Source organism: Mustela erminea, chromosome 15 (assembly GCF_009829155.1).
Source record: "Mustela erminea isolate mMusErm1 chromosome 15, mMusErm1.Pri, whole genome shotgun sequence".
Taxonomy (NCBI): Eukaryota; Metazoa; Chordata; class Mammalia; order Carnivora; family Mustelidae; genus Mustela; species Mustela erminea.
Window position 1 is genome coordinate 21,442,289 of NC_045628.1, and position 72,089 is coordinate 21,514,377.

General features: G+C 33.8%; 2 long non-coding RNA genes across 2 annotated transcripts; both read left to right on the forward strand.

Annotated features, from left to right (window-relative positions):
• The first annotated feature begins 16,126 nt into the window (after positions 1-16,126).
• LOC116574483 lies at positions 16,127-39,751 on the forward strand. Its single transcript, XR_004279339.1, has 3 exons — positions 16,127-16,320; positions 33,497-33,649; positions 39,716-39,751. It is a non-coding gene; the product is annotated as an uncharacterized LOC116574483 (long non-coding RNA).
• An 8,540-nt stretch (positions 39,752-48,291) lies between these two features.
• On the forward strand, positions 48,292-50,199 carry LOC116574484. The gene is made up of 3 exons (XR_004279340.1): positions 48,292-48,340; positions 48,670-48,908; positions 50,108-50,199. It is a non-coding gene; the product is annotated as an uncharacterized LOC116574484 (long non-coding RNA).
• The last annotated feature ends 21,890 nt before the right edge of the window (positions 50,200-72,089 follow it).

Consider the following 72,089-nt stretch of genomic DNA (forward strand, 5'->3'; position numbering starts at 1 on the left):
AGATTTTTGTGAAGGTTAAAGAAAGAATTTGCAAGGAAAACCAGTTTGGCTGAGTAAAATAATTTATTATTGCAATTAAACATGTGATTTCATGTAGATCCCATGAAGATCTAAACAATGTGTGTTTATGACTTTTAATTAATAGGCATTTGATTATAAATTTTTATATAATGAGATTTGCTAGAAAATGTGGATTTTTTTGTTAAATATATCAATTGTCCTGGACTTTCTAAGTTCAGTGACTAAGCAATGACTTTTTCCAATGATATCAAAACATACTTCTAACCTTTGTTATTTTTTGAAGTTCAGAACAAATGTCAAACCAAGAGAAATTATAGCACTTTACAATAGAGTTTTCAAAACCAGAGTACATACATCAAATCAAATTTTATCTTTAATATTCTATATTATAGACCATTTTTATCAATTTGTTGTATCAAATTTTTCAAATTATAGCTTCTCAAATAAAACACAATTCTTTTTTATTTAATTATTAAAGAAAACAATTGTTTTGAAATAAAATGTACACTTGAATTTAAGAAAACTGTTGGTTTCATCATCACATGAATCTGTTTGCCTATTACATCATTTCAAACCAATGTTAATTCACATTACATATTTTATGCATAAAATATACATAATATTACATATTTATAAATTATTACATAATTTATACTTCTTGGGTAATTTTTGGTAAAAGTGAGTGTCACAAGTGACACAGACCGGTGACTCTACTGGACTCTATTCTGATCTTGTGCTTAAAAAACCCCACTGAATTATTATACTTAGAATCATAATATTCATCATCATATATATAAGCAAGGTCATCTTGGGAAATCCTTTGATATGATCCAAAAACTAGTGGAGATACACACATATATACACACATACACAGTTTGGGGAAGAAACTGAAATAACTATCATGGGAATTTGGCTAAAAAAGCATTCAAAATGTGAATTGTAATATTTAAATAGATCTTACCCTTTTATTTCTGATAGCAACAGAAAGAAATATTTGGAGCATTCAATAATGAAAATCATTTTCTTTTTAGAATTATTGATGAAGTAATCTAAAGATTTTCTATTTTTTAATTTTTTCTTTAAATTTTTTATTTAAATTATGTTAAATTAACATATACTATATTACTAGTTTCAGAGGTAGGATTTAATATTTGATCAGTTGCATGCAATACCCAGAGCTCATTACATTAAGTGCCCTCCTTAATGCCCATCACCCTGTTATCTCATCTTTTTACCCATCCCCTCCAGCAACCCTCAGTTTGTTTCCTATAGTTAAGAGTCTGTTATGGCTTGCTCCCTCTTTGTTTTCATCTTATTTTATTTTTCCTTCCTTTCCCCTATGTTTATCTGTTTTGCTTTTTAAATCCACATGAGTGAAATCATATGATAATTGTCTTTCTCTGACTTATTTCACTTAGCAAATGCCCTCTAGTTCCAGCCATATCATTGCAATTGGCGAGATTTCATTCCTTTTGATGGCTGAGTAGTATTCCATTTTATATATATATATATATTTATTTATATATATATATATATTATATATATATCTGTTGATGGACATCTAGACTCCTTCCATGTTTTAGCTATTGTGGACATTGCTGCCATATACATAAAAAGATTCAAATTGTAGACAAAATGTATATATAAAAATTGTTTAATTTTATTTCTTTCATAATGTAACCATGTTTTCAATTCTGGTCTCTTCCTTTACATTTTATAGGTATGTGTGGATTGCATTTCTTATAGAAATACTTCAAAGGTTTATGTTTAGTTGAACTGAGTTTGTAGTAGAATTCTCTCCTTAAAACACAAGACATGAAGAAGTCAAAATTTTGTGAATATGTTTTCTGAAAGAAGTCCTGGCTAGTGAATATGCTCTCTGGAGGCACGTCCGGATCAAAACTTTGAAATAAATAGCACTCCTTTATCTTTCACTCATTCATTGTCACCTACTTTCATCCCAAGATTTTTTAAAAAGATTTTATTTATTTATTTTTTATTTGAGAGAGAGAGCTTGAACAGGAGGAGGGGCAGAGGGACAGGGGGAAATAGACTCCTTGCTGAGCAGGAACTCGATGCAGAGCTAGATCCCAGTGTCCTGGGATCATTACCTAGCTGAAGGCAGATGCTTAACTGACTGAGACCCCCAGGTGCCCAACATCCCAAGATTTAAGCATGTAAAGCTAAAGAAGGAAAACAATGACCTTGACAACATTTTTTATTTTGGGGGAAACAAACTACAAGCAAGTAAAATATAACTAAAGAATATAAACTCAAAAAATATATATATATAAACTCAAAGAGTGTTAAGTAGAATGATAAAAAGTAAACTTGAGTAACTTAAAAATATTAATTGTATAATAAAAGACATGCAATCAAATCTAATCATATTTCCTTCTTTTACCAATATGCTTATTACTATGAAATGTTTCAGCAAGAGGGGAAGAGACACCATTCTGAGGTAATTAGGCTTATTTCCCTAGCAAATAGAGCACAATACACTTTTGCTTGTTTCAATTAAAGTGCAAGAAAAATAACAATCACAGAGTAAATACAAAAATGCAACAGTCATATGTTCCAATTCTATGTGGACAGATAGATAAAAGTCCAGAAAGTGGTGCTCCAAACTCTCCCTCCTCGTTGTACCACTCCCTTAAAAAAAATATCTAATGAGAACTAAGGATCAACAGCAAGTAGCCAGATGCAGAATGGCTTCCAGTCTGCTTTATCCAAGTCTTTTTTTTTTTTTTTTTTTTTTTGGTCATCCTACACAATGCAAAAATAATACATCAGAATTAGAAAAATACTATTGTTTTTGTGACTAAAATGGACCTGGAATCAACCACCCGTCCCTACACATTGCTTTTGCAGCAGTTTATATGATCTATATACCCAAATTTCTATTCCTATTCCTGGAGCATATATTCTCAATGTTTGGGCTTCCATTCTTGTAGATGGATGTGATTGGTGACAGATAGGATCTTGGTGAGCTATCCTGGTCCATGACATGACTTCACTGCTCTTAGGTTTTCCTTAGGCTTATTCTAAGAAAATTAAAAGTGTCTGTTCAGGGCTCAGAATATCAATGAGACAGATAGCTTGCCTTCCCTGCCCAAGGCTCCCACTGTTACAGAGATTCCTTTCTTTTAATTTCTACCCCCAAGAAATCTGTCTATTCCTGACTCACCCTTCTTTTCAAAGACAATTATATCAGAAATAGTTGCCAGATTGTTTCCTCAAAAGGCACAGTGAGCAAGCCCTGATGTTTAATTATTATTCAAAAAATATCATATGTAAAATAGTCACAAAATAGTGAAAAACATTTCTGATTTAACAAATATTCCTAAACAAAACACTCAAATTGTAACCCCAAATAATACCAACCTTTGGAAAATACCCCTAATCAATCTGACACTATTCTTTTATTTTGCTTATATGAAATAATTACAAAAAGAAACATAAGAATACATACAAACATGCATTTAAATAAAAAAAAAAGAAGTATATCACTATTCTTGGCCTCCACACTAACATGATAAAGAGTCAAGATCATTTCAGGTTCACGAGATGAATTTTTCTTTTTCTCCATCCTCAGACTCATAGCCACACCTCAACAAAATGTCTGATGGCATTTGCACTAAGCCTTCCCAGATCTCAATCTTTATCTTATATTATTCATCATAAGGTGCCTCAAGCCCAGTTGCATTTCAGTCTCTAAATCCCATATTTTACCTCATAGTCCATTCCTCATGAACTCCACAAAACTTCCAACTATAGCCTCTGGAATTCACACTCCACATGTAGCATAATCTCTAAACTTTGTTTCTCCTATTATGTTCACATCACTTTGTTGTAGTACTGGATATAAACTTTTTTTTTTTTAATTTCACAAAGATACTGACAAGTGACTCATTCTAATACAACTTTAATTCATGGTAATTCCAATTTTCACATGGCTGAAATTCTCAGTACTTTGATTTCTCCTAGCTTGGACATCTTATTACGTTAGAATTGCAATATAATTATATCATAATTATATAATGATGTATAGTATCATATTCCATAATAATAATATATATTATAATAATATATATTAATATATATTATATAATATATATCATTAATATATAATAATATATATTATATAAGTATAATGTATTATATAAGTGTATTTTAATATAATTATATGATAATATAATTATTTTAATAATAATTTCTCTAATTATTTTGTTCTCTGCTCTGCCTCAACCACATAGTTCCATGGTCATACATGGTTAGATCTTACCATAAATTGGAACCAGGATAGGCATCAACCTCTCTTACACCACCTCCTTTATTTCCTAATCACTTTGGATAGTAATCTGATTCCAGCAATTCTGCAGTTACCCCAGGATCTAAAATCCATTGTCCCTACTGTCTTGAACTCTCTCTCTCATTTCCCCACTTTCTTTCACTGGAAATCATATTGCATTATTATTACTATGGCTTTCTTGTGCATTTCTTCAATTTCCTTGTCCTTTTTCCCTCCACCATACTCTCTGAAATCATTACCAACTTGTTAAATCCAACTTACTCTTCACGCTGTATGTGCTAGGTAATACTCTCCTTTTTCTACCACTGATTTATTATTCTCTTTTTCCCCCCTTCATCTATCCCAGGTTAGCTTCTATGGGCTGCTTCAACTGAACTTCCGCTTTCTGTTTCCTGCTAATATCAACTAATGGAATGAAATAGAGGGAGGTTGGAGGGTGGGGGGAGATATATTTATGGTACATGTTCTTCTGGCTTGCTTCCTGTCAGGTCATGCGTGTGCAGAGGCTACCAGTTCTCTTGCTAAGCTTCAGTTCCTAACGAATGTCTTTCACACCTTCAGCTTTAGTCCTCTCCGTGCTTTTAGTTTATCTCTGAACCATGATTCAGTCATTGGATATCTTCTCCCTCTTTCTTTCTTTCCTCCTCTGCTGATCTCATCCATTTTCAATACTTTAAATTCCAGTTCTATCTATGATAATGAATGTCATCTTTGATCTGCAGTACAGACTTCTTTCCTAAATTACAGAATCCTTTGCAATCCCTGGACTGGGATGTTTGATAATTTCTCATTGCCTCTCACTGTTTCCTTACAGTCTCCATCTTCCCTTTGTTCATGCCACTTCTTGCAGTCCTTAAGCATACCGAACTTGTGTATACCAGAGGGGCTTTGAACTTGTTACACCATCTATCTAGATAAGTGTTTCCTAGATACGTGCTGGCTTAACCCCACTCTTCAAGTTCACTGCAGAAATACCACTTATTCAGGAGGCCTGCTTCACCACCTTCTAGAAAGCAAAAACATACGCTCACCCCAGGCTTCCCTATGTCTCTGATTTTACTCAATTATTTTCCACAATTTATATCACTACTTAACACACATATTTATTTATGTTTTACTTACGGTCTCCCCACTGTTATATTTCCTAGAATAGAGTCTAGCATATAATGTGTGCTCAATAAATATTTGCTAAAAGAATTAATGAGAGATGAACAACAGAAGACAGCCAGATAGATAGAGGATAGAGAGATAGATGTTGTATATTCTCTATATAATCAAAAAATGCTTTAAATGTATATTAATGTTCTCTTTTTAATATTATCACAAGGCAGAGTAAATGATGTATTAATACCTAATAGATAACTTCCAGAACTGTGATATTGAGTAAGATATTACAAATAGAAGAAATTTGGTGTTCCAGCAACTTTGTACTTTACATGAATTAGAAATGATTTCTTTTCCACATTAAATCTCTCATGTCTTAGTATATAATTGAATAAACATAGCCTTTTTTATTAGAGACTAGAAAATTACATTCAATATGAATGGCTAAAACGATGATTAAAAAACAAAACAAAACTATGATTGTCAATGTATCAGACTCCAGTGCACTTCTAGGCTGTTTTGCATCACGATTTTCACTTAAATATTTGTTTAATTTATACTAATATAGTACATAGATTTTCTAAGGTATATAGATATTTGTTTGGATCATAATGTCTTCTCCTTCATCATATTAATAAATACACACATAAGTGAGGTATATCTTCAGTATGGTGTTTCTTAAAGTCTACACATTTTTTTTTAAGATTTATTTATTTATTTATTTATTTGGCAGAGAGATAGAGCACAAGTAGGCAGAGTGGCAAGCAGAGGGAGAGGGAGAAGCAGACTGTCCATTGAGCAGGGAGCACATCCCAGGACTATGCAGGGCTCCATCCCAGGACCCTGGGATCATGACCTGAGCCAAAGGCAGTCACTTAACTTACTGAGCCACCAAGTCACCCCTAAAAGTCTATACATTTAAAAGACAACCATATATCTTTAAGACACATTATAGCAGAAGCAAAATACTAGGCAGTCTTTCTAGAAAAAAAAGAATAGTATATTATCAATGCCATTAATATACTTACTAAAATTAGAGTTTTAATATACTATTTTATGCAAATTGTATTACAGAATCCAAAACACTTTTCTGCAATTGCTTAATAATGTGTGTAGTCAGCTGGGGATGTCTGGGTGGCTCAGTCAGTTAAGCATCCAACTCTTGATTTTGGTTCAGGTCTGGATCTCAGGGTCATGAGATAAAGCCCCATGTTGGGGGCTTAAGATTCTCTCTCTTCCTCTACCTCTGCTCTTCCCCCGTTAAAAAAATAGTCATTTGGTCTAAATTGTATGTCTGGAAATATTTTTACTTTATAGGTCATTGTAAACAAAAGAGACAAGAGAGGATTTTAGCCATTCTGATTGGTATGAGGTTGTATCTCATTATGGTTTTGATTTGTATTTCCCTGATGCCGAGTGATGTTGAGCACTTTTTCATGTATCTGTTGGCCATTTGGATGGATAGAGTTAAATTGAATAAAAAATTGGTACATATTAATTTTCTAACTCCTCAAGTTACCTCACACTTAAACAAATTTATGCTTTTTCAATAAACCTTTAAACAATATCCTGGCCTGATTTTAGAATCCATATATGTAATAAATGAAATACTTGTTAATCCCTATACTTCCCTATTTTCCTTCACCTTAATAGATAAGTATTTCCAGGAGATATCATAAATTTTAAAATTACCTTAGGCCTTAGCATACTACCCATTTTGCAGCACTCCATAATGTTCTGGTTGTGTTTATTTCATCATCATGATATAAAAGGAAATAAGAATATAAATCATATCATCATTTTTATAGAAAAAACACAAATATGACATTTTAAATTTACTTCTCAATAAATTAAATACATATTTATACTTTATACTATATTACACTAAAACTTAAAATATGACTGCTTTGAAATATTTGTAATCGGTTCTCTGCATGAATTTGTCTTCTTTTTTTTTTTTAATTTGTCTTCTTAAAAGTACCTTTGAGTTAGTCTAAACAGAAAAGTCTTATGAAGAATGCATTTCTATGAAGCATAGCTATTACCCTAACCCTTTAAAAATGTCAGATGTAAATGAAATAAATTAACTTGTGACTATAGGTGACTTATAATATTGAGATTTTTTTAGTATCATCAGCCTTCAGTTTGCATTTATATTTATGTATTGGGAAATCAGTTTTTTCATTAGTCATTATAACATCCTAAGATACAAGAGAAAGTTTGTTTGATAAAAGAACAGACTTCATTTTATACAGCTTTTCTATTCATACTCAAATCAGATTATATATGTCTGTTTTGCCACCACATTGGCTAGAAATTGTCTTCACTAACATACAACTGCATGGATTTAAGTTTTGATTTAGAAACATCACCAGCTATTTTTGAAAAATAATATATTTGATTTTTTAAGTATTTTTCTATCTAGGCACTGTTCTATTTCCCTTCTAAATCTTGTTAAATTTCCTCTCAGATAAAAAATTTATAGAAATTTAACATTAGAAGTAGTAGAAGAGGAGGGTGATTATTTTGTATGATAACATCTTTTGTATGATAACAACTAAAATATAAGAAATTTCAAAAAATTGAGGATGCCTTGGTGTCTCAGTCAGTAAAGTGTCTGCTTTGGGCTCAGGGCATGATCTCAGGGTCCTGGAATCTAGTTTCACATCAGGCTCCCTGCTCAGTCAGGAATCTGCTCAGTCAGGATCTGCTTCTCCCTCTCCTCTGCCATTTTCCCTGCTTGTGCACACTCTATCTCTCTTTCTTTCTCAAATAAATAAATAAAATCTTTAAAAAAGGAGAAATTTTAAAAAACCTGATGACAGTACATCACTACTTTTGGGAGATTAAGCACAAAAAGGACCTATAAAAAATTAGTACTTTTATGCACACCTATGTCTTTTTCTATTTTCATTATACCTGACAAACACAAAAGTAGGAATTATTCCCTCAAGCTAAAAACTTAAAGGTATTTATAATATGAACTTTATAGTAATAGAAATAATGGTGTTTTTTCAAGTATGCTTCTAGCTTTGTACTTTATTTATTCCTTAAATTATTTTACATATACCTTCTCTTAGGAAATATGGACAATAAACATGATTCAATTTGACAGGTAAGGATTGTTTTTCACTGAGACGCAAAAAAATTGTCATTGTTAATAGTAATTAAAAAAGAGTTTGCCAATTTATATAAACTAAATAATGCATTTAACTGCTTAGCAACTTGCTTGGCACTCATGGTGCACTAACTATTTTAAAAAATATTATTTCAATCTATAATTCATTAAGAGGTATCCTATGTAATTGTTATAAGAATTTCTTGTTTAAATGTGGATGAACCTCAAAAATATTCATTTAAATATGGCTTTTAGGGGTAGATATATGGTAACTTTACATGTGTTATAATTTGTAGAATATCTGCTCCCTACAACCTGCCACTATTTCTGTTTTAGTCATCTCGGTATCTTCTTAATTCCTTTGAATTTTACAACATTTGACTCTACCAACATAATTCAGACTATGATTAACTGCAGTTGGCTCACAAGGCAAATCTACAGTTGGAAGCCAAAGTCACTTGGCATGAAAATGTAATACCAGAAAAGTTCATTTGCCTTTCTGTGCCTGGTTACTTCTTACTGGACACATGACTAGGGCTCTGCTCTGGAAAATAGTACTAAATAAATAGTAAATCAATCCATTGATAAATCAAAACCAACAAGAAATGTCGGCTTCATCTTCTTAGAAATTGGATTACAGAATTTATTTCAGAGCCCAAGCAGAGTATGTCACAACAGCCCTAACAACCAATATTCTGAGAAAAGACTGTTACACTGGCAAAGCGCAAATGTATTATCACCCAATCAGTTCAGGGAAAATCACATTATTAATTTTTCTAGTGGTACAAATACCTGGCATAGTAACATTGACAAATGCTTTCAATGTCAGATGAAAGACATTTGAGTATCAGAGATTTCGTTTTCTACCTATTATTCTGCTTTCTGACAGCATGTAGTTTCTTTACAACTGCAAAATGTATCAAAAATATTATATTAGAGATAAATAATACCATCAGAGTTAAAGGAGTGTTACTTCTTTGATCACTGCTTCGGATTATGACCTCAGTGTTACATTTGTGGATCTCTGAAAGAACACCTATAAAGTTTGGCTCAAACAATACATAGATTTATAATTCATCATATTTTAACTACAAGAGAGCTGACTTTTCCCCACAGAACTTGACTTCAATTTCATCCAACACAAGAAAAATGTTCTGGAAAATTCAGTGTCATGCTAATTAACTAATGAACTAGATTTATTAATTGGTTTTTACCTTCGAGTACATGAGGGATCCATTGATACAGCTAATAACTTAAAACTTGCCATGGCATAAAATATGTTTTCAGAAGTATCTACCAAAAAGTAGAGCAACAGGGGATGCTAAAGAGGCATTAAACTCATGATACCTTAATAGATCAAGTTCACGTGGAAGATATTTCTTTTTTTAAACTCACATTTTTTTAAGATTTTTGTTTTTATTTATTTGACAGAGAGAGAGAGATCACAAGTAGGCAGAAAGGCAGGCAGAGAGAGCAGGGTAAGCAGGCTTTCCGCTGAGCAGAGAGCCCAATGTAGGACTCAATCCCAGGACTCTGAGAACATGACCTGAGCAGAAGACAGAGTTTTAACCCACTGAGCCACCCAGGCACCTCCAGAAGATACTTCGTTAGATACAATCAGGCCTATTAAGAGGAGGGGGAGAAAAGCGTGCGTGTACATGTGTATACAAACTAAGGGAAACAAACACTTGTTTGGGAGCACTTATATATCTCTGTGGAATACTTGAAAGTAGTGGGAGGAAATACCTTTCAATCATTCCAGATAAAATAAAATGATCATGTACATCAGCGATATCTGATCAACACTTTAGTAATTGATACTGTGGCACCTCCAACTCAATTATATATAGATGAGCACTTCCTCCTCACTTCCTGAAAAATAGTTACACTATAACTAATCCTTCTAATCAAAGTTGACAGGAAAAGCATTAATGTTGATCTTACCCAACATAGTCATTCTGCAGATGAAAACACTAAGACTAAAACAGTTACAGATTTTTTGGAAGTACCTTCCAAAAAAAAAAAAAAGGTGATCGATTGAAGGAGAAAATTTGAATTTGAGCCTATGTTTTTCAGTTCCAATGTCTAATTATTAACGGATAGAATGCATGCTTATTAATTTTGGTTAAGTTGGCTAAGTGTTCGTCACTGTAGTGAGTTTTGGAGAACTAGTTGTGAAGTGGAGGTCCATGTTCTCTTACATCACTATGCTTCATCTAGTTTACATCATCATATAGGGAGGTAAGCAGGAACTCAAGATATGCTACAATAAGCTACAGCATTAACGGGAGAAGAACAGCATGCTTTCAAATCAACTAAGAGCAGTATCTGGTCCAGCCTCAAATAGAACTGTGGGGTGTTTTAGGGAAGACTGGTTGGATGAGGTGGTATAAATTGAAACCTCCAGTTTGGTATTAGCCAGGAAGAGCAGGAAGAACATATGCTCCTGGCATGTGTACCACCCTGGGTGTAAGAGATAACACAGTTTGAAGAATTTAAGAGTTCAGTTTATGAACTTTGCTTCTTTCCCTTTTTCTTAGACAGGCTTTGCAAAGATGAAAGATGAGATGAGATGAAATATAGAGGAGAGGGGGGCAATAAGAGGGAAGATAACTGGCAAAAAGACCTTCACGTGCAGACCTCTAGCACAGATGACACATTCCTGGACAGTTGTTTGTAATTAATTCTCAATAGCTGGCAACTTCTGGATATTTTTTTTTTATTTGCCCATGTTTAGCGTTTTTCAAAAGGGGGAGAGGTAGTTAATCCTGAGTACAACAGGTTTAATAAAATAGACCAAGTTTTCCAGAAATTTCTCCAGAAAACTTACACTTGGAGAAGCTTGAGTGGGGACACTCGATTGCCTACTTCTTAACAGAAGGGGAAAATGAACCAAATTCTCATGACTGACTGTTCAGCCCAGTGCAAGATTCTATTTATAAACTCTTATATATTCAAATTAGATGATAAGAAATGGTTCTCTTATTGCTCAATGTGTTAAATATGAAGCCCAGAAATTCTATCCCTAGTTATAGACCCAGTAGGTAGAAAGCATATACCCATCCATCTATTCAAAAGCATATGAATGAATGTTCATAGAAAAATTGGTCTAATAGTCAAAAGGCAGAAACAATCCAAAGGCCAATCAATGATGATTATGTATAAGCAAACTGTGGCATTTCTATGCAGTGCCATATTATTTGGCAATAAAAAGGAATGACATTCAGGTACATGCCACAATGGGAATGAACCTTGAAAACATTTTGTTAAGTGAAAAAACCAGACACAGAATACCATATATTATATGGTCCTTGAATTTATGTGAAATGTCAAAAAATATGTAAATATATAAAGACAGAAAATAGATTAGTGTTTGCATAGGACTGGAAGTGGGTGGAGGAGAACTGACTGCCAGTGGGCATGGTGTTTCTTTTGGGGTGATGAAAGTGTTCTAAAATTAGACCATACTGATGGTTGCTCAGCTCTGTAAATACACTAGAAAACAATTAATTGTACACCTTATTGACAAACTTTGCGACATGTGAGTTTTGTTTTCATGTTTTTAAAATCAGTGTTTACTTACACTCCTTGTAAGTTCTTCATAGATATCTTGCACTTTGTTTAAGATTAGACTATGTGAGGGAAAAATAAAATTAGCCTATGGGGTACTTTATACCAGTTTTTTACAGCTTTGAGAACAAATCCCAAGATAAAATATTTATGGTAAAATATATATACAATTTTACTCTGTCTTTAGTCACAAATAACTAAAGATGGTTTATAAGAATACATATAATAAACAGAAAGGTATATTTTTTATGGAATCCAGGGCCAAATATAAAATTAGAAAAGTAATAGGTCAGTAAAATGGATAATTTTCAGGAATGCAAGCCATAACTTTTTATAAAATTTCAAAACCCTAACTATATACTAGTTATAAAAAGTGTCATAAGCACCCTAGCCACCAAAACAAATAGGAAAATATCAGTTGAAAGCCCAAGTTTGTAAAGATTAAAACAAACCTAATTTTCAAGATATGCAGGGTTTTTTTTTTTTCCCAATGCAGATAACTGAGAAATTTTTCTCCCCAGGGACATAAGAAGATTCTACAAACTTTGGGCTCTCTGCTCAGCGGGGACACTGCTTCGCCCTCTCTCTGCCTGCCTCTCTGCCTACTTGTGATCTCTTGTCTGTCAAATTCATAAGTGAAATCTTTAATAAAAAATAAAATGATGATAATTTAATGAAATTAGAAAAATACATAAGCAAGAGATTTGTATAAAAGCAGTGCACTAAAATTCCTTAGTTGTTTCACCTAAATATTCTAATTCATTTTCTAAATATTTTACAGAGGATATGAATTTTTCAAAGCATTTTATATTTGTATGTTGCCTAGAAAGATCAAAGTCATTATTTTAATTTTTTTCATGATACAACACAGTAAATCTTATCTGGTGGTGGGCATTGTTTTTAAAAAGTATCTAATGGGTACATAATTTACAACGCGGATGTTATTTAAATACCTCATGAGTATGGTGCTATAAGTCTGGCATGAACTGGGTTTTGAAGTATAAGTCTGCACCTGGAAATGATACAGTAGATGCCAAGGTAATCTTGAGGAAGTAAATCATGACAAGTTGTAGACTTTCCTACTATCTCTTGTTTCTGTGGTGCCTTTATCTAATGTGATATAAAGATCCATTCAACGTCTGTTCTACTTCTAACTGTTCTATGTTCTGATTAATGGCATATTTGGAAAAACTACTGACTTGGGAAAGTAGGAGGAAGTGCCACTTTGTATAAAGTATGTAATCATTTTTATACAAGTGGGAACATTTTACTGTCCTCACCCTGGGTTTTGAGGGTATGAATACCAAAGACTTTTCTATAATATATGTGTTTCTTAGCAGCATCTCTCTTTAACCATAGTGAGCAATTTTCCTTCACCTTACTGAGGGAAATTAGTTTATGAAGGATATAAATGACTACTTACACAAACCGAGAAGGACAGAGAGGAGGTAACTAGCAGTTAGTAAAAGAAAATCAAGCGGCTCAGAGAATATTTCTCCTATCAAACAAAATGAGTGATATATACCATATATATCTGTATCTATATATCTATCTATAGATAGCTATCATATATATGATAAATGAGTGATATATACCATAATATATAGTATATATCATAATATATGGTATATATCACTCATTTATCATATATATGATAGCTATCTATAGATAGATATATAGATACAGATATATATGAATGACCACTTTCCTCATCCTTTGAGAAATATTTAAAAAGCTTATTGTGTTTTGTATTAATGGCTATGTAGTGGAATTTAAAATATCTAATGATTCATAACTATTTTGCCTTAGTTTATATTTCTGCATAAAGTATCACAAATAGTCCTCATAATTATTATAGGTACCTCTTATATTTTATAAGCAAAGATGTTTAAGTTGCAAGGTAAATATCCATAAGGTATGTCCAATATTTCATATGCTGGTTGAAGATTTCTTTTCCTGCTCTCCTCTCGTTTTAAAACACTCAATGGAATAAACTATAAGTGGATATGAATCACAGTACCAATCCCTGAATATTATAAGCTTTCAAAAATATCTTTTCTATTTGTGACAAGTCATAATTAATGAGCATGAAAATAAAATGCCTGAGGCTGAGGGCTCATAGGAGGCTACATGGACCTTCGCTGCCTGATTTTGTAAAGATTCTTTCCACTCTTTGGTCCAACACTAGCAGAGCTGTTCTTTAATGGGTCAGTAGTATTTGCATATGTGTGAAGCGGGTAGGTGAGGTCACATATTACACACTCTATTTGTTCAATATCTCAGGCAGTCCTTGCTTTAACACTTGATATGGCATACTCTAGAAGAGACACTAGCTTCTTTCCAATGGACAAAGGCATAGTTGCTGAACTATATTGTTGATGAAAACAATGCTTTCTTTGAGTGCATATACATGGTGAATAAAAACAATTTTGGGCTATTGGACTTCTAAGAAATTTGTGAAACTGATTGCTCCAGATTTCTAACTGCTGTCCTTATACAGAAGTTTATTTATTTTAATTTGTATTTTTTAAATTTTTTTAAAGATTTTATTTATTTATTTATTTGACAGGCAGAGATCACAAGTAGGCAGAGAGGTAGGCAGAAAGAGAAGGGAAGCAGGCTCCCTGCTGAGCAGAGAACCCAATGCAGGGCTCGATCCCAGGACCCTGAGATCATGACCTGAACCAAAGGCAGAGGCTTTAACCTACTGAGCCACTCAAGTGCCCCTTAATTTGTATTTTAAATTGCATTTTATTATTTACTTATTATTTTATAATTTATCTAATGATTTTACAATATTTCCAGTTTTTCTTCTGATGTTCAGAAGAATTTTCTATATTAAAATGTTGCCTGAATATCCTCATGCTCCCCATTTCTTCATCTGTAATTAAGTTGAGCAGGCCATGTACATACAGCACTACTTTCTAAACTGATATGCATATTTACCTCTACACTTCTTTCCAGTATGTTTAATTCCTTTACCTGTCACCAATGAATTGTATCAACCTCCTGGTAGATATGACATTTTCAAACAAGCAAGTAATGAAACACATACACCTACCCACATGCTCAGACACACAGAGATACGCAGATTGATAGATAGATAAATTGATCCAGACTTTGAGATAACAACCTGATACAATACATATTCTCCTTTATATTACCCATTCTTTCATGCTGACTTTTTGATTGTTAGTATATTCATGTTCATGGGTGCACAGTAATAATGTGTTTTATAATACTGAAATTTTTACCTAAAGTAAGGTTTAATTTTGTTTACATCTTTTAGGCCCAAACCAGTAATATTTCCAAGTCAAGTGACTAAAAAGTCTGATATATTTGATTCATCAGTTTCCTAAATCACATTGATATGTTTTCTGGCAAATATATCATTGCTCTAGAGGCACATTGCCCATATAACTTAACCCCTTGATAATACTGAATAGCAACATCTAATGTCTTTCTGATTTGATAATCAATGAATATACTTACATTTTAATATTTTATTTAATAATTTGCTGAAGAAGTTGACAATTAATATATTTTGAAGTAGTCCTGTGTTGTCTTACATAAAATAAAATGTTTTATAAGTATACTATTTATCATATAGCATTTTTAAGGTAAATCATAAGTTCAATTATCTAAAGAGAGAAATTCGGTGAGATGAATATTCACAATTAATATTTATATCTATTTTGTAGGAATCCATATCAAGCATAGACTATATTCCTTCAGCTCCCAACATTTTCTTATGATGTTTGTAGAAGATCAAGCAAGAGAATAACTGAACTATGCAGTTACCCCCCCTTAAAATAATTTACAGGCTCTTCTAACACTTTGGTAATGGAAAGTATCAGAGGTAGAGACTCTTGATTTATTTGAGATGATAATTTTTAAGTGAAAATGACAAGTCATACATTTTTGCATCTTATACTTTATTAATATTTTCAGTGCCAATATTTGCTCTCTCCTCTTCATTTTCTGAATTATCACAGGTTTTAAAAACACGTCTAGAGGCTTTTGTGATCCACTTGCTATGTGAATGGAAGCTTGAAAGAATTGCTGCTGCAACCACTTAAGCTTCCTTCAAATTTCTTAGGACCAGCTGTTCTTCGTATTTCCAGTGTTTGATAGGAGAAATAATCAGATTGCTCTATTCCTACAAGACAGCACTGATCACTCCCCGATAAAACTGGTATGTGTAACTGAGAAAAAAGATATGTATTGTTTTAATATTTATGTGTATGATTACAAAAAAGGTTTCTCTGAAAATATATGGTAACTGTAGTCTTTAATATTTCTGCATGTTAAACATGTATTTTAATTTTTTTCTTTGTATAACATCTTTACTTCATATTCTATAAGTTCCTGGAAGAAGAAAGGCAAAAATAACTAATATTCTTAATTTAGAAATTATAGTGGAATTTGATGGCCTATCAGATATAATCATTTTAATCCCCCTATAAGACAGTATTAAATACTGACCTATGAAAGTGACATTAACGGACATAACGTGAAATCCATATTTTTGTAGTATTAATTTTTCAGAGAATATACCTATTATATTATCTTTTTAAAAATAAATCGTGAGCTTATATTATGCATGGGTACATGTTTAGAGACTCATGTTTAGGGAAAGTGGAACTCCAATCACACAGTGCGAGATCTTTGCAAACAGCTGCTTTGGAAGGTAATCAAGAAACTTATATGATATCATGGTGTTAATCAGTAATCAACTTTTGACATAGAGCGCTAATTATTTGTTTTATAAAAGAAATTTGCAGGAACATACACATCAATAATTTTAATAGTTAAAATAATAATTAGTTGTTATGTCTCTTGCTGATAGAATGATAATCACAATGTATGAGTTCTCAAATTCTGATTTTCTTAACAAAATAGAATTCATATCATTTTTTTCTGTCATAGAAATGGATATATTCAGTCTTGGATCAATAAGGAGGTATCTTATTTACCCAGTGCAGCAGCCTCTGTTCATAAAACATCATAATCTTTTCTTTCTTCTCACTACTCTTCTGAAAAGTGAAATTGTCTCTCTCCTATCCAGAAGTAGAGGAGTGTATGTCACTCACTCAATCTGAAACAATGGAATATTGTAGAAGTAATGATGTTGGACCAGCAGTGAGCACAGTCTTTAAATGGCTAGCCATTTACATTTTCCAGAAACCCTGTAGGAAGTGCAATTACCCTGAGACAAACATTTCATTAGGGGGGAAAAAAACCTGAAAGAAAGCCAGAGCCTTAGAAACGAGATGAAATACAGACAGGGAGAGAACGAAAACACTTAAGATGTGTAAGAAAAGGATCCGCCAATTCCAGGCACTCCGTTTTCTGCCAACTAGACATGAACCACAAACAGGGCCCTTCTACAAAGTCATGAAAAAATGAAATTTTAAAATATTTTTTAAAAGATTTTATTTAAGTATTTGAGAGAAAGGGGGAGAGAAAGAGCCTAAGGAGGGGGAGTGGCAGAGAGAGAGGGAGAAACAGGCTCCCCTCTGAGCAGGGAGCCCAATGCAGGGCTTCATCTCCAAGTATCATGACCTGAGTCCAAGGCAGAGGCTTAGCCCACTGAGGCTCCCAGGTGCCTGAAATTTTTTATTTTAAACCACTACTTTGGCTGGTTAGTTATGAAGAGATCTAAAACATCCATACTTGCATGGAGGAAAAGTAAAAACCTAGTGAAAACATAGGTTATTGAATTCTATTAATAATAGAGAATAGTAGATCAACAATTAAATTTAGACTGCATAATGAACTTCAGTTACTTTTTGGCTGCTTAATTTGTTTTTCCTTTCAGGAAGTGTCCTTTCCCCACTGATGGTGTCAGCATTGTCACTGTTCTGCGGTACTTTTCCTAGATAATGACCCTGGATAGTCAATAATATCCCATTCCACTCCTGATATAGTGATGGTATTAGAGGTTATACAAAGGTAGATAATAAGAATCCTTTTATGAGATCATTACTGATTCTAGGAATGAGAGAATTTCTCTTTTTAAAATGGATATGACTGAGAAACAGGTGATCCTTGGACTGCCAGGGGATATTAAGTCCAATATGTAGAAGGCCCGCCTAAGAATTAACTTTAAAAATACATAAATCAAAGTAAATCAAAGTGAACAGAAAAGGATAGACAAGCTAGACCACTGATGACATCTTTTGAACCTCAGGGCCCAGTCGTATCTTAAGCAAGAGCTTGCCCTTTCATTTCACAGAACAAGCACACAGCAAGATATGTTTCCTCTTCAACTAGTTAAAACTGGTGTTCTATCACTAACCAAACAAACCCTATGGAATATTTTATGATCTGTAGAGATGGAAAGGAATCATTACAGAGATCCTGTCCATCATGAATTTATTATGAAGTTAAATTTACCTTGGATGTTGCCTGAACATTCATTTCAAAACAATTTTTAAACATGTATTATATGCAAAATATGTACTGGACATACCGAGGTAAATATACGTGTCTACACATGTTCTCAAGGAAGTAATAATAAGCCAAGACTTCTTATATTATTAGGTAATACAAAAGTAATGGATTTCAAGAAATGAGAATTTTGGATTAAAACAGAGCCATTTATTACCAAGAGTTCCCATGGGAGCATGTAGCTATTAAACACTGGAAAATAAATTAGAAGAACCTTTTTCGTCACCCTCTCCTTTTGTCTAGTCCATTTTTTTTTCCTTTTATCAGTTGACCTCATAGTGCACAAATCTAAAGAGATTAATGTGCCCATACAACACTCGAGTTGTTTGAGTGCATACAGCAGTATTATAGGAAAAACATTTCTAAACTATTATTTTCAAATAGTTCTTCAGTTTGGACTGGATAACTTACATAGGTAACAGTATCAAATGCATTTGAGGGTGTGATTTCACTTCTACTATCACATCCAGCAGAATGATACTCCAATGTAAGACACTTCCATCATGGAGTGAACCATGCTATTAGCTCTTCCACTATTTAGTTTCTTATATATTTAGCAATACATGATTTCCTCAGCTGAGTCAGTCTCCTCTCAATACCATAAACAGGTTTTTTTTTTTTTTATTACTTTCTTTTCGGCGTAACAGATTTCATTGTTTATGCACCGCGCCCAGTACTCCATGCCGTATGTGCCCTCCATAATACCCACCACCTGGCTCCCTCAACCTCCCCCCGCCGCCCCTTCAAAACCCTCAGATTGTTTTTCAGAGTCCATAGTCTCTCATGGTTCATCTCCCCTTCCAATCCATAGACAGTTTATTAATGTTCATTTCTTAAAGAAATATCACTCTTCCTCTTAAGACTTTTGATTTGCTCTAATCTGGGACCTATATCTCCTCTAGGCTTTACTGCATATCTGGCATGTTAGGAATGCAGTTAATGAAAATTACAAAAATAATAACACAGATAGTAATTAGTATTCCTAGGCCTTTCAATAAGTGCTTTATCTTTAATAATTCAATTACGTTTATTTTTAAAAGTTTTACACATGAAATTTTGAGGTAAATACAGAAAACCTGATTTGCCCAAGGTCATACAACTAACAGGTGACAAGGGCAGGATTGTAACATAGGACTCTGTCTCAAGTACTTAGAAGGTCTGAAAATGACTTTTAGTGATCGTTTCAGAAGGTATAAAATTTTATTGAAAACTGTTGCTTTATCATTTCCCTTCGTTCTAGCTCTTTGAAAAAATCTGATGGATGAATCTGCAGCCCATGTCATGTTGGCAGCTGAAACTTCTTCCAATCAACATAATCTCTCCTGTCTGTCTCATTGACTCGCTGAACTCTGTAAATATATCTTTTCTTACGTACTTCCATCAGATCAGTTTCCTCACTCCCGTTGGGAATGCAGACCAGCAAATTTCTGGCTATCAGCTTGTGCACCCAGCCCCATTGTTTTATACAGGATTGATTAGTTTCCCCTGGCAGGATGCACCTTTTTTACTGTAAAACAATATGTGACAGTCTTGTCTGAAATTTGCTACTGGGTAAGTCCCCCCAGGGATTCTTCAAGTAATATTCATTGCATTTTCCTCCATTGTTCAGTCCTTACTCATGAACAGTGATTCAAAATTACAGATCTCTAACAGCTTTTATCGGTACTTTTTGTTCTGATACTTCTTTGCAACCATACTGATTGCATATTCCCTTTCTCTTTTTTCTTTTATATGTTTCTCTCCAACCATTCATGTATTTACTAAAATTACTTCTCAGTAGCTTATTCATAAATTTGAGTCTACAATGACCACTTATTTCTTGAGATCCAGATTCGTATTTCCAAACTATATCCACATCAAGAAAGTAGACAATCAAGCAAACAAACACACCCCAAAGCAACTTATCTCATAATTCCTATCCTTAAGGATGTGCTATCTCCAGGTAGTAATGTATTCTATACAGTTACTCTGGATTCAAACTTGTCATTGTTCCTCTTCCTCCTAATTTACACTTACATTCAATAAGTAACAAATTGTATTGATTCTATCTCAGCAGTGTTTCTAAATCCCTTTATTTCAGTTGCAGTTAACTCCTTGATTTCATAACAGATTATCTCCCTCCTATTACACCTATCCTATCCCCTCCTAGACAATGTTCAGGTTATTCTGCAAAGGAAAATTTTGAACATTCTCAAGGATATACTACTTCCCATATTTCAGATAATAAATTGTCATTTTATTTTGAAGACTATATAATTTATAAACAAACACATTTTATAATTATATTTTGCATATAATTATGATATATAATATACATACTAAAATAAGTAATGAAATATATAGACTTTTAGAGATGTCTTTCATTTTCCTCCCTTAAGCTCATTTTATAAATGTATTTAGATTCCTGGGAAAAGAGAGTATGCTAACTATTGTTAAATAAAGATTTAAATACCTCATAAGTCAACTCTCAACATTAATTAGCAGCCATCAACAGGGAACTTGAGATATTCATACTTTATTCATATAAATTCTATATTTTATTTCAAAATAGAAACCTGAAATACAAAATTAAAATATTATCTTTAGATAATTATCAAGTTTTTTCACTAAATGTTTATCAAATTTTATTAAAATTTTAACATTTTTATGAATTTTATAAATTGTTCATTATTTTCTACTGAGGACTTTAAGGAAAATTGTAGAAATACATATACACCCAAGTGCCTCCCCAAATGAATCTAGTTAAGTAGAATGAAGAGTATAAAATCCATGTCAAAGTTAACTGAAATCATTCCAGATCCCTCAATATTTGATATTTTCAAGGACAAAACTAAAATAAAAAATGTCTATAAAATAAGATTTCTTTATTTCTTAATTTCTCTTTCTATTGCTTTGCTATTGGTGTGTAGAAATCCCACAGATCTCTGTACTTCGACTTTGTATCTGTGACTTTACTGAATTCGTGTATCAGTTCTAGCAGTTTTTTGGTGGAGTCTTTCAGATTTTCTATATAGTATATCATGTATTCTGCAAATAGTGGAAGTTTTACTCCTTCCTTGCTGATTTGGAGGCCTTGTATTTCTGTTTGGTGTCTGATTGCTGTGGCTAGGACTTCCAGTACTATGTTAGATAATGGGGGTCAATTACAGCTTATTCTTTTACATTTGTGATTAAAATTAAATAAAAATTATACTGTTGGAACATACAGTTTAAAGTTATAGAATCTTAGTAACATTTGGCTCAATTAATTATTTGTTAAAGTTTAAGAAAATACAAAAGGGCTATGAAATATAAAACACTCTTTTTTTTTACTATGTTTATAATAGATTTTATCTTATATGTACCTAATATCCATGCTTAAGTAATAATTAATAGTATATTTTGTTAATATATAAAGTTAAATATCATATATTCATACTTAGTTATTTGTGTTTTGTTTTCTAACTATTTAGTAAGTCTTTTATTAATGTAGGCAGCATTTACTGTGGACACTAAAGAGTGAATTGCCCCTATGTTAAATGAGGGAGAAAATCATTTGTCTCCAAATGAGGTACCCTTTGATAAGGACTTTGTTCCAGTTTAATTTAAGAAATGAGATGGAAAGATACAGATTTTATATATGAACAACAGCTCTTGAGGCCATATATAAGAAGACATTATTACCCCTATACTTCTCAAAAGATTTTATCTGATTTACATTCTTTTAGAAAGACCTAAATAGAATAATTTCTATATTCTTACTCTCTTTATGATGTTTTTATTTATACACTTTTTTATTATTTTATTATCTTTGACTATATTTAATGCTTATGCTTGTTTACTTTCAACCGTATTGGCTCTTTGATGTGGAGCTTTGTCAAATTATTTTTATCTACTTATACTTTATAAGCCTCAAAATATTTAGTACATTGATAACTCTAATACATAACCGTTACTGGAATTTCAAAATTCATCAGGAGAAACTAAAAAAGAAAAGTTTCTTCCTTTTTTTTTAATCTTTAGCTTAAAGTATTATCTATTGCTGCCATAATTACTAAAATTCTTTGAACTGAATCTCTGCTTTTCTCTTCTTCTTCTCCTATCTCTATCCCCAAAGCCTTTGATTAAAATTTCTTTTTTTTTTTTTTTTTTTTTTTTTAAATTTCAAGTCTCTTAACAGCACTCCTTCTTTCTGAATAATGCCCACATGCTTATAGGCATTCCCTTGGGGTTTTGTTCAATTAAAAATATCACATGAGATATAGAAAATTCAGAACTAATATTCAGAGCATTTATTCCTAATTACCAGAAAATGTTCTAAATAAGGCACATTTGTACTTGGGACAAAACTAATGTAATATATTGGAGTTGTATGAGACGTGGTAGGCATTCAGCAAGGATCATATAATTTTTAAACTAGATATTTCAGATTTACTTAAAACTGCTTAGCTTTTAGCAGGCTGAACTAGTTTTGCTACATAAATAGAGTAACAATGAATAAGGAATAGAAGATGATGTGGAAAATGATTATTAATAGACTGTTTTACATAGCATCTTTTTAAAATGTTGACCTTGAAATCAAATAGAGATTTGGGAAGTTAAAATTTATTTTATGAGAGAAAGCATATCAAAACTGAAATAATTAACAGATTGGAGTCAATGAGTATAGGTTTTTTTTTTTTAATTTTCTTTACATTTGTGGTGGAAAATACATGACTAAAGAATTTATGTAGTCTGTTCTAACCTGACCCCGAGGACTGTCCTCTAACAATTAATTGTGGTCTTTTCCTCTGAGATTTGGTTTGACTTTTAATTGTGGTCCTTTCCTCTAACGGAGATTTGGTTTGACTTTATTCTAATAAATTAGCCTCTGTTGTTCATCATTTTAAATGCTCCAGTGAACACACACATTTTCCAGTTTCAAATGAATCCAACTGATGCATTTCCATAAATGTACCTTGATGCTATGTTTCAGTAGTTTACAGAAGTTCAAGTTAGCTTCTCGTTAAAGAAAGTTTCGAGAAATGAGAATTTAAAAATTTACATCCCATTGTTATGGATTCATGTATCTTTTAAAATATTAACTCTGTATTTCTAACAGAGTGTTATATCTCAAAATGTAAGGAAGCTATGATACAATCAGAAGAACAGAATGTGTTAACTGATGTATTTTTTAAAAACAACTTTAGATATTGTAGTCATTTTAGATTGGCATTACAGGTGATTTGAAAAAAGAAAGTCTTCTGGTCTTTTAACAAACTGTTGGCAGCAAAATGGTGTAGATACTAATAATTTAAGATACATTTGAAAATTCTGTCATGATTTTGGACTGTATAAACAGAACACACAGGTTAAGATAACAATAATTAAAGCAGTATTTTCAATAATTGTTTTAATTATTTTATTATTATCCTTAATATCCAGCTACTTTTGATCACAAGTATATATGTAAAATTATTTCATTTGCTTATAGATGAATATTTGGAGAAGATAACTCACTCATTACACTTCCAAGGATTTTTCTCACACACACAGATTTAAACGGGGAAATACTGAAATATTAACCTCTCATTTACACACTTAGAGTAGTACAGATTGCCCCCACATTAATTTTAAAAATAGCATATCATATAAAGTCTTTTATGACCTGATTCTTGTTCTTTTTTATTATGCTGACAGCCACATTTGTAATTTTAATATTACTTCTCCCTCCAGGGCAGAGGTACATTCATTCATTTCTACCTGGAATTCTTTTTCCTACCTTCACCATTTCCTATCATCTGGTAAATACTATATATTCATTATGATTCAGTTTCAGATTTCTTCTTTGTCCTCTCAAGACTCTCAGGTTAGTTAGTACATCACATCATCCTTTTAGTAACATTCTCAGCAGCTAAAATGATATGCAGAATAAAGTAGGAATGCAGTATTCAACTGTGTCTCATTAGGAGCCCAAAGAAATAATTGCACACAACCAAATCACACTCTTTGAGATTAGTTTGAACTGCTTCTTTTAGTGATCCTTTTTAGAGTGGAATACAGATTGGGGAAATGAATGAGTAAATGTTAGAAATTTAGAGAGGATGAGAACAATATTACAGAGGGACTAGATTGAGGAAAACTGTAAAATTTTAAGTGGTTACAGTCTACTTGGAGATCATAAATGAAGTAGATGTAGGAACTTTAGAGACTTTAAGAAGTCAGATTTGATCTTATGAGAGATTCTACCTGGAGCATTTTAGATCTACCACTAGATTTTCAGTCCCAACAAGTATATTGAAAAAGAGTTATACTTCAAGAAAGCGGGAAAAATAAAATAAAGTAATGAGAAATGAAGAAATAAAAGAAAAGAAAAAAAGTAAAACACTGTTAAAATTGTGGAAAGGCATTCTAGGTGTATCAGTATAATGAAATCCCACCACTCTGATGATGCTGTCCAGAGTGAACTCTACTGACCATCCTCAACCTTTTCCATCTCAGCCTCAATTTACACCATTCAAATTCTTAAAAATTATTGAAGACCCAAGAATGATTTATGTGAGTTATATCTTCCAAGATTTATGAATTATAAATTAGAGTGGAGAAATTTTTAATATATTTACTCTCTTAAAAATAATGAAAATAATCCCATCTTATCATAAGTAACACATTTTAATAAAATGCAACCGCATTCAAAAAAAATTTTTAGTGATTTTTTAATTTAATTTTATTTTTTCTGTGTTCCAAGATTCATTGTTTATGCACCACACCTAGTGCTAGATGCGATACATGTCCTTCTTAATACCCACCACCAGGCTCACCCAACCCTCCCCACCCCCCACCCCTCTAAGGCCCTCAGTTTGTTTCTCAGAGTCCACAGTCTCTCATGGTTCATCTCACCCTCTGATTTCCCCCAATTCACTTTTTCTTTCCTTCTCCTCATATCCTCCATGATATTCCTTGTGCTCCACAAGTAAGTGAAACCATATGCTAATTCACTCTCTCTTCTTGACTTATTTCACTCAGCATAATCTCCTCCAGTCCCATTCATGTTGATACAAAAGTTGGGTATTCATCCTTTCTGATGGAGGCGTAATACTCCATTGTAGATATGGACCACATCTTCTTCATACATTCATCTGTTGAAGGGCATTCTGGCTCTTTCCACAGTTTGGCAATTGTAGCCATTGTTGCTATGAACATTGGGGTACAGATGGCCCTTCGTTTCACTACATCTGTATCTTTGGGGGTAAATACACAGTAATGCAACTGCAGGGTCATAGGGTAGCTCTATTTTCAATTTTTTTAAGGAATCTCCACACTGTTTTCCAACGTGGCTGCACCAACTTGCATTCCCACCAACAGTATAAGAGGGTTCCCCTTTCTCCACATCCTCTCCAACAAGTGTTTACTGTCTTGTTAATTTTGGCCATTCTAACTGGTGTAAGTTGGTATCCCAATGTGGTTTTGATTTGAATCTCCCTGATGGCTAATAATGATGAACATTTTTTCATGTCTCTTTGTCATTGGCCACAACAACTTTTTTCAAGACATGCTTCCAAAGGCAGAGGAAACAAAAGCACTTTTGGGACTTCATCAAGATAAAAAGATTCTGAACAGCAAAGGAAACAGTCAACAAAATAAAGAGGCAACCCACATAATGAGAGAAGATAATCATAAATGACACTATAGACAAAGGACTGATATCCACGTTCTATAAAGAACTCAAACTCAACACTCAAAAAACAGATAATCACATCACAAAATGGGCAGAAGGCTTGGACAGACACTTCTCCAAAGAAGACATACATTTTTAAAAACAAAAGAAAATTTAATAGGTGAATGACATTGTTTTGCATTTTTGGAATTTCTGTAATGAATAGCTTAATCTGTTGCCAAATGTTTTGGGTGAAGTCTATAAAAAATTTCTGTTCTACACAGATGTGTATTTGAAAAGAGAAGACCTCGAGGACCTCAGGGGTCCTCAGATCCCATGTTGATGATCATGTTGATTAAAGGGAATATGAAAACTGATCAAATATGAGACTGGTATAACTCTTAGGTAAAAATATAAATGGTTTCATCCAACTGCTTAACATACAAAGCAATATATATATATTTTTTAACTTGCCAAGACTAATTCCTAAAAGAAGACATTTTAACTCCTTAATGTATACCCTGGGATGTAACTGAATATTTATTAAACAACTTTCATGCTGCTGCAAGGATTTGCAACAATATCATTAAATTCTAGAAAAGTAGTCTTATGAATGTGTTTTATGCAGTTAGTCTCTTTCTTTTGTAACAAGGCAGAGACAACATAACAGAGATCAAAGGGACTTTCACTTCAGCCCAATGAGTACTTGTACATGTTCTGGGAGTGCACCTGAGCAGATGCAGCCTAGCATTGTCACAGTGACACAATATACATCTACATGTTAGGTAATGATAGAGAAGAATTTGCTTCTATTATTCCACACCTTTCCTATCTTCAATAGGCCTCATCTCTTTCAAACATCTGCTCCCCACATGTCCATCAAACGCTCACTAGTAATAATGTTTATTATTTATTTAATTATATCTCATTAACAGCTAATTACATGTGCAGCTAATTATATGTCACCTAGAGGCTTTATTTCTTATACAAAGATGGATCATATTGGTGGACTTAGTATTTCTCTTATGACATTTGGCTAATCCATCCCTGCGCAGTACTGAATTTCTCCTTGATTAACTTATATGGAATAAATTATCTATGTTTTCAGAAACAACTATTTTTTTAAATTAATGTATAATATATTATTTGCTTCAGAAGTACAGGTCTGTGAATCATCAGTCTTACACAATTCACAGTACTCACCACAGCACATACTCTCCCGAGTGTCCATCACACAGCCACGCTATCCCTCTGTGCCCCAGCAGCCCTCAGTTTGTTTCCTGAGATTAAGAGTCTCTTATGGTTTGTCTCCCTCCCTGATCCCATCTTGTGTCATTTTTCCCTCCCTTTCCTCATGAACCCCTGCCCTGCCTCTCAATTTCCTCATATCAATGAGATCATATGGTAATTGGATTTCTCTGATTGGCTTATTTTACTTAGCATAATACAGTCTAGTTCCATCCACATTGTTGTGAATGACAATATTTCATTTTTATGGCTGCATAGTATTCTACTATATGTATGTATATATATCTCACATCTTCTTTATCCATTCATCTGTTGATGGAGACATCCAGGTTCTTTTCAAAGTTTAGCTATTGTGGACATTGCTGCTGTAAACGTTCAGGTGCATGTGCCCCTTCGAATCACTACATTTGTATCTTTGCGGTAAATACCCCGTATTGTGATTGCTGGGTCATAGGGTAGCTCTATTTTCAACTTTTTGATGAACCTCCATACTGTTTTCCAGAGTGCCTGCACCAGTTTAAATTTCCACCAAAAGTGTAGGAGGATTCCCCTTTCTCTGCATTTTCACCAGCACCTGTTGTTTCCTGACTGGTTAATTTTAGCCATTCTGACTGGTGTGAAGTGGTATCTCACTGTGCAAAACCAACTATTTTAAAAACAGATGTCTTTAAGTCAACCTTTTCTTACCCTTGTCTACTACTACTACTACTATTTACTGGATGTATATACCATGTAAAACAGGACAATATGCACTTCAAAGAAGATACAAGACATTCATACATGTCCAAAGTATCTATATGAAAATAACCAATAATTCACAATGAAAAAGATAATGAATAAGTAGTATGAATGAGTTTTTATAAAAGGAAAATTACCACCTTTTCTTCAATCATATAACCATATTTTTTCTACTTGATTTCTTGTCTTAAACAATCTATGTTCTTCCTGCAAATGTGTCCTATTAGCCACATATTTTATCAGCTCTCAATATGTTCTTTCAGAACTCTACTTTCTATCAGATAATATTGCTGTTCCATTGCTTTAACCTTTGCTTTTGTGCAGATGCTTCCTGAACTTGTATTTATAATTCCTCACCCCAAATCTGTCTGGGAACATGACCAGAGATTTTTCACTTTGAAATCACTCTAAAATCCAATTTTTGCTTTTATTCGTATCACTAGCATTTAGATCATGGACTCCATATGTCTCACTTAACAATTTTGCCAGTGTCCAAACTGTTATTTTTATTACCACACTGAGCAGCTTTCAGTGCATTCAAACACTTGCCATTTTATCTTCCCTGAAACAGAGGTGCATTTTGCCATTGTAGTGTTCGAATCCCTTAATATGGATCATGAACTAACATCCAGACCCACATGTTAAAATTTGAGTCTATCCCTCCCTTATCCTTCATTGCTCTTCTTTTAAAATTCTTATTCAAAAAGACAGAAAGCTGGATAAAAAGAAAATAGATGGAAAATTGCTAAAACAATTTAAGGGGCAAGAAAGAGCAAGGGTAGGTGTGCTGATGGTCAGCTGCTATGCAGATAATTTATGACTTTAAAGGAAAGTTTCTCCTGACAATTGGTGGTCAATGAAAAGAAAGGGGGAAAGAGACCATTTGGTTCCATAAAGATGAATATGCTTTATTTAAGGAAGGTGCTTCAGCCGCTGTCAAAAACAGAAAAAAAGAGCATGCTTGGAAATTCTCAGAGGCTTCAACAGGCAATCCAAATGAACTGGCCACATGTGTAACAACCACTAAATAAAAGCAGATTCAAATGAACACATTTGAACCTGGGAGTTGTTCCAATATTTGATTCATCTAGCTTTGTAGGAAGGTGAACCATCTGTTTAATCCCGTGCTGGTACTACAGCAAGGGAATGAGGGGCAGGTGCACTGTCATCCAAATGGAAAGGATAAGTGGTCTTCAAAAACTGACTGCATGGGTATAGTTTCTAATGAAATATTACAAAATCAAAAGGCTCTTCAGTTGGTCATAGTGACATCTTTCTAGATATGTCTCCTGACCCAAGGGAAACAAAAGCAAAATTAAACTATAGGGACTACATCAAAGTAAAAAGCTTTTGCACAGTAAAGAAAACAACCAATAAAACTTAAAGCCAACCTACTGAATAGGAGAATACATTTTCAAATGACATATCCAATAAAGGGTCAGTATCCAAAATACATAATGAATTGATATAACTCAACACTGAAAAAACAAATAATCTAATTTAAAAATGGGTAGAAGACACAAACAGACATATTTCCAAAGAAAACATGCTCATGGGCAACAGACACTTGAAACCCACTCATGTGAGCTCAACATCACTCATCATCAAGGAAATGCAATGTCAAACTACTATTTGGTATTTGGTATACTCACACTGTCCAGAGTGGCTAAGACCAAAAATTCAAGAAATAATAACTGTTGACAAGAATGTGGAGATAAAGGAACCCTCTTACAACTGTTGGTGGGAATGCAAACTGGTACAGCTACTATGCAAGACAGTATGGAAATTCTTCAAAAAATTAAAAATAGAACTACCCTACAATGCAACACCACACTACTGGGTATTTACCCAAAAAATGCAAAAACACGAATTTGAAGGGATATATGCACCCCCATGTGTATTGCAGCATTATTTACAACAACCAGTTAGGGAAGCAGTCCAAGTTCTTTCCATTGAAAGAAGAATATATAAAGAAGATGGAATATATGTATAAAGGAATGTTAGTCAGCCATAAAAATGAATGGAATCTTGCCATTTGTAACAACATGGATGGACTTAAAAAGTATAATGTTATGTGAAATAAGCCAGCCAACTGGAGAAAGACAAATACCATATGATTTCACACATATGTGGAATTCAAGAAATAAAACAAATGAACAAAGAGAAAGAGAGAGGGAAACCAAAAAATAGACTCTTAACTGTAGAGAACAAATAGATGTTTACCAGAGAAGAGGTAGGGGAAAGGAATGGGTGAAATAGATCATGGAGATTAAGAATACCTTTATCTTCATGAGCGTGAGCACTGAATAATATATAGAATAGTTGAATTCCAACCATATCGTATACCTGAAATTAGTATAACACTATATGTTAACTACACTGGTATGAAAATGAAAATGAAAAAAATAATAAATAAATAAGTAACATAAAACAAGCTGAACTCATAGAAACAAAGAGTAGATGGGTGGTTGCCAAGGGCTTAGGATATGGGAAATAAGACATCAATCAAAGGGTATAAAGTTCCAGTTATAAGAAGAATAATTTCTGGGGATAAAAATGTATAGTATGGTGACTATAGTTAACAATACTGTATTGTATACTTGAAAGTTATTGGGAGCATTGTTTTTAAATGTTCTCATCAAAACAACAAAAATTATAGTTATGTGAGATTAAAGGATGTGTTAAAAAACCTTAGTTTAGTAATCATTTCTCAATATATGCACGCATCAAATCATCATATTGTGCCTCTAAACTTATACATTTTCATATGTCAGTTCTATAACAATAAGCTGATGGAGGGGAAACAAGCTCTTTGACTGGCAGAAAAATTTGAACCTACATTAAATCTTTTGACAGAACTGACATAAATTTACTTCTGATCATTATGTACCCAATCTAGTGGAGATATTTTTGTATCACTATGAAAAAAAGAATGACTTTGATCAGAGGGTTTAAAACTAGGGATAATATAAAGTATACAGTACATGTGTAATGTTACCTTCCTAATATCTGAGAAAATAAAGGGAAATCTGTAATCTATATGGCCATAAGAGATTTGGATAAGCCATGGTGGGATGGTGGGTCTGAATAGTTGTGATAGTTATAGAAGAAAATACCCCATGACACTGCAGAATCAATCAAAGAAAGAGACCTCTCATTAACTTCATCACCCATAGGAAGAAGTTCTTCCTTTGAGCAAAGCGTAATCCTAAGGTAAGGCTAAATAGTAAGAATTATTTCCCTTACGAAATTACACGTTTCCATCTTAGAATCCAAGTGAGGAGAACAGAATTAATCAATATCTAGTTTTTAGTTTGTGAGGCATGTATGACTATAAATGATTACACTAACAAGCATGAAAGTCTATCCATTCTCCTTATTATCAAGAAAAGATCTAGCTATATTTTAGCTTTTACATTCAGGTAGGACATGCTTTTACTGTTGCTGATGTTTATTTTTTTTCTTTAAAATTTCCCAGGGCAAAATACATAATACATATAATGAGTTAGAAATGATCGTTATTCATTTATAGCCTCTCCAGTTAGAGTGAAATACTGTCGTTTTTAGGTCATTGTATAATGGTGTTTCTGGCATACGTGAATTGAATAAAGTAACTTTCAGTGCCAAGGTTAATGTATCAACTTCAGGTAGTTGCTTTGTTGAATTTTGTTAAATATTCTTGAGCTTCTCTAACCCTCTGAGACAGACTGAAATGAAAAGGAATTTAATTAGTGTGTGCTGGGAATGTAATGTGATACATTAAGTTTTTATTAAGAAAACTGGTACTGAACCACAATGTTATTGGTTCTGAAATTATCTTTCTAGATAAAGAAAACACACATATGTGTAGATACACAGAGTAAATGTAAAGGGAGCCTATCAAATAGGACTAATTCAATGAAAGTTTACATCATAAAATGATTTTGAAGGAAAATATTTTTCTTATACCACGTAAAATTCAGAAATAAAGCTCCTGTTTAATTTTGGAAGCACTGTTCAAGAGCAGTTAGGCTGTACCGTTTTAGTCATTGGGATTCAGTACTTCTATGATTAATTTCAAAGGCACATTGGTCCAGGATTATTATTAGGTTGGTCTGTTAATGCAAAATCTGTCAAGAAGGCCTTGAAGTGGAAACTACACAGATGCATACAAAGTTCTAGTTTAAAATACCTTTAATTCAAGGATTTGGCTATTTTAGTTTCATTTGGGGAAGGAAGCTCAAAATTAAGACAATTAATCCAATTGACCCATGTTCTTAGCAGTGTGTAATACATTTTTGGGAATAAAAACACTGATACTTCTCAAAAAAGCTCAGTTTAATAGAAACCTGTTTATTCTAAGGTGTTAATATGAATTAAAATTAATATTATGTTAAAAATTAATAAAAGTGTGTATAATAACATACAAAATGAAAGAGATAAATTTCATAAATGGCAAAAGTGTTTTCCAGAATTGTAATGTTTGACTAAAACAGATAAGACTTTTTTCCCCTCTGCCTCATCATGCCCACAGACAGTATTTATATTATTTTGATATTAAATAGTCATGTGTAACTATCTCATATATTGCAGTTGAAATTTAAATTTCCAATTCAACTAATCCATCATCACACTATTTAACCTGATTTATTCACTTTAATATAATCTGTGATTTAAATTAACTGAGTAATTATTTGACCTTACTTTTAGTTTAATGCATGCAAATACAATGTCATAAAATAACCATTCTATTTTATATCACCTTGACTACCTCAATCATTCACTATTAGAAATCAATCACTTAGAATATTTTATATAGATTTTCTAACTTCTATTATGGTTAGTTTAAAAAAGGAAATTGCATCTTTTGACCCAAACACCATAAAACGTACCACAATGTCATGTGTTTTTCTTATAATCAGTAGGTTTATTTTCTTTCTTTCTTTTCTTTTTTTTAAAGATTTTATTGATTTATTTGACAGACAGAGATCACAAGTAGGCAGAATGGCAGGCAGAGAGAGATGGGGAAACAGGCTACCTGCTAAACAGGGAGCCTGATGCGAGGCTCGATCCCAGGACCCCAGAATCATGACCTGAGCCTAAGGCAGAGGCCCTAACCCACTGAGCCACCCAGGCGCCCCAGTAGGTTTATTTTCTAAAGAATACTACAAACAAGTCTGACTTATGATGGTTCAACTTAATTTCTTTTTTTTTTTTTTTTTTTTTTTTTTTGGTTTTTTGATAGTCCAAAAGCAATACACTTTTAGTGGAAACTGAAGTCAATATTTAAATTAAATTAAGTTCAAAAATTAAATGTTGAATTTTGCCCTTTCCCCAGGCTAGAGATAAGCAGTTGATATTGTCTCGTGATGCTGGACCCTGGCAGCAAGCCACAGCTCCCTCCCCATCAGCCACGCCACCACGAGGGTCAAACAACTGATATACTTAGCAGTAATTCTATACCCATCCAGTGTTCTGTTTTTCACTTTCAGTAAGTATTCAACAAATTACAGGAGGTAGTCAATATTTTATTGTAAAATAAGCTTTGTGGGCAAGGATTTTGCCCAACTGTAAAAAGTCTTGTGAGCATGTGTAAGGTAGGCTAGGCTAAGCCATAATGTTCCAGAGATTAGATATAGTCAGTAGATTTTCAACTTAATGATACCTTCATCATACAGCGAGTTTATCAGTATATACCCTATCATAAGTTGAGGAAGATCTGTAGTTCTTTTCAAAGTTTCTTTTAAAGTGACAAATATATTTTTTAAAACTAAATGGATTCTAGAACATATGTAATGCAAACTTGTAGATTTTAAATCTTTTATCCTCAAAAATTGTAGGCCTTTTGATGAATAAGCATCACTTTTAGTGCTTATATTTAAGGAGACTTATTTTGCCAGCCAGGAAGGGAGTCTTGCCAGGAACTGAAGCGACAGGTGCCTTGTTTTTGGACTTCCAGCCTCCAGAACTGTGAAAAATATGTGTCTGTTGTTTAAGCTACCCCGTCTACGGTATCTTGTTACGGCAGCCTGGCTGACTTATACATCTGCCAGTATCATAATATTACCTCAAAATGAATTACTAGTCAAAATAATATGCAATGTATATTCTGAACCCAAAGCAAGTCATCTCTTTTCTGTTTCGAATAGTAGAAATATACATAATGTAACCAGTTCTTCATGACTTTATGTTTTTCATTAGTCACAACATTAGCAGCTGTGTTTCTCCTTACCAAAAGATCCTAGAAATAAATGCAGGTGTTCCTGGAGACAAATGCAAATGATATCAACTTCCTCATATTTTAATCTACTGAGTGTTTAATTATGAAATGCAGTCTTTAGATTTTATTTATGTTAATAGTAATGCCATACAAAATAGATGGAGAGCAAGAGTTAAAATTTCAGAAAAGTTCATGAATTATTCTCATCATCAATCACGTCATTGTTGACAAATGCTCCATATGTTCATAACGTCTCGTCCTTTGCTTGATTTTTAATGTGCTTTGAATATCAATACTTGAATAAAACCATGTCTCAGTCATAAAAGGAAGATAGTAAGCTACTCGGTAATTTTAAATGTTAATTTACCTTTATAACTGTAACAAAATCCTGACTTACATCCTTTGCTACAATTATATATATATGTATCTTACTTACTTAACCAAAATGGGAACAATGTAAAACTAGGGCCCATGTTTTATACTGTTTCCTGATTTTAATAACAATTACAGGGCCACATTTCAACAGGTGTTATGAAGAGTGCACAAAATTTTATAAATGAGAGTTATTCATAAAATATTTTGTAATTCTCCCTCTGACCTTCACCATGTGGTTGTGACTTGAAAGTCTTGGATACTTTGCCTGTGTTCATCGAAAATGACTTCAGGCAAGTTACTTAGACTCACTGCGCCTCCTTCTATCATTAAAAAGGAGGATGTTCAGGGTACCGATCTCATTTTTGTTGGGGGAATTATAGGTTTTGTTAAGCCCAAAGTATATTGCTAGATACGGAAGTTCTATATAAGTGTTCACTACTATTTTCTAATTATGTTTGATTATATTAATATTAATTTATCATTTATGAAAATACGAATATATGCTAAGAGGCTTCTGCAAACATTCGCTGAACACAGAGGGGTATTTAACAAACTCAGGCAAATGAATCCAGTTGGCAATGCCCAGTGGCTCCATGCTCTGATTGTTGTGATTCAGTCCTCCGGATGCATCTTTGTTGGGGACTCATTTATAGAAACACCCCAAATTCTCTTACTAGTCAGTTTACCTTTTCATGTTCCCTTTAAATTTTTTTTTAAGATTATTTATTTATTTATTTGAGAGAGAGACAGTGAGAGAGATCATGAGTGAGGAGAAGGTCAGAGAGAGAAGCAGACTCCCCGTGGAGCTGCGAGCCTGATGTGGGACTCGATCCCGGGACTCCAGGATCATGACCTGAGCCGAAGGCAGTCGTCCAACCAACTGAGCCACCCAGGCGTCCCTTCATGTTCCCTTTAAATCGCTCCCCACCACCATCCCACTTCTCTTTATTCTGTACATTCCTATAAATTCAGAAGTGAATTTTTAATCTGTGAATTTGTAATCTGTGCTGGGGGACATAACTTCCTACATGGATAAATTCAAACTTATACTGAGCCTTTTCTTTCTTTTTTTTTTTTTTAAGATTTATTTATTTATTTGACAGAGACAGATCACAAGTAGGCAGAGAGGCAGGCAGAGAGAGAGAGAGAGAGGGAAGCAGGCTCCCTGCTGAGCAGAGAGCCCAACATGGGACTTGATCCCAGGATCCTGAGATCATGACCTGAGCTGAAGGCAGTGGCTTAACCCACTGAGCCACCCAGGCGCCCTATACTGAGTCTTTTCTTGAAGCGACTATTTATTTAGAACAATTTTGCCCCATGGAGTACTGAGTTTTTATAGTAATTATTTATAATTCTCAGAATTTCAAGAAATGAATAAGGAAGCATGCTTGCAAAACAAATGGCTTGTCTAGTTTTAGGCAGCTAAGAAATGACAAATATTTGATAATAGGACTCAAAATTATATGTTATTTTCAAAAGATTGATAGGATCTGTATATATATGAGGAGTAAAAATGTACATTTTGCAGTTTAAAAACTCTCCACTGTGAAATTTCTAGTAGGAGAATTAAAATACTAATACAGGAACCCACAGACCAGAGTCATCTGTGAATGGGAATCAAGGCGTTTGTGAATTTAAGTGGAAAGAATATAGTTCCGTTTTTATTAACCTCAGACAGAAAGAGATTATTTCTTTCAATCATAAATATAGGAAATAAATAAAAGCAGCATATTTGTTAGCAGTAGAACTTAAATATTTTTTTTAAGATTTTATTTATTTATTTGAAAGATCACAAGTAGGCAGAGAGGCAGGCAGAGAGTGAGAGAGGAAGAAGCAGGCCCCCTGCTGAGCAGAGAGCCCGATGTAGGGCTCAATCCCAGGACCCTGGGATCATGACCTGAGCCGAAGGCAGAGGCTTCAACCCACTGAGCCACCCAGGCGCCCCAGAACTTAAAGATTTTAATACAATATTGCAGCTTTTGCAGATATCCCAAATAAGTTTTTCTCATTACTACTTCAAAATTATCATTGTTATTAAATATGCTGCTATATCTTATCTTACCCTGTTAGTAAGGAAACATAAGTTCTAATTTTTGTGGTTTTATTTTGATAAGTAAATTTTACACAGTCTGTTTCCTCTGCATACTCACATCTTTTATTTTATGTATTTAAAAAATATTCTGGAAAGTGATCCATTGTCTTTACTGCACAATCCAAAGGGGATCACATACAGAGAAATTTAAGAATTTCTTTACTACAATATATGGTACCCCAAAAAATGAAATTTTGAGAAATGCATTCAAAACATGGGTTGATTTTGTTAAGCAAAAACAAGGTTATGACTTTTCTTGTATTTCACAGGGTATGGAATAATACAAAAACATAATTATACTATTTACATATAGACTTTATAACATCTTACTAATGGGCTTAAAAGAATGGTACAGGGTAATATTATAACACAGTCAGTTAACAGATCCAAAGATACCAATTAAATCAAATTTCTGATTTTTTTGAGAATATACTCATTAAGCACTTACTATCATATTTTGGGGCCAAAGGAGAAAAGACCTGTGCAAAATACCCAGTCATTTGCAATCATTATGATTTTTATGCCCTGGATGGGTATAAAAGGATATAAAATAAAAACAATGAATAACAATATGGAAAATGAAAAAAGAATACAATGGAATGGAACAGAGATGTGAACAATGTTCTTTTATAAAACAAAAGAGAAATTTTATTATACATGCGAAATGCTTCTTGACTAACTTGAACGGTAATTTTGTTGAACAACAGGGCCCTGAGATAGAAGACACCACTTGTTAAAAGAAAACTTGGGTGGTGACCAGAAATTTGGTTTCCATCCTATTCAATCTTAAGACTCTCACTCTATGAAGCTGCTTCTCATGAACTGGGGGCATTTCAGAATTAGATAATAGAGAAGTTCAGTGAACTGTAATGTGCATTAAGAAATAGAGAATTTTTGTGTTACCTTTGGGGAAAATGTCCTTTGGTTCCACTTGAGATACACTGTCACTGACCTGCATTAAACATAAAATGTAATATTGATTTTTAAATGCATTTTTAAATGTATTCTACACATACTACTTAGATGAGAAATCTTTTATACTTACAATAAAAACCTTGATAGTTCTACATGATGACTCCGCCAACTGATTTTAGATTAATTCTCCACCAAGCAACAATAGCTAAATAGTAAAATTTGATAATTTTAACTAACTACATGAAATTAATTAGTTCTAACAGCTTATCATTGTTAAGATACACATTTTTATGTGAATTCCTGCTAGGTGTCTCTAATATAACTTAAACACTAGCACTAAATATATAACTATATCTCTACTTAGATATTGATACACACACACACAGACACACACACACACATATATATACATTTTTTTTGTAAAATCTCATTTGAAGAGATATGCATGTGTGAACTGACAAATGGTATCTGTCCAAAATAAATGAGACCCTGTGAACACTCGTTTTTTTGTGATTTTTGCTGATATATGTTAGGATTATTATTTTTTTTTTTAAGATTTTATTTATTTATTTGTCAGAGAGAGAGCGAGTGAGAGCGAGCACAGGCAGACAGAGTGGAAGACAGAGTCAGAGGGAGAAGCAGGCTCCCTGCGGAGCAAGGAGCCCGATGTGGGACTCGATCCCGGGACGCCGGGATCATGACCTGAGCCGAAGGCAGCAGCTCAACCAACTGAGCCACCCAGGCGTCCCTGTTAGGATTATTTAAAGAATTATTTTAAGAAAAAACTATCTTGTTTTACACTCTTCCTTAGTTATAATTTTCCACCTGATTTCTTAATTTTTTAAACTTTTCTTAAACATCTGCTAGGTGCCAGGATGACATTCTGCTGGAGTGGTTAGAATTTCTGCCAACTAATTTCTCAGATCTAGTCTAGAAAAGGGTAATAAATTAACCATTGAAAGGTACCATGATGTATCACAATACAGTATGAGAGACTATGAACTCTGAGAAACAAACTGAGGGTTTTGGAGTGGGGGTGTTTGGAGAGCCTGGTGGTGGGTAATATGGAGGGCAAGTGTTGCATGGAGCCCTGGTTGTGGTGCTTAAACAATGAATCTTAGGACACTGAAAAAATTAAATTTAAAAAAATATATGTATATGCATTTCAATACAAAACATCTGGTTCTGGGGGCACCTGAGTGCCTCAGTTGGTTAAGTGTCTGCCTTGGGCTTGAGTCATGAAGCCAGGTCCTGGAATCGAGCCCCCGTCGGGCTTCCTGCTCAGTGGGGAGTCTGCTTTTCCCTCTGCCTCTTCCTCTCTCTCTCTGTGTCTCTCATGAATAAGTAAATAAATAAATAAAATATTTTAAAAATCTGATTCTGAAGTTTAGAGCTTATATATCTGCAACTGGCATATTATCTATGACTACATAACAAAACGGTAGGTAGTTGTTTTATTATTATGTTACATTTTTATAAATTAATTATGTAACTGAACAAATGAGAGTCTCCAACTGAGTATTCTTGGGAAAGATAATGAGAGCTTCTTGTTGAGCTTATGATATACTTAAGTTGATTTGTAAAGAGCAAGTAGAATTTGTACATCAGAAGAACATGATTACAGAGATGGGCTGGGAGCTAAAACCCATAGTACAATAGAAAATACAGTTTGCTAGAATCTTGGAGAATACAGATGAAGATGGTACTGGTTCCACCTTCATGGAACTCCAAAAGAAAGTGCACCATGAGAGGAACTAAAATGGAAACATAAATAAAAGTTGTGGTAGAATAGAATACTCAGTGGTCCTTTCTGACCGGTAGCAACATCGGAGTGATAATCCTAAGGCACTCTTCTGATCTCTGGAGACGTTACAGAGATTGGTTGGTGAACGTCCCCCAAATGTTTAAAGTCTATTAAAATGGCTAGTTTGTTTTTTTTTTTTTTAAACTTGTAGGACAATAAAATGAAGAATACATAGAAGGAAGGAAGGAAGAATACTTACTGGCTTACAAAGGAAGAAATAAATTTGAAAGATTCTAAAGCAGCAGACTTTAAAGGCATTCATCATCAGCAGTGGAAAGCTAATGGAGGAATGAGTCTAGTTCAGTGCTTCTCCAGGCCTCTGTGTGAAGGGTTCCTGACCTAACACCTCTGTAAAACACAATAGAGATGAATTACTAGAAAAATAAAATGAAAATTAAAAACCATAAGAATATAATTTACTTTTATTACCAGATTCAACAGACTTAAACTAAAGGAATACAACAAGAACAAAAATAAGGAAAAAGAAAAATCTTTCAAAGGGTGTATACATTACTTATTAAAAGTGTGTGAACCCATACTTAAACTGTAAATTTTGAAATTATGAAATTATGATAAAACAAAGTTTTGAGTAGAATAGCAGCTCTTTATATCAACTTCATATATACATTATTTGACCTTACAACACTGTACCAATTTTTGAAGACTTTTATATGACAAGAGAACTTGCTTCTTTTCAAACTTATCAAGTAGAGACTAGATTGATGATGGCCCTGCACTAAGGAAATAATATGTAAATTGCTTATATGCTTTTTAAAAACAACTTTACCAAAGAATGATATAAATACAAAAAAATGACACATATTTAGAGTGTATAATATGGTAAATTTTGACATATGTATACAGCCATGAAATATCATAATCAATAAAATCAACATATTGAACACCCCATATATTTTTCTCAGGCTTCACTGTGATCCTTTCCTGCCACACTTTCTCTGTCTGATCTACTTTATGTCACAATAGATTAGCTTACAGTTTTTAAGAATTTTATGTAAATGGAACTATATGGTATATGTATATTTTTGTCTGGATACTTTCACAAAGGATAATCATTTGGGGATTCATTTATGTTGTTGCATATACTACTCACTCATTCATTTTTTTTAAGTTTTTATTTAAATTCCAGTTAGTTAACATATAGTGTAATATTAGTTTCAGGTGTAGAATTTAGTGTTTCAACACTTATATAACACCTAGTGCTCATCACAACTGTTCATTCGTTTTTGTTGCTTGGTAGTACTACATTTAATAGATATATCAAAACGTGTTTATCCATTTACCTGGGTTATTTCCAGATTATGGTTTATATGAGTATAGCTGTTATATACAAAAGTCTTTGTAAAGATCTATGCTTTGTTTTATATTGGGTCAAAAGGGATGGTTGGAGCATAAAGCATTTACTTACCTTTGTAAGAAACTACCAGGGGGGCACCTGTGTGGCTCAGTAGGTTAAGCCTCTGACTCTTGATTTCAGCCCAGGTCATGATCTCAGGGTGGTGAGATCGAGTCCCATGTCAGGCTTTGTGCTGAGTGGGGAGTCTAATTCTCTCTCTCCCCTTTTCTCCCTCTGCCCCTCCCCCATTCATGTTCACTCTCCAGTTCCCTCAAATACATAAATAAATAAATCTCGAAAATGAAAAAGAAACTACTGAGGCACTGGGGGCTCAATCAATTAAGGGTCCAAGTACTGATCTCAGCTTAGGCCTTGATCTGAGGGTCATGAGTTCAAGGCCCATGTTGGGCTCCATGCTTGACGTGGAGCCTACATATATAAATAAATAAATGAATAAATAAATAAATAAAATTAAAATTAAAATTAAAAAGCTACCAAAGTCTTTACCAAAATGGCAATACCACTTTATATGCCCACCAGCAATGTATGAGCATCTCATTTACTCCACAGGTGGTAACTGGCACTGTTCCAAACTCTAGGTCAACTCCAGGTACTGTTACCTGTCAGAAGTGATTGTTCTTTTCCCAAATTCCAGCATTTTCTTCACTGACCTCCACTAGGCAGTACTCAGCTGAACACATGAAGGGGGACTCTCTTTCATGTTATTTCTGATTTTCTATTCTGCAAACTGATGGTCTTGGCTTCTGTAGAGATTCAACTCCACTTCTTTCACCTCAGGAACCTGTAGGGTTCAACCTAGGCTCCAAATACCACACTGTGGTTAGGAAATTCTCTCAATGTAGTAAAGTGAGGCAATCTTAGAACTCACTTCATCTGTTTTTCATCTCACGGGGATCACTGCCATTCATTGTCTCATGTCTATTGTCTTAAAATCCACTGTTACATTTTTTAATTTGTTTCAGGAAAGAGAGTGAATCTGGCCTTGGTTAGAATTTAATGTTCTCTATATTCTAATGCATAGAACTATAGCAATTGTCAAGGTACAGTTTCCAAAGGAAATATGGTGGGAATTGAATAAAGAAATTATTAAGAATTCAGGAACTTAAAAAAAAATTATATATACATAAAAATAAGTTACATTATAGTTTTAAAATTAATTTCGAAGTCTTAATCATGGGCCTGTTTCAACATTGTTTTATAAATCTAAGATAAAAATATGTTATCACTTAAATGGATTCTGGATCCATGAATTTCCTTTGTAAAGATGTTTAGATTGATATAAAGTAAAATGGTAAAATGTTTTTATTTGGTATTTGATGATATCTTTAGCAGATGTCATGTATTTAGATCATTACCTACTTCAATATTAAAACATAGTTATAATATGGAACATGTCATAACTTAGTATAGAAACTCTATCTTTCCTTATTTTCCATTGGAAAACATACTGCCTTCTTTTCCTTGGATAGAAATATAAAAATAAATTTAAAATAATAAGTAAATAAAAATAAATGGTATCAGAAAAATAAGTGGTCCTAGTTGATTAGGACCTATTCAATTAGCGTCTTTCAAAATTAGGACCAGGGGACCTCGGGTGGCTCTTCATTAAGCTTCTGCCTTTGGCTTAGGTCATGATCTCAGGGTCCTTGGATCCAAGCCCCGCATCAGGCTTTCTGCTCAGCGGGAAGCCTCTTTCTCTCTCTCCCATGTCCCTTGCTTGTATTCCCTCTCTTGCTGTCTCTCTCTGTCAAATAAGTAAATGAATAAATAATTTTTTAAAAAATAAAATAAAGAAATAAAATTGGACCGAATTGTTTTTAATGTTGCAGATATACTATATGTTTATTCCACAGTTCAAATATTCTTGGCAGGATTTCTCCATGATACCCTTTCTGTTTTAGTATGTATTATGAGTTGTTTATAATCAACTTTTATAGTATCATAAAACAACAATATTTAATGATATTATATTTTATATAATTTATAATATACTAGCCTCTTCATCATTTGTATGCCATTAGGCATACTGTTTATTTCAACTGATTTTCTTTTTTCATATAAATTCTTCTTTAAGGAAGGAAGCATTCTGTTGATTTATGTTCTGACACAGTTTTCTTAATGTGGATAACTATTCTAGTATGTTTTTTGTAACTGTAGCTGTGTCATCAGATTATATTTCACAACAAATTCTAAACTTCAAATTATATATATTAACAATGTAAACCTTCATAGTTCAGTTCAATATGACTATTTGTGAGCAATTAAGCTCAAAACGTATCCTCTCTTTATATCGCCATTATATTCAAATTGCACATATGCTGAAAGAATGTCTATGTTAGAAATATATATGCATTCATCACTTTATAATGAGAGTTCCAATGCTAAGTTTTTTTGCTGTATTATTTAGCCAAACTATGAGCAATGATGTCATTGGAAATTGATGCTTCAGCTAACTTCTTGGCCACAAATTAATTTTATTCTGTCACATATCTTTGATGCAGGCTATGATTAATGTCTTGTCAACTGTATATAAGTATTCATTTTAGTTTTAACTTATTAAGAAGGACAAAGCATTAAGTTTGATATGTGAAATATTGCATACTGTCTTCTATCGGCTTTAAATATGGTTCTCTTTCTGTCAAAGACATCCGGAGAGGTTTTTCATACTTACTGGTTATACTTTGCATGTAAATGTCGCTTATATAAAATTTCAATGAAAGTTGTCTCTCAGATGGTTTGCTTATATCATGGACTTATAGACCAACAGTAATTTGTGGAGTAGCCCAGGTATAATGTGGTTTTCTAACTGCTTTGATTTTGGAGATGTAATGAATAGTGTCCTAGTAACCACTGAAGGGAAAATGGAAGGAGTATGTTTATGCCAACCAGGCAGGCTGAGATCACGTTTCAACATTTTGTGATCAATATTCCTCATGCTGCATACTTTTCATTGTGAAAACGCTGGTCTAAAATTTAGGAGATTGATATTAGTAAGAAGAATATGCTTGAAAATTTTTTTTTTCTGGTCTGCACTGAGCTATTAATGTAATACAAGAGAATGCAGATGGAGAATGGGAAAAAAGGGATAAAGTCAAAGGTTTGTAGTCTTGGTAAAGGGAAAGAGTAGGGTTTAGGGGAATCATGAATATGGGACATTTGGAGAAAGATGTTTCTTGTGGATTTTGCCCTCTCTTTATCTATAAGACTTTTTGAATTTCATAATCTTTATCCATTAAATGAGAATTGACCCTATTTCTTACATTCCAATTGTTGTAGTATTATCTGTTTCATAATAGAGAATATGCTTTCACATCAATCTAGCTAGAGACAGAAACAAGAGCCAAAGTCCTCTGAAATACTTAAAATGCCTAGTCGTTATGGCTTGCTTTTTCATCTCTCTGATTTAAATGTTTAAACTTTTCGATAGTTTTACTGCTCAGGATTGATGGGCTCAAGCAAAAGCAGCTTATCACTGTAAGTTACACTTGGTTGCCAGGCTTAACTCAAAGAAAATGTAAAATATCTTCAGGCCTTCTGATATTTCAGTGCGGTTTCTATAATATGTATGGAAGAATGGAAAATGCTCAACGTCGTGCTGAACTGTTCGCTTAAGTCCTTGCATTTGATAATTCCTGAATATTTCTAGTGTAAGGTGAGGATAGTAATAATGAAAAATAAGCTGGCTTGTGGAATAATAAAACAGGCTTTGACATAATTTGGAGGAACATATTATCTATATATAATAATATTTTGCAGTTTCTTTTTTTTTCCATGTTGTTTGTAAAATATTTCCTATCCTGACCTAGGGATTTTTATATATAAAAGATATCATATAAACTTGCTGCATCTACTTTCCAGTTAAGGTTGCAAGGTGGAAGGCCACTGAAAGCCTCCAGGAGTGTAAGGATTGTAAGCGGAAGCTCCATTCTGATGTGCTGCTTTTTGTCAATCACATCGGACCACTGATTTACAACTTGAATTTCTCTAAGTAGACACAAACCCAAGAAGATTGTCATTGGAACCTGGGAACACAAGAAAGACATGGCATGATTCCATTTGAAGTAAACTTACCTGTTTACGAAGAGAAAACCATATTTTCTTCTTATATGTTTGTTATCATGGATGCAGAGAAGATGCAAAAAAGCTTCTAGCGGATTTTGAAAAATCCGCTTAATGCTTAAAATGGAAGATGCAAAAATAATTTCAATGCTAAAGCCGCACTTGTGATCAAGAATTATTAATAATATGAGTATCTATATATTCTTTAAAATAATTTCATACTCTGTGTGTAATGTATTACAGTGACCGTATTCTTATTTTGGATTAAAGTATTTTAAAGCACCTGTCGTGATTTCCTCTAACGCTTTATGCCAAGTGAACAAGGCGAAATTAAAACATGCGCCACCTAGTGGTCCAGAAACATATGGCTCTTTAATTTTATTGTTTGGAAAATGGAGGGAGAAATCCCTAATTCCCATTCCTCCTCCAGTTTCCAAGTAAAGTGGAGGACTATAAAACTGTTAAGGAAAACTTGCCCCCAGAAGGAGTTAAACAGACAAGGACCGTTTTAGTCGGGACTACTGCAATAGAGAAGTAAGACTATTGGCCTGGGGAGAAAACATGATTTCAACTGCTGAAACCAAAACCAGCAGAGTTTTTAGCCACTGAGTCCGACTGTGGAAAAGCACTGAAGGACCTTAGGGCTGAATTGCGCAATGTGATTAGGCTCTATTCGTTTGCTAATGGCTCTTACAGAAGCGGGGATCCTTTCCCCCCCCTGGTTGATCTTAAGGCATTACCTTCCTTGAGGATCCTATTTCAAGGAATGGACCCCAAGTCCTTGAGAATGGTATTCCTAAATTCCAGGCAAGAGGCAGGAAGAAGATTTACATTTTAAAAAGGTGGAAGAAACTTGACAATCTCAGATTTTCTAAAGTAGAAGTTCTAAAAACTGAGAGGTCAGGGGACTGTGTTCAGGAAGAAACCTAATGCTTAGTTGAAAACAGAACTTTAATGCCGTCTTGGTCAAAGATACACACACATACACAACATACATACGGTTTTCCCCTCTTTCTCTCGGTTTCTTGCTAACATGGTAAATGACTGGGGCAATTAATTTAGTTTTCATAAACTTATTTATTTGCAATGAGAAATGTCCAACGTAGTTTAGTTTTCTTGTGGTTTATATTTTTTAAAATATTTTTCATTACTCATTGACTACCCATTACCTGAGAAAATTCCACAAAATACGTTTAAACGAAAAATTTCTAGAAATCAAGATATCCGTTTGGAAACCAAGATGTGCTTCAGGAATAATTAAAGCATAATGGAGTTCTGTTCATTCTTTCTTTCCTTCCTTCCTCCCTCCTGTCTTTTCTTTCTTTCTTTTTTTCTTTCTTCCTTCCTTCCTTCCTTCCTTCCTTCCTTCCTCCTTCCTTCCTTTCTTTTCTTTCTTCTCTTTCTTTCTTTTTCTTTCCTTACTTCTTTCTTTTCTTTTCTCTCTTCTTTTCTCTTCTTTTTTTCTTTCATCTCAGTTTCTACTCACCCACAGTCTGTGACGATCATACCTTATCCTGGTATCTTGTTCCCCCGTGTATCCTCTCAACATACTGTGGGTTATCACAGGGGTTAGTAGACCAAATAATAATCTTAGAATTCTGAATCTGAAATTAAATTTACTTGTTGGCTTGTGCCTTTAATTTATGATTCCATTTTTGTATTTTCAGCTTTTTGATGTCACATTGTGATATGCAAAATGGAAAATGAAACTTAATCAAGCATTATCATTAAGGGAAAAGAACAAATGTAATTTTAAATGAAGATATTTATTTGATGACAGATAACTAATAATCAAAGCAGTTAAAGTAGTTTCAAAATAATTAACTTCTTTTTCACCTGATGACTTTTCCTCATCCTTTGAGGAGATTCTTTTCATCTTGCATCCCAGAAAACCTATCTTACAGCTGATCATTAAAGCTGTAGCATAGTTACCTCTAATGCTATCAATTTTCAAAACATTACAGTTTTATTGACACTACTCATGAACATCATATTATATAAAACACAAACTAAAAACAGAATGTATGTGCCCCCTCTTATATTCTTTTTTTTTTTAATTTTTTTTTTAAAGATTTTATTTATTTATTTGACAGAGAGAGATCACAAGTAGGCAGAGAGGCAGGCAGAGAGAGAGGAGGAAGCAGGCTCCCTGCTGAGCAGAGAGCCTGATGCCGGACTTGATCCCAGGACCCTGAGAGCGTGACCTGAGCCCAAGGCAGCAGCTTAACACACTGAGCCACCCAGGCGCCCCCCCACCCTCTTATATTCCTAAGAAGGGACAGGGATAATTTCTTGGAGAGAAATTAATTAAGGGAGAGACCTTTATACATAAGATGCCACTTTTTCTTTCTTTCTTTTTTTTTTAATTTTATGTATTTATTTGACAGAAAGAGAGATCACAAGTAGGCAGAGAGGCAGGCTGAGAGAGAGGAAGAAGCAGACTCCCTGTTGAGCAGAGAGCCCGATGTGGGGCTGGATCCCAGGACCCTGAGATCACGACCCGAGCCAAAGGCAGAGGTTTAACCCACTGAGCCACTCAGGCGCCCTAGGATGCTACTCTTGATTTGATCACTTATCAGACTTCTGCATTATGTTTATTTTTTGCGGGCATGTTTAGGGTGAGTTTGTAGATTTGAGTTAATTTATCTCTTTAAATTAAATAACTTTTAAAAAATGTTTAATTTACCAATATTTTGTAAAATATTCCAGAAGCACTAAATTGGGGGCAGGGGGACTCATTTGACTTAATCTCAGTCATTTCCAATATAACTTTTTTGTAGACAATTAGAATTTCATTAAAATCTACCTTCTCTCTGAAAATGAGCTCTAGAACAAACAGCTTGTCACTGACAAAGCTTGGGTGAGCCTAATGAACTATTGTATTTAAAGTAAATACATTTCTATGTTTCCTTCTTTTTAAAACATACATTTATTTATTTATTTAATTTATTGAGAGCATACATGATTGTACATGCTCCTGTGCATGCTTTTAGGGAGAGGCAGAGGGAGACAATTTCAAGCATGAAGCCAGGTATGGGCTGAATCCTCTGACCCTGAGATCATGACCTGGGCCAGAATCATAGGTTGGTAGCTAAACCGACTGAGTTACCCAAGCATCCCTCTATATTTCCTACTTAAGTCTTTATTTTAACTATTCAAAAATCTTCAGATGGTTATAATTTAACAAATACGCTTTATTCTTCAGTTTTGAAAAAACTGTATTTCCTCATTCTAGCATTAAGAAAAGCATAAAACTCATTAAAACTCAATTTATATAATCTCTACCCTTTCCAGCTGACAGTGAAACAAAATCTTTAAATAGGAAGATAAGTAATTTGGAAGGTGAGTAATTTGCTTCTAATTATTTCATTGAAGAAGCCTGTAAAGTTTAGCAGACTTTGAAAAATTCATTCAACTATAATAATATTCCGGTATCTATACAAACTCTAAATGCATCTATTTACCATTCATGGAGCTGAAAGTAAACAGAAATGAAAGTATTTCATGTTACAAATGATGTGGATGAAACAATCATATTGTATAGTAATATATTCTAATTTGGAGGATATGTAGTTTATTATATACTTGCCCTTCTTTTGATGAAGGAGGAACACCATTTTATACAAATATGACACACCCATTCATGTGTGTATGTTTTCTTTTTTTCCCAGATACCCCTGGAATACCTCTCTTCCTAATAAAAGTCATTTAATGTCACCTCCATTTCCAGACTTCATCAAACTCTTCATTAAAATGATCATTCCCTACCTTGTGTCTCTGCTATGACCAGTTCTGCCCCCACTATAATATCTATACTTTTATAAATTCTCCTTTAACTTCATGGAAGTCCCTTCAAGTGAAAAACTGTTGAACTTATCTTCCCATCTTGAAGATCGGATAAAGAGAACTGGTAAAATTAACTATGGAATTATAATAGACACCAGTGAAGTCCTATTTTTTTCTCCTTTCTTCTCTTTGCTATTTTAAAAAGCAATTGCACAAAATAATCTATATATGTTATTATAGATACACACTCTCTCTATATATATATTTGCACACACACATGCATGTGTGTGCACACACACACACATACACACATATATATATATACAAACATTATTTAGCAATAAAGAAGAATGATGCCCTTATCCATATTACAACATGGAAGAAACTCAGCAACACGCCAAGTAAAAGAAGCCTGACACAAAACACCACATATTGTATGTATTATATAATTTCATACAAAATGTCCAGAATAGGAAAATCTATAGACACAGAACATAGATTACTACTTAGATTATTAGGTTAGATTGGGATTGTTGGAGAGGATAGATAAGGGAAATGATAGCTAAAAGAAAGAAGGCTTCTTTTTGAGATGAAAAAATATGTTCCACTGGCTGTGGTGATGTTCACACATGTCTTCGAATATACTGAAAAATATTGAATGTACACTTTAAATAGGTGAATTGTACAGTATATGAATTGGATCTCAATGAAGCTGTTAAAAAATTCATGGAATAACATACTAAGCAGGAACCAAAAAATAGATTTTGAATTTTTGTTTCATATATCTTAAAAGTCAACAAATATGTGTAATAAGTTTTTCCTTAGTAATACGATATTTTCTGTGATCACAAGATGACACGCTTAGACAAGGGCTTTAAACTTATTTTTTTTACTATGAAGGCTTGATGAGACTGTTATTTGTGGCATGATTTTCTAATATTATTTAGGGTTTCTATGATCAAAGAATGTGGTTGTGCCATTTACCTCTTTTCAGTATCTTTTCCATAGTAACATTTTATGTGTCCTATGACCAAGCATTTCAATGTGTATGTGAGGAAATCTCTAGCCTTATATGAATTTGTAAAGGAAAAATACTCAAAATTTTTTATTAAGTGACATAAAAATGGAAAAAACTCATTTATTTTTAGATTTAATATTTATAAATAGCTCTATGAAAAATAATTTTTTACTTGGTAACTACCAAATATTAATAGTGTAAAAAATCCCTGAGGGGGAAAAATATCCAAATTCACCTCAAATTTGTACAAGATTTAAATTTCCATTTACAGATAGTAGAATTTTTTTTTTTTTTTTAATCCTTAGGAGATTCCCTGGAGAAGTTTTGCATGTAAGTCTTTTAGCAGTGATCTTTGGAACAAAGTTATGAAGGAGTCAAGGCAAGCAAAGATGAGCAGAAGAAGAAGTCATGTTGGTATATAGTCGCCACAACCTGTAAGCAAGTCTGGAGCTGAGGTGGACCTTCAGAGATGTTTTTCATTGAAGTAAAGGATGGAGGACTCTTACTCCCTCATCACACAGTTTATAGAACAAGTTGTCTGTCTCCCAGGGAGTGGGTCATTTCCTTGAAGGAAACAACTCCCTCTAAGCCAGGGGAAATCTGGGAAGACACTGTATTATAAACTCCCAGCAACCACAGAAATGGGGGTCTCTGCCCTGAAGGGTGTATTTGGGTTGGTGCCTACACTACAGCTTGCAAAAGAAAAGGGAGAAACTAAAAGAAAATATTTGATACATATAATTAGTTACATTGAGATAAGGCAGGAGAAGTAGAAGCATGTAAAGTGTAAAATCAAAACAAAAAAAAAAAAACATTTAAAGTTTAAAAATTCCTTTATGTTGGATAAGGAAATACATAATTTCTTACCATTTATTTTGTATTTATCGAACTGTTAAAAAATCCATGCATACTCAACCTTAACATACATGTTGTATGCCAGGTAATTTAAATGTGATAAAACTAAATACTAATCTTTAATGATAATCTAGGAATAAACATCAACTCTCTCTTATTTTTCTTCCAAAGTAAATTACCAACGATTTCTTTACTTTTGACCAACATATGAAGAAAAAAATCCTTTTCACTACTGAGGGGAAAACACTCTTTCTTTGCTTCTGTATGCATTTGATGAATTTTTACAGCCTCTATTACTTAGGTAAATTCTCTGCTATGTTTTCTTTCCCATTCTTTGTATATTGTGTTAACCATGTCATCTCAATGCCACTATCAGCCTTCATGAGGGGAAGGTTGGACCTTCTATATCTTTATAATTCAGAATGACAAGAACTGAACTTTGATTTATAGATGTTAAATCCAGATTGGATACTCAATTATTCTGGTAATACTTTCAAGGACTTTTTTTTTCCAGAAATTTTAAAAATACAGAAGAACAGAAGTATATAAAAATAATAAAATAAATCACTTCTATTTCCATACCCAGAATTGACAACCATTACTATTTTGCAATTTTCTAAGAAAATGATGACTGTTTCCTCTCACCAAATAGCCTAAACCTAATTATTTGAAAATAGTCATTCAGAATCTTCCAATAAAATAATCTGGACTACATTTAAAAAATTATTATTGATCTGTCTTTCTTATTGAATTTTCTCATAGATTTCAGAGTTTGGGCTTGCCCATACATTTTGAGTAAAGCACACAGTTAAATATCTCCTGTCCCTATGTCCCTTGTGCATTGCCTCCAATATTTAACTTGTCGATGGCTTCTAATAAATCCTCTGTAAGACCCATAGAAAAACAAATCTTAGCGTGTCAGTGTTACCCCACGGTGATGAGAAAGAAAACACGCAGTCTTGACAGCTGACATCTGGTATCTGGTCTAGTTCCCATCAGCTAGGTTGTCTTGTTCTCTTGCTGAAAATAAACATTTTCACAGAATATCAACATCAGATGTGGACTCTCTGTGATCATCATGGAACAAGACAAAAACAAGACCATTCTGTAATCAGGAACTGTGAAAACAAACACGCAGCACAACCACATAAGTGACCAAGCGTCCCTCTCCACCAGCTCACTTGGGGGCTATGGCTTCTTCTCCAAAGATAACTCAGCTCAGCTCATTCCTCTAACCTACTATATAAAACACATTAGGACACCCAGTCCCTCGATTCTTTCTGCTTTCTGACAACACCCACTCTGAATCAGACTCCCATGTCTTTGAACCTTCCTCCCACTCACTGAATGCTGCACAAATCTTAAACCAGGGCCTCCCAAGCCTTTCTGAGGTGGAAAGAGACATACCATGGTTCTGACGGTTTGCGTCGCTCTGTGTTACACCAAGTACTAAACACACCTTTATTGGACTGCGAGTGTGTGACTGATGATCTTTGACTTTTTTTGCCTCAACTGTGTGATTGAATGTCTTGGCTCAGTTCATGGTGCACAGGTCCTCTCTGTGTTGTCTTTCTCTAAGCCCACATGCCTCGCTCCCGGAAGAATTCAGTCTCAACATTTTTCTACCATATTTTCGTCAGTTGAAGAATTGTATCCATGGACTTTGAATTTCCACATTAAACCTGAAACAGTCTCCCATCTTTTTTTTTTTTTTTTTAAATCAGTCTCCCTTCTTAAGGGAAACATTTTAAACTCTTTTATTATACCACTTTGAATCAAAAGCCCAGCAGGTCTGCACTTCAGCCTGCTCACCATTTTTGTTTTTCTCTTTATGTCCTGCAGAGATGTTTATCTTGTCTGAAATCCTCATTAAAACTTTTGTTTTCCTCTTTATCTGATAGCAGTGTGTGTTTTTGATAGAGGGGCAGTTAAATGGAACTGAACCATCTTGACCAATGAAACAGCATTCGTATGTTGGTCTTACTTCCCTCAAGTTTTAAAACAAAATAAATAGAACATTTATTTATAACATCAAAGTCTCTTTTGACAACCAGCACAAACCTATGCCTTTATTCTATCCCCAAGGCAACCATTCTCATGAGTTCGTGATACATCTTTTCTGTCTCTATTTTTCCACTTTTCCACGCAACATGTGCAACCATGTACAATATGTTATTCTTGGTCTGTGTTTTAAAATTTACATAAATGGCATCATTGTCTTTGTATCATTCTGTAATACTGTTTTTTTCTCTGGATAGTCTGATTTCAGACCTACACGTGCTGGGCTCCGTGCTTCTATGTATTTCCCTTAGCTGCTGCATCCTGGACAATAGAGTTAAATATCACCTTTTTGTTAAAAGATTTTGTCACCAGAAAATAAACATTGTATTATCAGTTCTCATATACGTACAAGAGGAAACACGTGTTCTAAGGCTATTTGAAGATGTTCAAAGCATCCTTCAGAGTATGGTTATTTTCCAGAATTATGATTGATATGTTTGTGCATGAATTTCCAACATTCAAAAGGCCTCTAAAATGCCCTTTTGTAGTCTGTTGTCTATTTTTCATGCTCTATTAAGGCAATTTGAAATGTTTGCAAAGCTTAAATCTTTTTCTTCCTATCTTTCTAATTTTAATTGTTTTTCTCCATTCAAAGGGTTAATAATTTAATAAGTCAACGAGTCTAATAAGCTGGGACAATGACTATCTAACAAAGTCCTAAATTCTGCAGAAAATTTCTGCATATCTCCCTAAGGTTTAAGAAAATCCTTACTTATAATTCTTAGCTCGACTCAGGATCTGGGATTTAAATTCAACTTCTTTTCACTACATCTGTATCTTTGGGGTAAATACCCAGTAGTGCAATTGCAGGGTCATAGAGAAGCTCTATTTTTAATTTCTTGAGGAATCTCCACACTGTTCTCCAAAGAGGCTGCACCAACTTGCATTCCCACCAATAGTGTAAGAGGGTTCCTCTTTCTCCACATCCTCTCTAACACATGTTGTTTCCTGTCTTGCTAATTTTAGCCATTCTGACTGGTGTAAGGTGGTATCTCAATGTGGTTTTAATTTGAATCTCCCTTTTGGCTAGTGATGATGAACATTTTTTCATGTGTCTGTTAGCCATTTGTATGTCTTCATTGGAGAAGTGTCTGTTCATATCTTCTGCCCATTTTTTGATATGATTATCTGTTTTGTGTGTGTAAATTCAGCTTCTATAGATCTATCTTCTACCATGTGGTCTAGCAATTTTACAATGTGGTTGTTCCTTTCCTGAGAATACCTAAACAAAGTGTAACTAATTTAGAAGATCAGAGGAAAGAGCGGAAGAAATAGAGACTGTACATGTGTTGTGCAGACATGTCTGATTGGTAAGAGAGAAAGTTTCAGGGAGGGCAAGTTTCAGAAGGAGATAGCCTTTCAGGGATCTGATCTTGGATTTAGAATTTTATTTCTGAGACTCTATATGCTAATTAAAGAAGCTGACTATTTAATATTTCAAATGATATCTCTTTTTTTTCCCCTTTGAGTTCCTCCAAACATATTAATTTCTAGCTCTTGACATGTAAAAACTTTCCCATAATGATGATCTTCATTTAAGGTCAAGATTTTGCCTTTTATAGAAATAGGTGAAACTTTACATGGGAAGCAGAAGGAGGTTTGGAAGGAGACGGCAGATCTGACATTTCTTAACAGAAAGAAACCCTGATAGTTGGCGAGCCATGGTTTACAGTGTTTTGGGTTTCCCTATCAGAAACTAGAAAGAGGCTGTGTGAATAATAACCTGAAAAATCACTGACCCCAAAATATGGAATAAACACAGAGCCAGAAAGCAGTTTCTTGAAGGTTTTATAGGAGATCCAAGGGGAAGTTGGACAATTCTGCTTATTATCACAAAAGTCATTAGTCGAACAGAATTCTGACGAGTTTTCAGAACTAGCTTTCATTTCTCACCTTTCTACATTATTATATATTAAAGTAGTTGCTAATTATGAGAAGCATCTATCTGCTTTTAAAAAACTCAACCCAAGTATCTGTGGTTTGAAATTGTACACTCTTTCTATCCTTTTTGTTCCTATTTAGTATGAATTTTCTTTGCTTAATTTTCTTTTTTCTGGCTTTTCATAGATTTATCTAGTTTTTAAATTTCTATTATTCCTCCCCCTGTCGGAAATACACCCATTTCACTTTTATTCTGCTAATTATGGTCATTTTACTATTAACATATATATTCATTTTAGATCTTCTAACAAGGAACTTTAATATCCTGCTGCTTCTCCTTTGCTCAGTTTTCATGTTTTGAATTTAAAATGTTACTTTCATCATATTTTAAGACAATAAACAATTATTCTTTCATAATTAAGATTTTTATGTATATGACAGTTTGATTAATTTCTGTGCTTGTGCTTGATAATTGTACCTTTCCTTCTCTTCCTATTTGGTGTCCATACCAGCTTTTCTGGGAGTATAGCTGTAGTAACAGTAGGTCTGTGAGCAGTGAAACTTTTTTGTGATATTATGTCTAACGAGCTTTATTTTGCTCTCCTGCATGAAGAAAAAGATAGCTTGTTACAGGATTCTATGTTCTACTTTTGAGTTCAGTATTTTAAAGATGTTACTCATATCTATTTTGCTCAGATAAGAAATCTGAGTCATTCTCTGCCTGTGCATCATAGCTAACCTCACTTTTCACTCTAATTGCTTTTCTGATTTTGTCTTTACACTCTTACTTCTAGGGATTGTTCTTTTAAATATACATATTGTGTGTGTGTGTGTGTGTGTGTGTGTGTGTGTGTACATGATTAAAAACGTAAACTTCTCAGGATACATCTAATTTTCATTTATAGGGATTAATATCTTCTTGAATTCCCATTGAAATCTCCTTCCTTCTCAGTTCAGAGTTTTGAGAACTCCAATGATGCATGCTTTATTAGTAAGCTCCTTCTCTTTAAATTTTGTGACTAGTTTATATTTCCTATCCTTCTAACTCTGTTCATACAACTTGAAACATTTATTCGATTCTACCATCTCATTTGCCAATTATGATATTAGTTGTTGCACATCCAGTTTGTGGGATTTTTAAATTATTTTTCCAGTAACTTTATTTTTGTTAGAACAATTTCTGTTTTTTCAAGTACATCTGTTCTTCTTTTATGGGCATTATCCCCACCCTATTTAAACTGAGGCTACTTAAAAAATAGTTCTACATTTTAAAAAGCACTTTTAATGCATTATTAAACTAATTTAATGAAGTGTAAATTTGTCCATTTGTTGCACCTGTTGCCAATCATATCAATCTTCTGTAAATCATGGCACTGGGATTCCCCTTGGAATTAAAAATATTTTTGTGAACTCATCTTGAATAACCTTCTTTTCTCCCTAAACAAGCCAGCCATTCAAGCTGTATATCTCTTTGTCTCTTCTCCAAGACTTAACTGCTTTGGGTGTCTCCAACTACACAAAAAAGTGCAATTCTGTTTCTAAGGTTATAACCCAATACCTTGTCAAGCAGATACATTTATGTTTCCTCCCACCTCTTTCAAAAAGGAATACAACCTTTCTAGGGACTAGTTGAGGATAGTGGAAATAGTTATTTGCCCTTAACCCATAATCGTGGAGATCAACCCAAAGATTAATGTACAGATCTTGGTTTATTTGCAGGGTATATTTAGCTCCCATTCTAAAGCAGGCATTAAAGCATCAGTTCTTATTCCAAATGCTTAATATCCAGCCCTCCCTAGACCCTCAACTTAAGGTTATAGATTTTCTCTTTATTAAGTCCATGGTGATTTTCTTTGTGTTCATTATTATTGTTGTTACTACCCTATCCTTCAATTCTTGACAAATACCCTTTATGCTGCTTATCTATGTTTGGATCAGAGAAAGGATTTTCTCTCTGTTCCAAGCAACTCAGTGGTAATTTTTTGTTACCTTTTTAGTGTTTTGTCTGTTAAACTCAATTTTTTGGTACAGGGTTAGGTCACTATTCTATAGTTTTCATTGTCTTCCCAACTAGAATGCGATTTAAAATACTGGAAGAACTACTCCAGATTCATGACTGAGAATGTTTCATTTACATCGTTTTGCTAAGGGAATTCTGAAATATATGAAGGAAGAGGAGTAAAGGGGTGAGAAGTTGGAGGAGTAGAAAAGGACGATGAGGAAGAAGAAGAGGAGGAAGGAATAAAATGTTAAATCATAAAATGCCAAATGCCTTTCATTTTCCCCTAGAACACTAACCTCAACCAATATAACTTACTCTAAAGTGAAAAATTATAGTCATTTTTATTCATGTGTCCCCGAAATGTAGCCAAGAGCCCGACATATAGCAGATCGTCAAAAAGTGTGCATCTCATTACTTTATCATGTTATTGCTGGGAAAAGTTATGGAACTGCAGCTAATTTTGCAGAAACTGTTTAATGTTAAAGTCATTACAAACAAAGATATAGCACGAGGGTCTCCTGTAGGGTTTCTTCAAATTCTATATAGCTGGGAAACATGAGAAAATTTGGATTTCTCATTTCTAGGGATGACGAAGAAAAGTTATTTCTGTGCTGACACTTGTCAATTGTTGCAGTTGTCATGATTAATATTTAGAAAGAGTTGCACCTTACTGCCAGGCTCTGTGGGTGCCATGACTTCCTAAGAAAACTGTGGTTCTCAGACCAGTTATAGAACATCAGTAAATCTAAATGCAAGCCCATTGCCCTGATACCATTGGTTTACTTGTAAAAAGGAGCTCTTACTGTAAAGAACTCTTTGATATCAGAGACCAGGCATCTTTGCATTTGCCCTCATAGTGAGCGTAATAAATATTTGTTACTGCCATCTCCATAACATTTATACTCAGCCCGTCTCTCTCTTCAACCCATTATGAATGGAGAGCCATATGGAACTGCAGCAGAAAACAAAACAAAAACAAAAACAAAAACACTCCATATCAGATCCAGTCGCCAATCACCAGGCCTGCAGTAAATTGCCCAGTACTTTGTCAGTTTAATTTAGTTCTTTTACCTTGAATCCCATGGTACCCCCTTTAAGCTCTTTTCATCCCTTTTATTTCTTTTCATCATTATCCAGTTCTGAGTAACCGTCATGAAATTTTCTGGGGCCACATTTGAGGAACTATTGGTTTAAAAAGTAGGTTAGTGTTCTTTTGTCTGTAAGAATTTTCCCCTCTCTTTTCTACAGAGTTTGATTAATATGATCAAATTAGACAAATACATAAAAATCCATGTTCCCAATGAAATATTAATAAAAATTTCTTATTATAATTTTTCTGTAAAAAACTATTCAATTTGAGATAATTCTTTCTTGTGCAGCCTCAAAAGTTTATTTTCTGACAAAGTAAAATGAACTTAATTCTAAACTTATCCCACAGTTTTTATGCAAACAGAGAAAATCTTGAGCTTACACTGATTTAAGAAGTATTCTTTATTTACTGATTTTTTTTTTTTTTGGTAAATGAATTGTGTACACAGCAAAAAGGGGAAAAACAACTTACTGTACACTGTTCTGGAAATTACTGTTTGTCAACAGAATGGATTATTGGTGAATACATATAATAAAATATGAAAACTGAATGATAAAGCATCATTGGTTAATTAATAGTAATAAATGCAATACATTTTATACAGAGTTTTAAAGTTCAGTGTTTTTAGTGGTCTCATTCCATTATATAAAAATATAAGGTAATTCATAAATCTTTCAACACTACCAACCAAGACTTTTTTTCAGTTTCTTCTGCATGGGTCAATTTTTCCATTCAGTGTGGGAATTAGTTGACTCGGCTAGGAATCTAAAAATTGTGTTTGCTAGCAAAGAAAGAAGGCAATTGGCAGACACTCATAATCCAGTTATTGTTTGACTTAAACACTCTAGCTGCCAACTCCAAGAGAAAGTGGAAGGAAGAGAACAGGAATGGGCTTAAAATTCATTTGTTGATTTGGAGGAAAAGCACAATACAGTTTCACTACATTAGTTGCTTTTCATGTTTTCTTTCATTAGACAATTTTTTTTCTAGTCTGCAGGATTTAGAAATGACGTCTTGGTACACAGTTACAATTTAAATCATGTAGCCATTTGTTGTTTTCATTTAAGAAAAGCAAGTTTCCAATTGAAATAGAAGGGAAACAGAAGTTCTTACAGCATCTCTGTATTTATCAATGAAAAGGAACAAATGTTTGGCTCCTCCAGAAAATTCAGAGGTATTTGCCAGCTGGGAAGGGTGATGGTGATCAGAGAATTGGGGGAGTTAAACATTTTCTAACAAACGTCTCTTTGCAAGAAAACTTTGCAAGGAGGGCAACAGGTGCATACTTTCTCACAATCCTGAGAATTTTAATGCTACATTTTGAGTTTTAGAATAGAACACAGAACAGAATACAAAGAGCCCAAACATTACATTCTGTCTTCCTCAGTGCTGTTTCTCTTTACTCTTAAAGTGCAATGGCTCAACCCCCCACTGATTCTATGTGGTAACTGCAAGCAAGGTGCTTAAAAAGTGCTTTTCCCTTAATTTTTATGAAGGTTGAAACCATAGGATCTATTCAGCTGAGAGTAAGCAAACTCTCTTTTGTAAAGGATCCAAATGTTCCCAATGTGTGAAAAAAACAAAACAAAACTTTTAAAAGCTGTCTTAATTCTAATGAGGTCTCCTTAACTTACTAATGAAAACACAGGCTAGTTCTCTGTTTTAGGAACTGGAGTTGCTCTGGGGCTCATGGGATGGACTACGAAAAAGTGTTGCAATTTTACAAAATATGTTCTAAAAGCCACAAATACCTCCTTATGACCTTTACTACAATCCTAGTACTTTGGTCAGAAACTATTCTTAAACAATTACCTGTATATTTCTTAATGTGTTCTCTCTAGGGCTTGTTTTAGAATCAGAGTGTTTGTTAAAAATAAAGATATTATCTTCTACCAACTGAATCTATATTTTAAAGTATGAGCCTAAAATCTAGCTTTTTTTTTTTTAAGATTTTTATTTATTTATTGAGAGAGAGGCAGTGAGAGAGAGCATGAGCGAGGAGAAGGTCAGAGGGAGAAGCAGACTCCCCATGGAGCTGGGAGCCCGATGCGGGACTCGATCCTGGGACTCTGGGATCATGACCTGAGCAGAAGGCAGTCGTCCAACCAACTGAGCCACCCAGGCGTCCCTAATCTAGCTTTTAAAAAAGTCCCCCTAGGGGCACCTGGGTGACTCAGTGGGTTAAACTCTGCCTTCAGCTCAGGTCATGATCCCAGAGTCCTGGGATTGAGCCCCACAGAGGGCTCTCTGCTTAGCAGGGGGGCTGCTTCCTTCTCTCTCTCTGCCTTCCTCTCTGCCTACTTGGGATCTCTGTCTGTCAAATGAATAAATAAATAATCTTTAAAAAAAAAAAGTAAATCTTGTGCATTCTAAAATTTGAAAACTGCTTTTCAAATGTATGCCATATTTTACCTGTCTAGTCATCAGGTATCTCTACAGTACTGGCCAAATAGGCCAAACAATTTCCTAATAATAAAGATGAGACTTAAAAATGTCAAAAAAAAAAAAAATCTTCATTTAAAAAGTGAACAGAGCGACATGGACTCCTCTGTTTTCCTCCATTTTCAAATCTGCTCTAAGGTTTCAGGTATGTTTCTTTCCCCCTTTAAATGCCAGTGTAAGGCTGTTATAAAGATGACATAGATAATAATACATGCAGAGTACTTGGCACCAAAGTGAAATCAGACAGTAAAAAGACGAAATGTCATTTATTGAGTGTTTAGTACACGCCAGCCTCTCTCCTGGGTGTTTTATATGTACCGACTCATCCAAACCTCACAGCAAACCAGTGAAATAAATGACTTGTATCTGAGTTTTACAGATAACAAATAGAGGCAAATGTGAGATTCTAAGCTCCAGAGCTGGTAAGTGAAAACCCTAAGCCTGGGGCTCCAGTCCAAGTAATGGGCTTAAGAAACACGAGTCAGACTGGCAGGGGATGCAGAAGTGACACAGGGAAGCAAAGGCAGAATGCTTTGTAGCATTCACCATCAGCCAGCTAACGCTGTGGGCAGTTCGACTTCATACAGTGGGGAAAATCAGGAGACACTGTAAATGCCCCACGGGGGATGCCACAGGCCCCAGAGGACCGAGCTGGAATAACTTTAGAGCAAGTATCCAGTCATCCGTTGAGGAATGCTCCTGTTGATTTTACTCCCTGGGCCAATCACATGCAGACAGTCTTGCTTTCCTCTGACAAAAAGGGAAAAAAGAAACTTCAGGTACACAGATGGCAGATCTGCTGGTAGGATGCAAATTCAAGCAGACAGAAAGTTCCCAGGGATATGCGTTGGACACAAAGAGCCTTCGTTGCAGTGGCCCCCTGGGGCTTTCTTTCTCTATCTCAGTAATATAAGAAAAAAAATAATAAAATAAATAAATAAATCATATAAGATCATATCTATTACAGTCCATTGCTTCTCTATATTTTAACAAAATCCCAGCACAAACTTAGCTCTAACGATTTTAATATAGTTCATGTGTCTTTACTAATTCATTGTTTTGGGCTGTTGTCAGCCAATTTGCCTATAATATGGCAATTTGCTTTATTTATTAACATTCATTACTAGATAGCTGAGTGAATCAATATGCGTAATAAATGGGCTCCAAATTCAGGGAGTATAATATATTCTAAAGGAAATGATAGAAGTTAACAGATACAGTATGTGCATCTGATTCAGGTCAAGTTAGAATATTGTATATAAAGTTAGCAAACCTAATGTTCTGTAGTTGTAGATCTAAGTCAGAACTTAACATACTCAGTTTACCTGTAATTAGGGATGCCTTTTAAGCCATATGTGTAGTAAGCACTTGGAGCAAAATTAAAAACTATGATGATAAGGCTCACGTGGCAACGAGAGAAAAGAAAGAAGCACACTCACAGTATACAGATAATTTAATGAATGGTTGAGTGATATGAAAAATGCAGAGACAGACTAAAAAAAGAATCATTGTGTACCAAGGGCTACCTTGGCTTTGATGGTTAAGAAAAACCTTCAGAGTAATTCAATGGAATGCAGAATGATGAGAAGTAAGCAGCTTTGAAAAGCTCTAGGGAAATCTAGAACTCGGAAAATGACCAAAATGGAAATAGTAATAGAAACCTAAATGTAAGTTGGGAGAAAAAAGACTAATAAGAGAAAAATTAGTAAAAGCTTCCATGTATTGAGAAAATACCGTGCGTCAGAGAACACACACTCACATACAAACACACAGACACGTCGCTTGTTAATTTCTCAGTTGTTTCACAGGGTAATGTTACCCACGGTTTAAACATTTGGAAATTAAGAGACAAAATTAAACTGATAAAATTGAACTAAGATCACACACAAATAACAGTGACAAAATCTGAACCCAGATCTTTAAACCTGAAATTCCTTTGCTTGTTCAGTGGTTCTTAAGGACGGATGAACAAAGGAATCCTTTGGGAAAGCTGCAACTTAACCCTGGAAGATTCTGAATTAATTGCTCTGGGTCAGTTGCAGGTGTCAGCATTAACGCCCCGGCATTCTAATATAAAGGAGTGTGGTGGTTCATTGTCCTGCACCTCACTTCAAACCAAATAAAGGAGACTAAGGGTTGGCACTCTGATAGGCATGTTGCTATGCCATCTCATTTAATTCTCAAATAATTCTGCGAAGTATTTTTAAATGCACTTTAAAAAGGACAAATGTGGTTAGGCTTAGAAAATCTGAGCATAGTGGTAGGAAGTGGCAGAGTCTGAATTCTGACAGTCTACTTAAATAAAAGTTACATTCACAATCTTATTATTATCATCTTTGTTCATCTTTATTAATGAAAATTTTTGAATATTCTTATTTATAGACAGACCTCTGAAAGTACTCCAAAAATACTCCATGGACTTCACAAACACAGATATGGCCTTGCTTGGCCAAATTAGTATGAGCACCACATCCTACTTATTCTGAGAGGATTAAAGAATGCATAATGTATTATCACTCCATAACTTACAAATGGTTTTTAATTCATCAAGAGAAGAGGTTTACTATCTTTCCTATCACCTAACAGATGTTAGTATCATGCTTTACGTATTCTAAACCACATTAAATGCCTGCCCACTAAAGCTCTTCCGCTGTTTCTCCTCTTGGAGCATAAAAACGAGATTTCTACTCCTGACAATGTTGAACTAAGTGTTTTGGTTCATTCCTCCACTGAGAAAGACTGGATAAATAGCTTGTGCTGGGTGTGATAGGGACCCTATTTCAAAATTTTAGGTTGCTAATTGGGCACTCTAAAGGATGCCAAGAGAGACCACAAAGTACTTGGGTTCTCTGCTTCACTGTTAGGGTCTATTGCCAATTTTAGGATCAGCAACCTCTTTTTGCAAATGATTAAATAGTAAATATTTAGGCTTGTGGCCCTTAAAGTCTTTGTTTGCCAACATCTGATTGAAGTGGATGAAAGTTTCAGAGGTCACTAAACATTGGGAGTTCAGGGTTAACTGGTTGACACAGTGCTTAGGTTGAAACCTAGAAGTATGAATTGGGGAAATATCTGACCCTCAGATCTGAAAACCAGCTTAAAATGTTTACAGTTCTGAATAATATTGCTAGATTGTCAATGATGTTGCTGAAATATTACACCCTAACCTTCTGCATGAAGTAAATATAAATCTTCTCTGTAAGAAGATATAAATAACCAAAGTTTCAAATTATGTATGCATTTTTCATATATGATGTATAAAAATCAGTGGGAAAGGACCAGGCACACCAGACACAAGTTTACATGATCAAAAACAGGACAGTGCATCTGCACAAGGAGTTTCTAGAAGCAGACTGTGAAATAACTACACTTAAGAAAGAAAAGACAAATTTGAGGATTTTAGTAGGAAGAGGACAAAAAGGGGATGTTATAATTGAAAAACAAAATTCCATAATTCTGTTTCACAGTAGATTAAGTCTTGCTGTATATAGACAAAACAGAACAGAATATAGATCAGAAGAAAATAAATAGAATATTACCCAAATATCAAATAGATTAAGAATATGGAAAAGAAATTTCAGGGCATACAGACTATTGTGAGAATATCTATCATTTGTGTCATAGAAGTCCCAGAAGAGGAAAAAAAAAAAAAGAAAATAGAGACATATAAAAATGTATTTGACAAAATAAGGGCTAAGGCTTTCACAAAATTGATGAAAGACAGAAAGCTGGAGATTTAAGAAGCTCAACAAATTTTAAGCAGCAAAAATAAGAGGAAATGCACTCTGAGGCACATCATAGTCAAGCTGCCAAAACCAAATACAAAGAGACATCTTAAAAGTAGCCAGACCTAGTATGGGTGGAGTGTGGATGGTGTACCACTTTCAAAGGGGCAGCATACAAAATAGGCAAAAAAAAAAAAAAAAAAGAAAGAAAGAAAGAAAGAAAGAAAGAAAGAAAGAAAGAAAGAAAGACTGAATGTCAAAAGACAAAAAAATTGTATTTTCAAAATACTGAAAGAATTAGCTGCCAGCTTAAAATCCTATACACAGGGACATAGCCTTTGAAAAAGTGAGATAAAGATATTTTAAGGAAACACAACTTCCTACCATTTATTACCCTGGATCTGCACCAAAAAATTATATATACTAAAGGGTAATCCTCATGAAGAAGACAAAGAATCCCTTTGTGAAAATTCACAAATGCAGGATAAATTAGAAAACATTTACATATGCTGTCAGAATATATCTTTTTCCACAAATACTTATGGAACATTAATAACAACTGACCAAACGCGGAACCTTAAAGTGTCAGCATTTGCAAAAAATCAAACCATACATTGTTTTTCTCTGACATGAAATTAAGCTGAAGTTAAATTAAAAAACCGGTAATTGAAAAGTCTCTAAATGTTTAGAAGTTGTGAAACGCACCTCTAAATAATATTTGACTAGCAAAAATCATAAGCGAAATTAGAAAATATTGAAATGACTAATAATGAAAATATTACATATGGAAATTGGCAATATGCAGCTAACCTGTGCTTAGAAAAAAAGCATAACTTTCAATACAATCATTAGAAATAACAAAGGCGGGGCGCCTGGGTGGCTCAGTGGGTTAAGCCGCTGCCTTCGGCTCAAGTCACGATCTCGGGGTCCTGGGATCGAGTCCCGCATCAGGCTCTCTGCTCGGCAGGGAGACTGCTTCCCTCTCTCTCTCTCTGCCTGCCTCTCCATCTACTTGTGATTTCTCTCCGTCAAATAAATAAATAAAATCTTAAAAAAAAAAAAAGAAAGAAATAACAAAGGCAAAGATAATCAGTCATTTAAATGTTCTCTATAGAAACTTAAAAAAGGAAGCAGTATTGGATAAAAAATAGAATAATATGGATAAAAATAGAAGAAATGTATGAAACAGAAACAAATAACAAGAGCAAATTAGCCCAAAACTAGTTCTCTTAGTATTTCAGTAAAGTTGATTAGCCTGAGATTAATAACCCAAAAAGCACTATGGAACTCACAGGTATTAAAAAAAAAATTATCTTGGGGCGCCCAGGTGGCTCAGTGGGTTAAGCCGCTGCCTTGGGCTCAGGTCATGATCTCAGGGTCCTGGGATCGAGTCTGCTCAGCAGGGAGCCTGCTTCCTCCTCTCTCTCTGCCTGCCTCTCTGCCTGCTTGTCATCTCTCTCTGTCAAATAAATAAATAAAATCTTTTAAAAAAATTATCTTAAAAAATTTGAATAAATTAGAACATTTAGATGCTTTATGTATGAAATTACTAAATTTGAATCAAGAAGGAACAGAAAATTGAAAAATTTCATAAATGTTAAAGATATAAAGCATGTTTAAATTTTAAATATTTAAAATTTCCTATAAAAAAATTCCAAGACCCAAACTTATTGGAGAGTTCTACCAAATGTTAAAGGAAGAAATAACCCCTATCTCAGAGAAAATCTTTTAGAGTTTTCAGTGTAGTAAAAGAAGAAACATTTTGGAATATATTTTACAAGGCCAGCATCAATTTGTACCAAAATCTGGCAAGGACATAATAGGAAAAAACAAAACAAAACAAAGATTAATGCTTCTCATGGACATAGATACAGAAATATAAACCAACACAACCAATTCAGCAAACTGAATTCACTGTTTGAATATAAAACAAACCTATGAAGCAGGAACCTGCTTCATTAAGAATTTTCATTCATCCAACTATTATAATGTTATTTTAGCATTTAAAAAACATCGCCATAATATGCCATATAAAAGAGTAAAGAAATATCATTCATTCAATTCAATAGATGTAGAAATAGCCTTTGATGAGTTTAAAATTCTTAGCAATCTTAACAGAATAGTGAACTTTCTTAATCTGAAAAAGTATTTAAAAAAAAATGTGTTTGACATGATACTTAAGACATACAGTAGGTGCTAAATCACTTCTTCCTTCCTTCTCCTGAACACTTATTATAAATGAATCCCTGTATGTTTTACTGCATTATTTAATTAAATCATGCCCGTATCCTCAGTAGCCAGTTTCTGAAGTTTTAGCAGTAAACGCAATATAAATATGCCATTAAACTAATAAAAGGCTTAAAATGTTTACATTCTCATTTCTCTTTCCTTAGAATATTTTAACACCTAACCAACTAAGAAAATAAGAATTAAGATTAGCCACAGTAAAGAGCAAGAAAAACAAACTAAAGACAGCAATGAACTTTACCTTTTATTCATTACCAAGCAATTTGGACCTGCTCATAATTCACATTTTGCCAATGAAGTGGTCATTACCAGAATAAATTTAAGTTTACTCTTTGGTCAAATTTTCTGAAAATGTGCATTTTTCTAATGAATAGTAAACATTCGAAGAAAATTGCAGAGCCATTTTAAGCTAAAACCATTCAGCCTTGGAGGTTTGACTGGACAAAGCTTCCAGACGAGTTTGCTATAGCTCTTATCTTTATTTGCTTTGACTCTAAATTAATCTATGTCATTGTATAGTTTGCTTGATTTACAGTCATTATGAAGGGTTGAAACAGGCAAATGTTTGCTTGAGGGACATTATTGCTTCAATTTAAAAGGAATTGACTCCTAACAACTCTGCTTCACTGGAGAAAAACATTCTAATCAAATAGATTCAAGTACAAGAGCTTTAAAATATGGTCATTTCTGCTTGCTCGCCCTAAGTGAAAGTTTTTGAGTAATGTTTTTGTCTATTTCTTTTGTGTTCTTTTCTGTTTTAAGGTACTTTGGGTGGCTTTAGCTGATGGTTGCTTATTTCAAAATATGCTTCCCTGATTTTATTTTATTATTATGTAATTTTTTTCTGAAACAATTCTTGCCTGCTATTTTATTTGATTATCATATCAATATTTCTTTTGTTGAAATATGAAAGTTACCATGTCATTGCGTTTGAAAGATATTAAAATCACATACCTAAATTCCTAGTACAGAATGTTTTATCATACTTCACAAGCAAATTCATCAATCAATTCATTCCTTTTGAGACCAGTTCTCTTCAGTACAGCAAAAATAATCACTTATTTCACATATACCTCTATTTTGATTTTTATGACAATTAGTAAAAACAGAAGTACAGACAACTTCTAAGTCCTCATTTTTCTATATCTTTAAATCATCCATCTTCTTTTATTATTTTTCTACATCTTGCTTTGCCCATCTCCCCTGCAAACAAAGTTCGTTGCCTTTCCTTCTATCCAGCAGGTAGTGGAAGCAGAAAGAAATGAAGCTTAGAGTTAGTAATTTGAGACTTTACTGCGTCTTCCATTAGCCACAATTCACTGAACAAATTGGACACTCTGGTAGACTACTTTAGTAAATAGACAAACGTTTCTTTGGCTTACTTGTAGGATCTCTACTTTTCTAGCATTTATGATACTTTACATTAACTAATTCTCCTAAACACATATATTTTAATATATGAAGATTATTCTAGGATCTCCAGATATCCAGTACCAGTAAAGAATGGAGGTTTTGCCAATAATTTAATGGAGAAGATAAGTGAAATTTATGATTTCTCAGGGAGAATAATTACATGAGTATTTTGTGATGTAGCAATAAAATGTAGACCCCAGTGGAGTGAAGTTACATCAGTTAAACCAGGTTCAGGGACATTGTGGATCTGCCCCAACTTTATTTCAGCGTAATTTCCTTTCTGCCCTTATAGCAGCCAGCCCCAGAGTCTTCTTGCTCAGGACCCCAGTCTGGAACTGTCCTCTGTATCTTTATAATCTTCAAGGTAATATAATTTGTAAAGCCACCATATCAGTTGCTCTTGGAGGCATGTAGTCCTTGGCGCTCTATAGAGGTTACTCAATAATTTAATATTTTTGAATGCTTATTCTAAGGGTATCTATGCCCTTTGATTCCACCAACTGTACTTGCCATACACTTCAGACCAACCTTGAGCTATTACACTCACTTTGCCTGGAAAGAAGTGACTGGGAGGTTATGCCCACACTCCCTGCCCCCGCTCCTCTGCCCAATTCTACTCTCCAAGTATTCACTCCTCCACTGGTGTTGCTCAGGAAGAAGAATGCTTGCTCCAAATGCTCCTGAATAATCTCCATCTCTGAGTGTGATTCCTAGAGAATTCTACCTGTTATGGTTTGCAAACAGGACACCAACTCCTCAGGAGGACATGAGTCAAAAATTCTGTCTCAGCAAAAGAACAATTGAATTGCTATCAGCTGAGGTGGGGTAGATAGTGGGTGGAGCAAGTTCGAGACAAGAGCCAGAAATTAAATTTTGGACATAGTATGCTTTTGAGATATTTACCTATTAAATATTCATGTGGAAGGACCAATTAGATGGAAGGTTCTGTAAGTCTGGATTCAAAAGAGATCAGGTTGGAGAAATAAATTTTGCAACAATCAGTACATTGATATTTTTAAACTTATTATTTTTGGCATTGGAGAGAATATTATCTGCATGATCTTACATCAAAGAAAGATACAATCTGTATTGGCTTTTAGAATTTATTGAAAGCCTCTTTATCAAATATTCTTCTAAATGTGAATGTGTGGTTGAAACTGGCAGGTTCTCTCTTTGTTGAATGTGGAGTTCTACAATAACATTTTATATTTATTAATGGTATTTTTGTCATATGTACATACATACACATGTATATGTAGATATAGCTTATACATGTATGTGTTTAATTAATAATTACCACATTTTTGCATTAATTTTAATTAATAATACTATTTTATCTTTAAATAATAATACTACTTACTTTTTTCCAACTTGACCTATTTGCTCTTGAGAAAGATTTGTTAAAGTCCTTGTGGAGTTTTCTATTATAACCACAGTTTTCTCAATAAAAGCTTTGTGTATTTATGCAAATGTATTGCTAATGGCATATATTTTATAATAATTAAATGTTTTTATTCTATCATTTCTTTCACCAATGCATGTATTTTCTTTTGTTTCTTGTAACATTGGTTGCCTTAAATTCTATTTTGTCAAAAGTAGCATACATCTTTTATTTTTTTTTAAAGATTTTTGAAATTTATTTATTTGAGATAGCAAGAGAGAGAAAGAGGATGGGTGGGGGCAAAGGGTGGAGGGAGAGGGAAAAGCAGACTCCCTGCTGATCAGGGAACCAGAAAGACAATGGAGGATCCCAGAACCCTGGGATCATGACCTGAGCCAAAGGTAGCTGATTAACCAACTGAACCACCCATGTGCCCCCACACCTGACTTTTAACTGGTATTTTGTCTGATACAATTCTTCCCATCAGTTACGTTTGAAAGGTCTGCATGTCTTTAAGTGTTTCTTCTGAAAATAATAGATGGCTGAATCCTATGTTTTGTTTTGTTGTGTTTTATAATTTAATTTTAAAACATCTGAATTTAATAGTTTAGCTTAAGCAATTTCTATATATTTAATTACTGCTAACATTTAGGACTGATTTCACTCATTGCTCTTGTTGTTTCCTACTTGCAGTATTTTTTATTCTATTTCTTACTATTGTAAGATTTTTATAAGTGTAATGTAATCTATTTTCTTTCTTATAGCAGTTATCATAAGATGTATACCCATGTTTATCATGGTTTCTTAAGTTTAAACAAATAATAGTTGTATCTTTTTATAACAAAACCTTATATATTATGTCATGCTTACGTATCCTTTTGATCTCCCTCTTGCTCTCGTCATCTATCCATCATGTCGACGTTTAGGACTTTAATTCTAGCATGTTCTCCACTACCTTCTCTTCTTCTTCTACCTCTTGCTTCTTCTTTACTAGGATTTCATTTAGACAATAATCATATCTATTGCAACACTTTCCTAGGCTTATTTCTCTTCTCACTGAGTACCTTTCTAAGAGTGTTTGACAGTGGACCTTTATATGAGAAACCTGAGACCATGGATATCTGAGAATATTTTTATTACATCCATACCTTTGACAATGTGATTGGATATAAAATTCTAGGTTCGGGATGCCGGGGTGGCTCAGTTGGTTGGACGACTGCCTTCGGCTCAGGTCATGATCCTGGAGTCCCGGGATCGAGTCCCACATCAGGCTCCCAGCTCCATGGGGAGTCTGCTTCTCTCTCTGACCTTCTCCTCGTTCATGCTCTCTCTCACTGTCTCTCTCTCAAGTAAATAAATAAAATCTTTAAAATAAAATAAAATAAAATAAAATTCTAGGTTCAAAGTTCTTTTTCTTCAAATCTCTTCTAAGCATTACTTGATTTCTTTCTTACATTCAAGATTGAAGTCTTATCAATCTGCTGCTTGTTTCTTTATAATGGTAGCTTTTTACAATTTGCTTTTGCCCTCTCATCCTTTAGAATTTGATATTTTTACATTTCACTAATCTGCCCGTAGGCATGAATTTTTCTTCTCTTCTGTCACAGAATTCACATTTTTAATTTTAGGTTTTAAGTATTTTATCTTTCTTTAATTTGGGAAAATATTTTCATTATCTCTTTGAGTATTTTTTTACTCTTTATTTGCATTTTTCACCTTCTCTAATGCCAATTATTGTGTTGTTGGTCCTTCTCCGTCTTCCTGTCATATCTCTTCATATTTTTTAAATTCTTAAATTTAAGATAAAAAAAGTATTTTTGTCTTTCCCAATGCATTTCTTCAGTCTTAATTTTCAGCTCAGAAATTGTTCGTCAGGTGTCATCATTTTTTTATGCATTTTATCTGTTGAGAACTTTATTTCAAATACTATACCATTCAATAATTACAATCTATTTTTAAATGCATTACCTTATGGTAATAAATTACTTTGTCATCTAATTATATACATTTTAAATGCTTATATGTAAAGCTCTTGTCCATTTCTTTTAAGAATTCAGATTCAAGTGGTATAAAATGATACATTTGTCATGTTTCTTTACAGTATTTTCCATTTCTCAGATGGCTGGCTGTTTATAAGCCTGAAATACTATATAATTTCCCTGAGGGTATTTACTTCTCAATCTGGTCATCTTTCCTGGAAATGTGCTAAAAGCCAGCCCTGTGACAAGAACATTAGGGAAGGGAGCCAAAGAACCACAGAGCTCTTATGCACCATTCAAGTTCATGGTACCCAATGAGTCAAATGTGAGGTTTTCCCCCACTTAACTCTAAGCAACAGCAGCATTGTGAAAATATTTGTTTTCTCAGCTTTTAGGAATTGGAGGTGGAAAAATTGAAGAACAAATGCTCATGGGCAGTTCAATTCATTCATAATCATCAGTTTTCATAGATTGTTAATTCAATGGGCATTTATAATGTGTTGGGTTCTCCCCTCTCCTGTATCAGAGACTGGCTGAAAAATTATGTGTGAAGTCCAACATAAGAGAAAGAAAAAAGATGAACTTAAATTATTTCATGAAACTTATCATCTTAGTGACATTGTTATCTTCATGTCTATCTGTATCTGTAGTTCAAGATAGTACTAGTCTATCCAAGTGTTCCTAAAAATGCTGTTTGCTCACTTCTAGCTTATTCCTGAAGTATATGATGCTGTCTTCTAAATTTTCTCTGGGGTTGGTTTTAGAGGAAGCTAGCCTGATGCTAGTTTGCCACCAGGATAGGAATCAGAAGCACTTTATTCTTTACTACATCTCTTAGTTTCTATCCATCTTTAAAACATTTTAATATCTTTAGTACAACTCCAACTGTCTGTGCTATGAACTCTTATACATAACATTGACTTTGCAGTTCTAATTTTTAAATATCTTAAACATGATTTCAAAATAGAGGTCAGACTTTATTCTGAATAATGGAAAAATACCTATAATAATAACCATTATTTTTTTTTTCGTTTTATTTTCTTTTTTTTTTTTTATTTTATTTTATTTATTTTTTTTTTATTTCCAGCATAACAGTATTCATTATTTTTGCACCACACTCCGTGCTCCATGCAATCCGTGCCCTCTATAATACCCACCACCTGGTACCCCAACCTCCCACCCCCCGTCCCTTCAAAACCCTCAGATTGTTT